Source organism: Bidens hawaiensis, unplaced genomic scaffold, assembly GCF_021521415.1.
Source record: "Bidens hawaiensis isolate Kalapana, Puna unplaced genomic scaffold, B.hawaiensis_p1.1 tig00001575_1, whole genome shotgun sequence".
NCBI lineage: Eukaryota > Viridiplantae > Streptophyta > Magnoliopsida > Asterales > Asteraceae > Bidens > Bidens hawaiensis.
In genome coordinates, this window is record NW_027491088.1 from 1307554 (window position 1) to 1379642 (window position 72089).

General features: G+C 37.0%; 3 protein-coding genes, 1 non-coding gene and 2 pseudogenes across 5 annotated transcripts; 2 read left to right on the top strand and 4 right to left on the bottom strand.

Annotated features, from left to right (window-relative positions):
• Positions 1-2535: 2535 nt before the first annotated feature.
• Positions 2536-6823, bottom strand: LOC143587454 (uncharacterized; annotated as a pseudogene). The gene is made up of 9 exons (XR_013144892.1): positions 6400-6823; positions 6125-6187; positions 5414-5555; positions 5076-5330; positions 3978-4857; positions 3578-3812; positions 3408-3481; positions 3220-3328; positions 2536-3134 (listed from the first exon to the last, which is right to left on the bottom strand). The product of XR_013144892.1 is annotated as an uncharacterized LOC143587454 (transcript).
• A 1896-nt stretch (positions 6824-8719) lies between these two features.
• Positions 8720-11174, bottom strand: LOC143586384 (AUGMIN subunit 2-like). Its single transcript, XM_077067944.1, has 6 exons — positions 11036-11174; positions 10242-10352; positions 9972-10076; positions 9223-9291; positions 8971-9084; positions 8720-8866 (listed from the first exon to the last, which is right to left on the bottom strand). The coding sequence occupies exons 1-6, from the start codon at positions 11165-11167 to the stop codon at positions 8720-8722; spliced, it is 678 nt and encodes a 225-aa protein (XP_076924059.1). The 5' UTR covers positions 11168-11174.
• Positions 11175-27636: 16462 nt separating this feature from the next.
• LOC143588405 (small nucleolar RNA SNORD96 family) lies at positions 27637-27719 on the top strand. Its single transcript, XR_013145103.1, has one exon. It is a non-coding gene; the product is annotated as a small nucleolar RNA SNORD96 family (small nucleolar RNA).
• Positions 27720-31521: 3802 nt separating this feature from the next.
• LOC143587466 (nucleobase-ascorbate transporter 1-like) lies at positions 31522-35887 on the bottom strand. The gene is made up of 14 exons (XM_077068753.1): positions 35717-35887; positions 34967-35064; positions 34690-34866; positions 34514-34614; positions 34331-34406; positions 33769-33828; positions 33464-33651; positions 33270-33366; positions 33104-33190; positions 32948-33006; positions 32783-32874; positions 32579-32656; positions 32329-32486; positions 31522-32023 (listed from the first exon to the last, which is right to left on the bottom strand). Exons 1-14 carry the CDS (start codon positions 35790-35792, stop codon positions 31811-31813), a joined length of 1560 nt encoding a protein of 519 aa, XP_076924868.1. The 5' UTR covers positions 35793-35887; the 3' UTR covers positions 31522-31810.
• Positions 35888-44231: 8344 nt separating this feature from the next.
• Positions 44232-47870, top strand: LOC143585449 (uncharacterized). The gene is made up of 18 exons (XM_077067237.1): positions 44232-44535; positions 44640-44757; positions 44831-45018; positions 45096-45203; positions 45290-45354; positions 45424-45529; positions 45619-45702; positions 45778-45924; positions 46014-46142; positions 46249-46316; positions 46420-46453; positions 46541-46625; positions 46722-46789; positions 46877-46990; positions 47066-47101; positions 47182-47268; positions 47347-47438; positions 47532-47870. Exons 1-18 carry the CDS (start codon positions 44401-44403, stop codon positions 47644-47646), a joined length of 1779 nt encoding a protein of 592 aa, XP_076923352.1. The 5' UTR covers positions 44232-44400; the 3' UTR covers positions 47647-47870.
• Positions 47871-64312: 16442 nt separating this feature from the next.
• LOC143585457 (putative pentatricopeptide repeat-containing protein At1g10330 pseudogene) lies at positions 64313-65897 on the bottom strand (annotated as a pseudogene).
• Between the last annotated feature and the right edge of the window lie 6192 nt (positions 65898-72089).

Below are 72089 nucleotides of genomic sequence, written 5' to 3' on the forward strand. Positions count from 1 at the left end.
CTCGTACGTGCTATGGTTTAGGATTGCAACATAGGGAAGGACTGAGGACCTTGTACGTGTTGTTAATATAGGATGGTATAGGGAAGGACTGCGGACCTTGCACGTACCATAATTTGTGAACATAGGTAAGGACTGCGGACCTTTTACGTGTTCACGACCTTGAGTACAGGTATAGACGGCGGACTATGAACGTACTCTCGGTAGTCTGAGGTTAGTGATGGTAAATATGTATGTATGTATGGTAGTAGGGTAATTGATTAAGTATGGATATGTATCTTCGGATATGTATGTATGTATGATATACGTATGTATTGTGTGTCGCCTGATTAACTAGAACTCACTCAGCGTAGCTGACTTTTAGTATGCACGCAGGTATACATGTTTATCGAGATGGCATAAGGATGACACATGGTATGGATTGAACGGCTGGCATCTGAAGAAAGAAGAAATGATGTTTTAAATATGATGTTTTATGTTATGGTTTTAAAATAAAGATTAAATGTTTTGTAACAGATGATTGATTAATTATATTCTGCGAAAGTTTTAATAAACTCTGATTTGTAGAACTGTGTTTATGAATAAATCCGACGCTAAAGTAGGGCTATCGGGAACGGGGCCTTACAGTTTATATATATTTGAGGAACCAAAATAACATATACTGTCACACAAACTTTTAACAACCTACACAATTATATATATTTGAAAAACAAATAAAAATATACCTACACAAAATTTTAACAATCACACAGACTAAATGTATGAACATAACCCGATTATAGATAGAATAACACTATATTTACATATAACGTAATATGTGAGTATAAATAATTATATACATGAGCGTACCCAGATAACGTAAGCATTCACGAATTATATGTATAAAGTAGTCATTTAATTCTCCAAAATTGATGTGTAATGGAGCAATTTGATTTCCAAACCCATTTAATAATCATTATGAATTAAATTTGTGTATGTGTATACTAAATTGGGGAAAAATACAAAAGTCAAAATCGAATCCAGATTTCTAAAAACCAATATATATTATTATAAAATTAATGAATTTTCCCCATTTGAGGAGTTGATCTAGACCAATCCAAATTGATGAAACAATCCATATTTTGAATTGTTAAAAGCATTTACTTGATTAATTTGATCCAAAATGATTGATGAATACATATTATTTTGTGGATGATGATTTTAATATTGGAATGTTTGATATTAAGAGATCATGGTGCCTAAAAATTTGGGATTTGATTATGATAAAGACATTTCAAACATGGTTTATTTAAATTAAAATACTAAACTACCCTTTTGTATTTAAATAAATTAAAAGTAGGAAAAATATAATTACAATATTGCCATGTTAAATGTAGGCCATAGATTAAACTTAATCAATGGTTATGATTTACTTCTCGCACTTCTTGCAATTAAATTATTTCTCTCATGAACCATCCCATATATATATATATATATATATATATATATATGTTTAAGTTCAAGAAAGAAATCAAATTATTACAAGAAATGAGAGAAATGAATATGAGCCACTAGTTTTATTTTAGATTTTAAATATTTAAAAATAAATAAAAAAAATGTAAATGCAACAATAAATGCACACTCTCTCTCCAATTAATACAACTAATATAACCATAATAAATATCTCTAATTAATATATCTAACTAATTTAACTATAATAATTAAAAAGATAAAAACACTACTTTAGTTATATTTTTTATTTACACATTCTTCATTTTAAGAAGGCTTGCGACTTTGAAAGCGGATGGTAGGTCGTTACCTAGTCGACCGTAGTTTACTCCAATTGAACCTCCATCTGCGCATATAAAAAGTACACACAATCAAGCTGATTGATTTCATTTTATTTGATAGAGATAAACAATATATAGAGATAAACAATGCGATACTAAAACACTAAATACTAAAACAATATATAGAGATAAACAATGCGATACTAAAACACTAAATACTATATTACGGCAATCAGGATTTTAACGTATATATAAAATTAACTTTTTTTTGGAGTTTTGCCAATGCACAATATATCCATGCGAACTCATAAAAAGAAAATGAATTTAAAGTAGAAAGTTGAAACAGTAAATGGTATTATTGTAAGATGTGTTGTTATAAAGATATATGCATGATGCAACTGCAAATGAAGAGCACTAGGGAAATGGAGGAATAGAGGAGTGTAACTGCCATAGCTGTCTGTTGATACTTGTTAGCGACTAGTGAGACCAAAGAGGGGTTTATATTGGTGAAAAATGATGTGTTGGTGGGTCCCATGTGACGAGTACACGTTGATTGGAGCATCTTTTCCATTGAGGTCCGATGGATTCAAGTTTAATAAAGAAAGAAAGAAAGGGTTTGTTGAAGATAAATTTTGTCATTTTTGTTACACATGACTCATGCACGGATGTCCATAATGGGTTTGGCATATAGTTATTAAGATTTTGAATTTTGATTCAGCTTGGCCAATACGTACTTAAATTAAATCAACTTGGCCAATATGTATTTGAATTTTAATACAACTTGGTCACATTGGTGAAGATTCGGTTTAGAAATTAATCATCTATTCACCATTCTCAATATCCACGTTCTTGCATTTAATTTTGTCTGATACATACTTTTGACATCAACATTTTTATGCTTCAAATCTAAACCAATGCTACTTTATTAAAAAAAAAACTACACACCCCTAAATCAAGGTATTCATAAAGTTACACAATCACCACATAGAAGCTCAAAAGCATAAACAAAAACATACAATGCACTTTATTAGACCAAGTAAAGCTTGTTGGCGACACAGCCTGGATAATCCAACTAAATCTGAAAGCCGGGCAGTTGATGCGATTGGAAGTCCAGAAGAAAGCAAGATATTGTATATAAAGATTAAAGACGGATTACGATACTCATATACATGTATATTAATCATAAAACCTTGTTATTTACAATGTTCAAAACAAGAGGCCTGACCCGTATACGTTTTTTGGACTCATCACGAGGGTATGTACTTTACGGCTTGTACGATTAGTGTGTGGTTAGCTAGGTACAAAAACTTCTCAACTGTATTTTATACTTTTAATAATCAATGGCTTCCTTCTTTCCCTTGCTTCTGCCTATAAACACGCAACATGATTAAGCATGCACCCAACATTTAAGGAAAACATGCCTTACTTAACAAACCTTAACACTACAACTTACCAACATCTTACTTCCCGGTTTCTTTCCTCTTCGAATGAAACTCAAAACATGTGATCTCCCAGTTGACTGATAAAGCCTTCCAATCAACTCTTGTACATGACTATATATGCTGCAGAACCATTGTAATTTTATTACAAAAAGTAACACAAATACCACTTGAAATTTCTTACAAAATGTAACACAGATACCTTAGCCGATGCCTGTTGCAAGCTGTGAAGAATGCAACAAAACCAAGTAAAATGCTCCTAACCGCACGAAAAATCTATAATGCGATAAAATATATATAAAAAAAACTTAACAATCATAGTGATAATATAGAAAAGGAAAGGGAAATAAGTAGATAATTTTAAAGCTTAACCTGAGAGAAAAGATCATTCCAAAGGGTGCGCCACATGGAAACCTCATGATGGCCCACAGTTGACTCAGCAGCCGAAGCTAACTTGAATAAGCCACTCAAAAACAGCCACATGTCACCAATGAAATCATGCGGTTAAACACGAATCCCACCAAATTAGATAATCCGATAATAAGGCCAATTGGAGCATAAAGTATACCACAGATGAGCCAGAATATCGGGCACAGGATCAATATCACTGCAATGGATACATAGTAAAAATCAAACTATAAAGTGTTGAATACTTGGTGTATATTGGTTTATGGCCCACGGGCCTATATATAGACGTCTCTAAGCTTGTTCTATACATGAGCCCAGTGGCCATCAACCAATTAGTAAAACCAACGAAAGATTATGAGCATACCAATCATCCATATGGTTGACGCGACGAAATACACAGGAAATAGAATGACTTTAGCGAGATTATCGACTAGATTCCAACAAGTTGTGATCAGAATCCAAATGAATGCGCAAACATATACTCCCATCTGGATATACACGTGGCAAATGGGAAGAAGTACCTCGAGAATCACCATAAATGGCTCGGATAAAGGCTGTGTGAGAATTGAAATACATGACTGCACGTTACGTGACATTTTCACGAACCACTTAAACGCCTTCTCAGAGTTATGCAAAAACAACATGGTTCCTAGGTATTTGATCCTCGACACCATCTCCCATGTTTCTATCCATCTGAAAAGGGGACCACAAAGACGGGCGGCAGTTGCCTTCAGAAGCGGGATGTTTTTGTACAGGTCATAGAAACCAATGACAACTGTAACCACAGAAACCACCACATATAAAACTCGTGCTAGTGGGCACATCCACGGACGATAGATATGGCAAAATACTGGATAAGATTGGAAGAAAATAACCCAAGACGGAAGACCGGCTTCTAATAAAGTAAGCAATCTTAGATCAAACATAATTATTTGTTGTAGCTCAAATGGAAGATCATGATCATTGAAACGAAACAAAAGCAAAACGTCTTTGTATTGAATAGCTTCATATGTATGTTCATCAATAACACCATCATCATTGTATGTACCATGGCAATCTAGAGCATCATGAAACACATCACCTTCATATCGCAAACCTAACATAGAGTTTAGCTTGCTCTCAATGAGAAAACGCTCACGCGGTGTCCCGGGAAACCATGAATTTACACCATTAGCAGCTTGAGATATACTATCAAATTCCCATCTTCTCATATGCTTAGCCTCAATAGCAAGAGAAGTATCAGTCTGCTCACAAAATAAGCTTAATAAGTTATTGGTTCATATAGCTCGTTTAACCAGGTAATTAACCTTACAACCTAGATTGCTTTGCCTATTTATTATCCGGCTTTCCTTTGTTTTATGTGTAATTCCCTATACAAACTCTTAACAGCAATCTCTGATTATCATTGTAAATTTACATAAACCATAAAGTAAATAAAGAAACAAGATGAGAGATTAAGCACCTGAAGTTCATTCAAGTAATTGATCCCACGAACATCTTCCCACGCCACCTCAAAAGCAATAAATCCATATAAAATCCTACGCGATTTGCTGTTTGCAAACAACGAATTCCTAAGTTTCTTGACAGGTAGCAAAGCCTTCATGTTTGAAAGTATTGCAGCATCAATCACCGAATACCATTTTCTTAAATTTTTAGACACACACGTCTCTTTTATACCCTTTCGTGTTCTTGTGATAGCAAATGGTGACATTCGAGACTGAAAACATAACCAAAAACAAATCAAGACAATAAAAAGAAAACAACTTTTAGGATGTCTAAAACATTTAATCATTTCGCAACCTTGGTAACCATCAACTGCCACAAGTGCGCAGGCCGTGACACTAAGTCTTCCAACCATGGTCTATTATCCACCAATACATAAAAGTTCTTGCAATCAGGTGCTAGAAAAAGACTAAGATCTGAAAGATATGATTGCAAATCTCTGCAATAAACAATAAGATGATAATATCAACATGAATTGCAAATCTCTGCAATAATCAATAAGATATATAATAATATCAACATGAAATGCAATAATTGATGTTAACATGATAGCATTGGGATCCAAATCAGCTGGTAACAACAAATTTGATCTTACATCAGCGCATTTGTTGACCAAACCGAACCAGGTTAGGGTGTCATCGGTTTCGTTTGGGTTAAAACCAGTTTCTTGAATGGTTTATGATCGCTTTTTGACCGGATCCTGACCGGTTTCGGTTCTGTTAACCAGTTTAATACCTGTTTCGGTAGAGAGAATTACAAACCAGTTCTGAGCATACGGTTTCAATCGGTTCCAAACCGATTTTTACTAATCGGTTTCAAACTGGTTCGGTTTTCGTTTGATTTTCAGGTCAATTTGGTTAACCGGTTTTTTTAAGTGACAGATATACAACAATTTTGTATCAAATTCCAAAATATAGCTACTGTTTAACAAACAATATTTCATTACAAAGTTTGACCAAGTCAAAATTGATCATAAATTGAGAATATTAGATGATATAATATTCATACCCTATCTGCAGACTGGTTAAAGTGAAAAAATGTCGAGTACTGTTGCATTCCTACATATAAAGCCTGCATAAAGCTCAAAAACACAAATAAATAAACAAATCAGCAAAAACTGAAGCTCAATTTCAAAACAATTACTGAATTACCACAAATCTTAAGGATCTAACAACAATTATACTAAAACTGATAAATAAACTATACAATACACATCCAATTTAACTAATTCACGAACAAACATGTAAATAAATTAGTTTAAAAAGAATTAACAAATTAACAACCTGATGGAGATCAATGAAGGATGAGGAGAACTTCATAACAATTAATTAACTAACCGATCACGCCACGTAAATCGAAGCAACCATCATTAAATAACGTACAGTTAACCTTGATGTTGACGTTTCATGTAGTATGTATGACTAGTTCCATACCGTTCATAAAATCAAACACTATATATATATATATATATGTGTGTGTGATCTTATTATTATTATTATTATGGATTTAAGAGGGTGGATGAGGTGGCGGTTTCCGGCGAGGACACGTAGAAGACGAGCAGTTCGGAGAGTAGTAGGAGTATTAATTGAAAGGGTATAGATTACTGTTTTGGAAGTTTAAGGACAGAACGGTAATTTCAGCATGGGGATCTGAGACGTGTTTCCGCCTGTAAGATATATCATATATGTGATATCCGTTGACGTGGAAAAGGTTGGCATGAGAAGTGGCCACCGGATAATACTGGACCCAGCCGCAAGCATGAATTCACATGTCAAGTTTATTTTTAGTCATATCAATATATCATCAATCATTTTATATAGATTTCTACTTAACCGTTCTTTTTTCGTTTTTAACGACCTACAATTCTACAAAGCCGGCCAACCGGGTCCTTTAATGGAAAGAACATTCACACTCGTGATTGCAGATAACGTTGGTTAGCTGATTCGTCATCAATTTTAAAGAAAACTCACGGCATGAAGCATGAAGGCTTATTGTAACAAAATCTCTAACTCGCGTACGACATTTTATCACAAACAAGACTCAAAACGGTGAATTCCAAATAGAAAGTAAGTGGTTCTTGACTGTAAACATTTGACCTAACAGGTTTGGTTAAAATAGTCATCGACTACATTTAATATTTCAGTAATTATTAATATTTAAAGTTTTAAATCAACAAAAAAAGAAGTTGCATTTAGACGTAAATTTTATTGTGTATGCGTTGATACTTGACACAAATTGACCATGAATTGTGCTAGAAGACTAGAAGTGACCAACCAATAGTATTGTGATATGTATGCTTACGGATATTGGCTACAAGAGTTAAAAAGATATGCTTGGATGTGTGACATAGAACAAAAACATAAAATTATAAGTAAAAATCGAGTCCCTATTTCCGAAATTTGAGCCAAACCGCCTACGGATTTTTGCCAGATCCGGTTTGTCAAACTTTTACATCGCTTATGGGTCTCGTAACATTATGCTTGTTTAAAGTTCGGATCATTTTTTAAAAAGTTTTTTCCATATAGATAGTTTAGTAACTCTTGAATTAACTCTTTGTCTGCCTCTATAGCTGGTCCAATAACTTTTATATCAACAACTCCTTGTCAATAGGGCAGGTAGTATATTAAGTGGATGTAATCTTTTGTAATGATTAAATTGGAGTTAAAACAAATTTAAAAACCAATCACTATATAAAAATATATCTAGTCGAAATGGTTATTCACGTAAGCTAGTTTCACCATTAAGTATCTCTAACATTTCTTGTATGGTTACTTTTAGTTACCCCTATAATTAACAGTATCTTAAATAAAAATTACAAAACCAAATAAAAATTCTTTTTATTCTTCGCTTATGTTTTCCTGGTAACTTTACATTTTAATCTGAATTCTATAAATAAAAAAGCACTTGTATTCAATCATTTTCTGACAAATAATTGAAAGGGGTATCAATATCATGCATGAAAACAAACAAATCCCCCATGTTCCACCCTCGTTCATGTTTTATTTCATTTATTTAATAATCACAATAACAATAATAGTTATACATAGGATCCCCTATAATCATCGATTCACCCTTCTATCAATTATGTTCGGATCTCAGCTTAAATTTGTTTCAGATGAGTTTTTTATAAAGTTCGAGTTCATATTCAAATATAAAAACCGGGTTCAAAATATAAATAAAAAAAAAACAAATCATATTTGAAGAGATATGGTCCCGTATTCGAATCAGACCCGGTTCAAGACCAAATCACCAAAGGGCCAGGATACCAGAAGGAAGATGCCAGAGGACAAACGTTCAATGTTTAAGCTTTAATTTTCATTTTTGTACAGATTTACTCATTTACATGATTAACCTTCAAATTAGAAAGATGTTTATCAACTTTTAACAAGCAAAAGATTTAAAAATGTTTCAAGTTTATATAACCATGATGGAAAATACATACACTATAAAACTAACAAATAAAATCACATTGATTTATCAGAACCATAAAAACCACAAAGGCAACTATAAACCACAACTGCTCTCATCCTCTTTTAATCATGTAAGTGCCAAATCATCATAGCTCGATATTTTTCCCCATGGAGGTGGGGTCACATAACGAGCTCAGCTGCCAGCTGGTACTCTCAGTTGGGAGTCGGTGGGTCCCACCCGTAGTTTTTGAAGTGTCGCAAAAGATTCTCTCATGGCAGTCATTGCTTCAAAGAACCCTGTGCATGATGCCAATGCCACAGGGATTGGCCTAAGCATCTCCTACATCATACCATACCAACAATTTCGTTTTCACTTGCCATTAATAACAATACAAATTATTTTTAAGGATAAAATAGTAATTTGACGCTTTGCTTAAGACATACCCCCCAGACGGATGGTGGCTCTTTAAAGTTTTGAGTCCACTGAAACTCTGCAATAGATGATGTTAGAAGACCATAATCACTCATAGCCACCATTAATAATTCCGAGAATTGTTTCTGTAAATATCAGGATAAAAATAAAAAGATTGGCATAGTGAGTATTAGATTTTGAAAATGCATGTTTACACGATATAAAACTATAAAAAACTGGGATATATTTATACAAATCATTATCACTTAACTGGAATAACTAACCTGATATTCTACTTCCACAGGAACACAGTCTAATGAATATGGTTGTTGAAGACGGGCTATAATTCGGTCCTGTAAATTAAATAAGCAATAAATAAGAAAGCTCCATACATGAATCATATTAAACATGCTCACAGGTGACACATATAGGGGTGTTGATAGGGTTTATTATTTCGGACGGGTTAGTCGGGCTTTTGTAGTTTTGTGTATGATATTGTACCCGGTAACCGACCCGTGTCACAATTTAGTTCAGGTTTGGGCATGTTTGTGATTAAAAATTGATTGGAGATATTCTAATCGACATGTTGTTTAAAAAGCTAAAATAATTCAAGACAATAACATAACCTTCATACTATTTGGAAAGTTATTGTGTATTCAGGAAACGTTGATAACAGGCCAAAAGTAGAACTGATGTAGTTCGTGTTATTCGGGTTAATCGGGTTTTTGATGTTCACAGGTTTAAACAATACCCGAACCTAATATCAATCGGTCTTCGGGTTTGTTCGGGTTGGGTTAATCGGGTACATGTAAAACCAGGTCAGTCGGGTTAATCAGGTGCAAGTACATTCGATAGGCCTAGATATATAGTATTTTTTTTAAACCATAGACATATGATGGATAACATAAAAAGTCGCACGCCAACATTGTATTTAAAAACGTCTATAAAACTATTAGAGGACTTTACAGATTCTATTAGTATTGCCCATTTACCCTAAGATAAAAATATTAAGAGAAGGCACTAACTGCATTACCTTATTCTGGATAACATCTTTTAATATTGTAGTGATCCTTGCTAAAACTTCTATTTTCTTTTCCATTTCATTCACATGTGTCAAGTGTGCAACATTCTTATCTTCCTGAAAATCACAAATAATATGTTTAACTGATTTGGTCCCAACTGTCAACAAATAGAATCTGTAGCTCAAAAAACATTAATTAAGCTTTCACTTAAAGAACACAACTACAATAATATAGATCTTGCAATAAGATGAAAATGCAACTGCAAAGATTGACAACTTCACCTTGCGACATTCAAGTTCGACCTGCAAATCTGAAATTTTTCTTTGCACAGAAGTAAGTTCCCTCAAGACTCGTATCAAGTCGTCACCTTTCTCACCACCAAAAGATAGATTCTGCAAGTCCTCCTAACCATAAAAACAGTAATACAAATATTAGCAAACACACACATTCTAATGTTCAATGATCTATGCAGTTAGTGCGGAAAAATATCGCATAACGGTCAAGGACCAAAATTTGAGATGTCGGTTATCGCAATGGGATATCGGTAATTTTAATATCATGCAGAATGTGTGTGTGTGTAGCAATTTAACACAGTATACTCTCCTACCATTAAGGCATTAACAAATTAACCTTTTGCAACTTACAAAACACTAACAACTGTAGCAAGTAGGAACTGATTAAGACTTAAAACACTAACATTAAACACTAAAAATTGGCAATTAAGACTTAAAAAACTGATCGGGAAAATCGGTGATATATCGGTCAAATATCAGTCTAATATCGGTCAGATAACCACTATAGCACCGACATCGACTGCATAGTCAATGATATTAGAAATTGTTGATGACAAAATCATCATACATTTTGTGATCATACATATTACATGAGCTTTAGTTTCTGCCTGTTTTATATCTCAACAATACCACTGCAGCCTTATAGTCTTCTAAAATCATCAAAAATTATGAATTATGATTACCATTTATATTATACACTTAACTTCATAGTATAAACCCTAACAATAGGTCTAAAAAGAAAAAAACTAACTAACTAAATAACAATAAATGTTGAAATTGACCTGAGAAGGAGGAGTAGGAGCAACCGAGAACCCGAGGTCACCGGCGACGGAAAGAGCGTCTGACATGCCACCGAGTCGCCGTGGTTTTCTTCCCACCCAACCACCACCGTCGATACCTTCAATTGACGCCATTCTCAACTGTTGTTGATCGGAGATGATGAACACTTTGAGCGTGTTTTTATTGAGTTTGAAATATTGGTTTTAAAATAAAAAATATTGTTACGATTGTTAAACACATTTTTAATTATTAGCTCCGGATGCCGTCGATTTTTTGAATAGTGTTCAGAAAGTTGTGTATAGTAACGTATCAGCTCATAAAAATCAAAACTTTGTTTTTAGTCGGATTGGATTTGCTATCCAAAAGGGGGTTGCGGCGCAGCTTGTTGCCCGCTTACCTGCCACTTCATTGTAAATCGTTTGGATGTTTATATGAAATATAAAAGGAGCCAATAAGAAAAAAAAATTATTAGTTTTTTAAAATTTTTAAAATACCAAGCCAATGATTGGTGGCTTTCTAAAATTTGAAAAGTTTGTTGAGGATCGAAAATGAAGTAATTAAGATTAACCGCAGTATCGAAGATTACAATTTTAAAACTAATAGTTTGGTCTATGTACTATTACTCACCTATATGTGGTCTTTCACTGATTTGACTTTGACTTTGCCATATTGTTCAAATTAGATGGAAGTTGGAACCAATCACCCGACTTTTTGGAACATCACTTGGTTAAATGTTTTAGGATTTTTACTAATCATCAATTCATGTATCCTTACACTAATTCCTATATAAGTTGGATGCATTTGGGTTTCTGGCGAGGCAACCAACGGAGGGCATTAGTGTTCCTTCACGAATCAATTTCGATAACTTGTTTTTATCAAATAGCACCTCACTCTAACTTTTGACCTAGAAAATCAAATTTATATGGATTTAACGATAGCGAAAAACTTTGATAATGGGTCAAAATCACATCTCTTTGGGCCCACACAATTAGGTCGATGGGGGTATCAGTCAAAAGAAGAAATGTTATAAGAAAAAACGGGTGAATAACCGAAAATGTAAGTTTTAGGTACATAACAAGTTATTCAAACCAGAAGAACATTGTAGATAAGATGTTGCTTAAAGCCTTAGACTACTTATTATTTAATAAGTGCTAAATTATATAAAATTTATATGAGCAATTATCATTAACACAAATAATATATATAACATATAGTATTTATGTAGATGTTAACTAATCGTTATTACATTTACTCATTGGCCTTTTATGTAACATTCTAAATTTTGAAAGACTTAACATCATATTTTAATTGCGGAAAACTAGGTATCAAAACTTTCTTTATCATTTTACCATTATATAATTACGAAAACATTAGTGAAGAGGTATGTACCCGCCTCAACACCGAGCAAGGCGGGTCAACCCACAAGATAAACACATTATGAAGGCACAAAGCCAAAACCTATGCGCATGGCGCATACAAAACATGCTCAGGCATCATATGCCCAGGCACACATATGCTCGCGCATCACATATGCGCGCGGCGCATATCACATGCTCGTGCATATCACATCTGCCCAGGCACACATATGCTCGCGCATCACATATGCGCGCGGCGCACCAGCGCGCGGCGCATATCACATGCTCGTGCATATCACATCTGCGCATGAAATATCTGCGCGTGAGAATAAAGAGAAGACCTCGCGCATCCTCAGGATTGGCGCATATCACACATGCACATAATCGACCTCGTCCTTATCCAAATCAGGATTAGGGCAACCTTGATTGTGCACGTCAGACAACCTTCTAGAAGGCATCTTTTTAAGGAGTAAGAATATGCTGATGTTGACAGCTGCCAAATGAAAGGTCGACAACTCAGCATGACACATGTGCTACCACGTGATTACAACCAACGAGAAAGCGCCAGGTGTCCCAGAGGACACGTGGCGCAGTGCGATTGGAGGAGGCCAACGAGGTTGAGTCCAACCAGTGGAAACCCTAGCACTATAAATACAGCATCAACTCCACTTTGATGAGGAGATTCATACTCAATCATTGACAGTTACAGGCAGTGATATCACATTCAATCATATTGAATTACATTCACTCACAGTCAGTTACATACAAACACACAGTCACACAATCATAAGTATTCAGCTATTAAGCAATACTCTTGAGATTCCCTTACTCACACATTATTATCTTCTCCACCATATACTTATTCTCACGCCGGAGGGTTACCCCAAAGAGGACCCCTCTGTCCCTTTCTGAGGGGTAAGTTAACGGCGTTGTTCATTTTGTAGGTGGAAGAACACGGATCCAGAAGAACCATCGGTGAAATAGTACAATCAAAACCCGAGGAAAGTAGATCTGCTACCAGCGAGTAGATCCACGTTTCTTCATTGGCGCCATCCACTGTTACATCGGCAATCAGATCTCATCAGATCTACATAAAAAAAATCAATCACCATGGTTTCTGGCGTTCGTAACGTTGATCAAGCTCTGGAGGATATTGAACGTGAGGGTGTTAACGACGGACAGCAGGTTCTGAGGGTTCCGCGTGATTCTACGTGTACCACCAGCAATCGTCCCTTCGTCACAACCCCTCACGGCCAGACTGAAACTTCTCCAGACGATCTCACGTTACAAAATATGGCCGGCGCGAAACTGAAAGGACCAATGGGTCCAGAAGAAGAAACAAATGATCCGAATGAATGGCTCATAAACGAGCAGCGGCGTCTGATGGAAAAGTACAATGAAATGGTCAAACAGAAGAAGCTAGCCGACCAAACACAAAGGCAAGCGTTTGATAAGCAGACTACAAAAAGGCCGCGCGCGCCGGAAGAAGGACATTCTGTTCACACTGCACACACTGAGTTCAGTGATGAAGAAGTGCATAGCATGAGGAAGGCGCGGGATACTCATGCAGGAGGCTCACAGCTCCGCGCGCCTGTGAACATGGCGCCTGGAGCCAGAGCCGATCTGGATCTGCACATGCCGTACAGCCCACCAGTCAGAGGGCAAGTGGACGTAACCACACCCTACAGACCAGCCATCTTGGTGAAACACTCAAAGTTCACTGCGCGCATCGCGCAGGCTCCCATCCAGCACAAGACCAAGATGCCAAGTGGTTTGGGTAAATATGACGGCACGACAGATCCAGACGATTTCTTGCAAGGTTTTTACAACACGGGAAACCTAGAGAGCTGGACGATGCCAACATGGTGTCATATGTTTGCTCGCTGCCTAACGGGCGCGGCGCGAGTATGGTTCGAGAGCTTGCCGACTGGGCAAATTGATGGGTTCGAGGAACTATTAGAAAAGTTCCAAGCCCACTTCGTACAGCAGCGCAGGCACACGCGCGATCCTGATGACATCATGCACTGCGTACTCAGGAATGATGAAACGATTGAAGATTACATCACTCGGTTCAATCAGGAGTCTCTGGCAATCGGAGGTATAACCGAGCAACTCCTGCGCGTGGCCTTTATACAAGGCGCGCGCAGTGATCAATTACGACGAGCTCTCGTAACCAAAGATGGCATGCCCACCACGTGGGCCAAGTTAATGGAGGCATCGCGAGTTTTCGCGAGAAATGAAAAACAGATTGCCCAAGATAGGGCAAGAGAAAGAGCGCATCAGGCTGAATCACCGCGCAGCAAAGAGAAGAGGGCCAAACAGAACTCTGTATGGTCCAGGTTGCAGCCAACAAGTTTTTCTTCCGCAGAAAAGCAAGCGCAACCAAGCTCACCCCAGCCCCAAAAAGATGTTCGTAATCGCGGGGAGGGTGACAAGAGGGAGGGCGGCAGAGATCCCAGCAGACCTCTGCCAAGAATATGGACTCCCCTCACTAAAACACCTTCACAGGTGTTAAGTACTGAGAATGTTCAATTCAAGCCCCCCAAGCAACTACACTACAAGGGACCGCAAAACAGTGGCAAATATTGTGAATTTCACAGGTCCCCGGGCCACAACACCGACGCATGCCATCATTTAAAGGATGCGATCGAGAAGGATGTAAAATCAGGCAGGCTGGCTCACTTGGTGAAAAACCAAAGAATAGAAGATGAGCAACCGGAAGGAGCCTCTGCCAGCAAGAAATACAAAAGAATCTGTGTGGCTGAGGGGGGACGACAAGGGCAGACGTCAAAAAAGAGAAGCGCGCAAATCCACGGAGATTGGCGCGAGCAGCAAGTCATCTTCCCAAGAATCAGGGGAGGCCCTTCAATAAGCAGTCCTCTCGTCATCACCACACACATTGCTCATTACGAAGTGTCAAAGGTCCTGGTGGACACTGGAAGCGAATCTGACATTATGTATGAGCAATGTTTCAGAAAGTTAGACCCGGCAGACCAAGCGCGGCTCGAAATTGTGAACGCACCAATCTGTGGTGTTTCAAATGAAATCATCCATCCCCTAGGCCAGATTCAGTTTGAACTAACTATGGGGGATGATGAGCACAAGCGAGCCGAAGTTGTCAACTTCTTGGTCTTGCCCACCACGTCATGCCACAATATGATCCTGGGTAGGGGAACGATTGCCCAATTTAATGCTGTACCGTCGCCAGCGCACGGCGCATTGGGGTTCCCTACACCAACAGGCGTAACATTTGTTTACCGTGATCATTTGTGCGCAGTGACAAGTACGCCGCGGGAAGGGAGAATGAAACTTCCAATGGCGGACAATGCGCCAGAGAAGTGGATTTTAAACCCAAAATTCCCAGAGCAAACGGTCACAATTGGCGCTACCATTTCAGACGAAACGAGATTGAGAATGAAAAGGTTGCTCACAAAATACACGTCGGTTTTCGCGTGGCAACACTCCGATATGACAGGGGTCCCGCGAGACTTGGCGCAACATTCTCTTAACACGTTCAAGTCGGTGGAGCCAATTGCTCAGAAAAAGAGAATCATGGGGGATGAAAAGGCGAAGGCCATGAATGAGCAAGTGGAGGACCTGTTGCGCGCAAACATCATCCGCCCAATCCGATACCAGACGTGGGTAGCCAATCCTGTGATGGTAAAGAAAAGCAACGGGTCATGGAGGATGTGTATTGACTTCAAGGACCTCAACAAAGCATGTCCGAAAGACTGTTACCCCCTCCCAAACATCGACGCAAAGGTGGACTCCGTGGCGCCATTCAAGCTCAAATGTTTCCTGGATGCCTACAAAGGCTATCACCAGATTCAAATGGCACCACAGGACGAAGACAAGACTGCCTTCAGAACCGACAAGGGTGTTTTTTGTTACACAAAAATGCCCTTTGGTTTAAAGAATGCGGGCGCCACCTATCAGAGACTTATGGATTCGGTTTTCAGTGAACAAATCGGAAGAAATCTAGAAGTCTACGTTGATGATTTGGTGATCAAGAGCAGGGAGGAGAGGCAAATGCTCAAAGACATCGAGGAAACTCTTCAGCGCCTAACGGAAGTTAACATGAAGCTCAACCCGAGCAAATGTACTTTCGGCGCGGAAGAAGGGAAATTTCTTGGTGTAATGGTCACTAAGGATGGTTTCAAGGTGAACCCTGAAAAGGTGGAAGCCATCCTTGACATGCCTTCACCATCCACCATGAAAGAGGTTCAGAAGCTGAATGGTAGATTGGTGTCAATCAACAGGTTCCTAGCGAACCACGCCAGCAAATCTACTCCATTCGTTAACACTTTGAGGAACTGCTTGAAGAAGAGCCAATTCAAGTGGACGCCTGAGGCTGAGCAAGCTTTCAGTGAGATAAAAGAATGTCTCATAAAGCTGCCCGCGCTAACAGCTCCACTTCCTGGCGAAACCCTTACATTGTACCTGTCAGCTGGAGACCGCGCCATCGGCGCAGTATTATTGGTGGATCGCAAGGGGATCCAAACGCCAATATACTATGTGAGTCGGGTGCTGACAGACCCTGAGACGCGCTATTCCATCATGGAAAAGTTAGTTTTGTCACTAACACACGCGTCGCGCAAGCTCCATAGATACTTCAATGGTCATCCTATTGAAGTTCTGACTGGTTACAACATCCAGCAAGTCTTGCGACGCCCCGCGCTCTCCGGAAGGCTGACAAAGTGGGCGCTGGAATTAGGTGAACACACGATCACCTATAAGCCCCGTCCAGCAATAAAGGGTCAAGTTTTAGCGGATTTCATCACGGAAATCCCAGAGGGAAAGATTGAAGAAGGTCAGCGCGAGGTAGACCCTCCGCGACCAAATGATGAAGAAGATGTTTGGAGGCTATTCACTGATGGAGCCTCCAACAGCGAAGGGTCCGGCGCAGGCCTCAAACTGGTGGACCCTGATAATCATGAATATACTTATGCTATTAGATTGGACTTCAAGAGTACCAACAATGAGGCTGAGTATGAAGCCCTGCTGGCTGGTCTGCGCATTGCGCGCAAGTTTGGAGTTAAAAGGCTAGAGACCCATGTTGATTCTTACTTGGTAGCTGCTCAGGTCAACGGCCTTTATGACGCCAAGGAGAACACAATGCCTCTATATCTAGAGCAGGCAAAAAAGCTCGTTGAGCAGTTTGACTTCTTCAGAATCATACACATCTCGCGCAGCGAAAATAAGTCTGCTGACGCGTTGAGTAAGATGGCTTCAACTAATTTTGATCACTTTGGCAAAGATGTCAGGGTGGAAGTGATGAGCAACCCGTCAGTGCAAACGCAATCTGTCCTTGTAATTCATACAACCCCTTCATCCTGGATAACTCCAATAATGGAATTCCTGAAGGAGGGGAAGTTACCGGACGATCGCGCACAGGCGAGAAAGATAAGACACAAGGCGCAGAACTATGAACTACTTGATGGTACATTATATCGACGCTCTTACCTTGGACCGCTCATGAAATGCCTGGATGCTGAAGAAGCAAGCTTTTTGATTAGGGAGATTCACGAAGGAATCTGCGGAATACACGCTGGCCCGCGCATGGTGGTTGCCAAGGCAATGAGCTCAGGCTACTATTGGCCAGGCATGTACTTGGATGCGCTAAAAGAAATCCAAAAATGCAAGGCATGTCAGAGCTACGCGCCAAACACCATGCGGCCAAAGAACAACTTGATTCCGGTGACCTCTGCATGGCCTTTCCACAAATGGGCCATTGATATTGTGGGGCCCCTGCCGCAAGCGCAAGGGCGAGTGAAATTTTTGGTAGTGGCGATAGACTATTTCACAAAATGGGTTGAGGCCAAGCCACTAGAAAAAATCACTGCTGAGGCGATGAAGCAATTTATCTGGAGCCACATCATTTGCCGTTTTGGCCTTCCTATGGAAATTGTGAGCGACAATGGCAAACAATTCACTGACAGGAAGATATCCAGCTGGCTCAAAGAATTGCACATCAACCAAATCTTCACTTCGGTCTACCACCCTCAAGGGAATGGCCAAGTGGAGCGCGCGAATCAAAGTTTGTTAAATGGGCTGAAGAAAAGGTTGGAGGGAGAATCCCATTCTTGGGTCGAAGAGTTACCTAATGTCCTGTGGGCGCACAGGACATTAAGCAAAACTAGCAATGGCGAATCCCCGTTCAGCCTAACCTATGGGACAGAGGCTATGATCCCAGCAGAAATTGGATGCCCATCCCATAGGGTACTCATGATGAGCAAGACTGATAACGAGCGCGAAAGAAGATTGGACCTCAACTTGCTTGAAGGACGCAGAGAAGCGGCTTTCATCAATGAAGCCAAATACAAGAAAAAGCTGGAAAAATATTATAATCAGCGCGTTAAAGAATGCCACTTCAAGAAAAATAATTTTGTCCTTCGAAACAATGAAGCTAGCCGCGCGATACCCCCAGGAAAAATGTCCCCCAATTGGGAGGGACCTTATCAAATTTCAGAAGATTTGGGGAAAGGCGCGTACACTTTAAAAGATTTGAATGGAAAAAAGATACCGCGCGCGTGGAACGCGGCACAGCTTAGAAAATGCCTCATGTAAAAGTTCAAATATGTAATCAAGGCTTTTAAGCCATCATGAATGATGATTCGCGCTATCTTTCAATATTTGTTCTATTACCTTTGCATACATGTTTCACACTTCCTTTATTAATTTGGAGCAATATGACAACACTATATTGACTTCAAAACAAAATAAAACGAAGTAAAACATACATGCGCGAGCCTTAGCTCAAACGCGTTAACGAGTCTTAACTCTAAAACGTCAGGGCCTTAGCCCAAACCTACGAGCCTTAGCTCAAACACGTTAATGAGTCTTAACTCTAAAAACGTCAGGGCCTTAGCCCAAAACAAAGAGCCTTAGCTCAAAACACTCACAAACATCCATCTTACATCCCGCGCAGCCTGATCATAAAAATCCTTAAACACAACTAAGGCAAAGTACATGCCATATCATAGTTGTTAAGGTCTCAGGTCGAGGTCGCGGGCGGAATCATAGTGGATATCTGAGTAACACATGCTGACATGTAATGGCTAAAACTCATACTTCCATATAAAAACCGCGAGACTAAGACACGCAAAAAAGGAATTGAGAAAAGATATCGCGCATGTCAGCATAAACAAGATACTGCGAAACCACTTACAAAATAAGACTATGGTTAAGTGAATAATTTCCTTACAACCTTGTTCTTATTTTAACGTGCAAGCATATCTTATATCTATACAAGCAAACATGAAGAGATTAATGGAAATGCGCAAGATGTGAAAAAGAGAAAACAAGTTTCATTCCATACAATTGAAATTTACAAGTATGATGAGTTACAAATTACAAGTATAAAAAAAAAATATATATAAAATTTGATGAAGGGCTTCTCAAGTCTCCACGTCGACGTCAGCCGCTTCATCACCCTCATCATCTCCCTCAGCATCTGGCGCGGCCCGCTCCTCATCTCCGAACTGACCATAGTCAAGTTCTTCCTCCTCAATGGAGTCTTCTATCACGACGGTGTCAGGAGCAGATTCTTTCGCCGCGCCAGAGCCGCTGGCAGGGGCAACATCCCCCGCGCCACCATCATCGCCACCAGCCCTCTCGCATTCATCGAGCAACTTCTTTAGCGCGCCGAGGTCGGGCTGGTCAGCAAGCGCAACTATCTGCAAATCATTAGAAAAGTATTGAGTACAAAACACTTGGAAAATTAATCAAGAAAAACTCATTAAGGTCGAGGTACCTGCATAAGGATGGGGATGGGAGTATTCATATACTCCTCCCCCACCGCGGCCATGTCCGCGCAGGCCGCGTCGCTCTTGTAAGGGTACTCGGATGGGTTCTTCTTCAACATGCCATATTCATACCCATCCGTAAACCCTTCAGCTCGACCCACCAAGCGCGCGGCAGCATTGCAGTCCATCACAAGGGCCTGAAACTCAGCGGAATATTTCATCGCCAAAGCGCAACGAGTCATGCCCTGTGACACCAGCCATTGGCGATCCTGGGCGAGGCCAGCAACAGACGTCTCGAGGGCAGGAACCTGGGAGTTTAATAACTCAACAGTTTCCTTGGTCTTTTTTAGCTCCTCTTTATCAGACGCTGCTGCCGCCAAAATTTTTTCTTTCTCCGCCTGCGCAGCATCAAGTGCTTCCTGGCTGGACGCTGCCGTCGCCAAGGCCTCATCTCTATCGGCCTGCGCGGCCGCCAACTCCTTCTTCAGGCGCGCAACCTCGCTCTCCAGTGATGATTTCTCAGTGATACTCTGGACGATAGCTTGGTCACGCGCCTCCGCCTGCTGTTCCAAGACACGCACTCTCCGCGCGTACTTGGCAACTTCGGCCTCCGCCACCTGCTGCTTCTCCCGCGCAACTTGGAGCTCATGCCCGCGCTTAATAAAGGCGGTGTTGGCACTTGCTCGGTTTTCGCTGAGCTCCGCCTGGAGTTTCTCAGCTCGTGCGCGAGCATCAGAAAGGTTCCAGGCGGCCACCTTAGCCTCTCGCTGGGCTTCCACAAGAGCATCGCGTACTTTAATATAATCACGACGAAGCTCCTGGGAGGCAGCAAAGAAAGCCGACCCAGCGAAAATATGGTCATTCAGCAAGTCCGCGCGGGTGCGCTCCTCCTGATACCTCCATTCAGTAGGAGGCACGGCATGAGCTCAGAAGTCCTCGCATACGCCCATGGATTGGAAGGAACTGTCTTCATTAATATTCCATCTCGGGCGGTAAACGTGGTCACCTCCCTGCAAAACACAAGAAATGTTCTAAGTCATAAAACATACTTATATGGAGGTACGCGCAGCGGAGCAACAAATTAAAACATACCTGCGGGGATGAAGCAGAAAAGTCAGCGCCAGCCCCACCTGAAGTCTGCGCTGCGAAGCCTTGTGGCATCGCAGGGCTGGCGCGGTCTCCCAAGGAGTCCTCAGCTTGAGCCCCCTCATCCTCCTCATCTTCTTCAATAGGCCTCTTCTCCTGCGACCTGGAGGGCTCCAAACCAGTTTCGCGGGGAGGGCTGCGTGTAGGAGTAGGCGAGGGAGGTCTCGGCGTCGCCATTTCGGCGCGCAATACGGCTTCCTGCTCCTTTGTAATCCCAATAAGGGGAGACTCAGCACTAGCAGGAGCAGGAGCAGAACCAGCGGCGCCGGCAACGGCGCCAGGAGTGTCACCAGCAACTTGTACGCCAGCTACAACTCCTATGAACAAATCAACAAGGAAAATTGGTTTACGACTGGATCCAAAAGAAAAAATTCAGAAGACAAATGTGCAAAACATACCTTGACGCAATTCTGTTCGCGCGGCGAACATCGCCATAAAGTTCATTCTACCCTTTTCAGAGGGTAGAACAGGGGACTTCGAAGCAGCCCCCGGCGCAGCCTCAGCACCTTGTGGCGCCTGCGGCTGATCTGCGACCGTCGCCGGTCCTGCAAACATTCAAAGGAGCAAAGGTTTAATAATAATTCAATCAGATGAAGATAAGCAAAGTATACCTGTCGCAGGCGCGGCACTGCTTCTCTCTTCAGCCGCGCGAACGGAGGAGGTGACGCCACCATACCTCAAGTGGACAGGAGGTCTGCCCACTTTCACAGGCAGGGAAGCTAAAGAAACCTTGGTGGTAAACACCTGGGTTTCCTTAGGTCCCTTCGTTTGAGCATGGGGATGAGCGACAGGGGTGTCATCTTTCTTCTGTTTCTTACTGCCCCCTGCGCCAGATTTCCCCTTAGCTTTGCGCTTTAGTAGGGGCGCCTCCTCTTCCTCCTCCTCCTCTTCCGCGAGCTCCAGCTCGTAGTTTTCGAGCGCATCTGCAAATACAAGCAACAGAACTGTTAATAAACTTTGGTATTCTAAAGGAATAAGCATAAGTGCGAAGGCTTACCAGGCGCGTCACTATCAAAGTCAAATTCCAGATCCACTGGGATGAACATGTTATCGAAGCGATCTGGGAAACCAACCTCCCCAGCGCCAAGCGCGACGGAGCCACCCTCCACTTGATCATCATAAGCGGCGTGGATATAATCCTTGGTGACTGCGCAAAAACAAGTCAAGTGATATCAGCAAAAGAATTATGTTCGCGCAGAAAAAGAAATAAAGCAATGAAATAAACTTACACAACCCGTCGACTTGGATAACGGGCTCAAGCGCGCTGTCGGCCCACAGCCTACTCATGCCGACCCCCACCAGCGCCTCCTCGCGAATTTTCTTGGCGGGAGATGGTTCGGCGGACAGTTTCTTAACCCAGGCGCCGGTTGGGTTCTTAATAACATCCGCATCCGCGGGCGCAGAATCGATCGCGCGCATCGTCATGCGGATGGGGATTACACCAGCCCTGATGTAGAAGAACCTCTCAGACCAGTCATGAAGGCTCTTGAATGATACGGTGCTGCATTTAACCTTCTGACTGCGAGGAATAAAGGAGATCCAAGAATCTTGGATCTTGGGCTTGTAAAAAAATTGAAAGCGCCGAGGGGTGGGCTCCTCGCGCTGTGATTTGCACATAAACTCGAAATGAGTCATGCGCACAAGTCCAAACGGATGGACTTGGGATATATGAATCCCGAAAAAACGTAACACCGCGCCTACAAACCTTGTCATCGGAAGACGAAGGTTGCAGTGGGTGAAAAAATGGGTGTACAGTGAAATATAGCCGGCAGGCGGGTCCGCCGCCGTTTGCCCGGCCCCAGGCAACATGCAGCCAAACAGGGCGGGAAAACCCTGTGACGAGATGAGGCTGTCGAGATCGGCCTGCCTCAATTTGCAGGGGATTTCATTCCACCTTTTCGGGGCCTTGGTCTTCCCTACTTCCTCCGATGTGGTCTCAACAACCCTCTTCCCCTTGCTCCTCTGCTTCAATGTCGACATCACCACAGATTTCACACGGCGTCTTCGGGAGGCAATAGAGGTGATGGAGGGGTTAGAGGAGTCTGAACTATCAGACATACAACTGCAGCAGCAGATAATCGAGGATTCGAAACGATGAATACACTCAAATCAGAATATTAAAGGCAGAAATTCGAAAATTTGCAACAATGAAGATGAAGACAGAAAATTTCTTAAGGGCCTGCTTTTATAGGCCCAGGAGAGAGAAATTTGGCAACTGATCGGATTTCACGCGCCCCCACTCGCAGCTGTAAGCCAACGTGGTCGCGGCACGTGTCCTTGACACTGTTTGAGGTGACATGAAAACGTAACGGACCTGCCACGGAGCAGAGACGCGCCCCCACTCGCAGGTGCAAACCAATGCGAGCGCGACACGTGTTCAAGACAGCTGTGCGAGGGGACATGAAAGGCAACTGTAGCACCTCGAGCACACGAAACGTCTGACACGTTTACGGCGCACGTCACCACCAACTAACCACGTGTTTGGACCCTTCGTTTCAACCAAATGGATAGAACTTCGCGCAACGATGGAAACAACCAAGAAAACGACAAAACCCCATTAAAAGACCAAATCAGTAAGTCTAATATCTATCTTACCGCGCTCGCGCGAGATAAGACACACATTAGACTGGGGGGGCTTGAAGAGGTATGTACCCGCCTCAACACCGAGCAAGGCGGGTCAACCCACAAGATAAACACATTATGAAGGCACAAAGCCAAAACCTATGCGCATGGCGCATACAAAACATGCTCATGCATCATATGCCCAGGCACACATATGCTCGCGCATCACATATGCGCGCGGCGCATATCACATGCTCGTGCATATCACATCTGCCCAGGCACACATATGCTCGCGCATCACATATGCGCGCGGCGCACCAGCGCGCGGCGCATATCACATGCTCGTGCATATCACATCTGCGCATGAAATATCTGCGCGTGAGAATAAAGAGAAGACCTCGCGCATCCTCAGGATTGGCGCATATCACACATGCACATAATCGACCTCGTCCTTATCCAAATCAGGATTAGGGCAACCTTGATTGTGCACGTCAGACAACCTTCTCGAAGGCATCTTTTTAAGGAGTAAGAATATGCTGATGTTGACAGCTGCCAAATGAAAGGTCGACAACTCAGCATGACACATGTGCTACCACGTGATTACAACCAACGAGAAAGCGCCAGGTGTCCCAGAGGACACGTGGCGCAGTGCGATTGGAGGAGGCCAACGAGGTTGAGCCCAACCAGTGGAAACCCTAGCACTATAAATACAGCATCAACTCCACTTTGATGAGGAGATTCATACTCCATCATTGACAGTTACAGGCAGTGATATCACATTCAATCATATTGAATTACATTCACTCACAGTCAGTTACATACAAACACACAGTCACACAATCATACAGTATTCAGCTATTAAGCAATACTCTTGAGATTCCCTTACTCACACATTATTATCTTCTCCACCATATACTTATTCTCACGCCGGAGGGTTACCCCAAAGAGGACCCCTCTGTCCCTTTCTGAGGGGTAAGTTAACGGCGTTGTTCATTTTGTAGGTGGAAGAACACGGATCCAGAAGAACCATCGGTGAAATAGTACAATCAAAACCCGAGGAAAGTAGATCTGCTACCAGCGAGTAGATCCACGTTTCTTCAATTAGGATCTACCTTGTCTGGTTTCAAATTAACATTAACACGTTTATAAAAGACTGTAATCTCAAAATACAACGTTATTGATGGCCCCAGAGTCTTGATTGTCATCCTTAATTCTAATATTGAGCTTTGACATGTGGATTTGCAACACAACTTAGTATTGTTTGTATATAAAAACACATAATTAAACAAGGCACACCAAAACCAAGTCAAAACGTTAAAAAAATAAAGATCACAAAGTTTTAAGAGCCCATGTAGGCTATGCTCAAATGCTATCGTGGGTGTATTTTCCAGTGTAGGACATAACCTTTTGGGCATGGTTATTATCAAAGGCAACATACCAATAATACCATATGCTGATACGCCCATGGCATAAGGGGCCCCCTCCATATAACATCAAAATCAAATTTTTATGTTTAATGTCTAGTTTGTTGCTACACATCTTGTACATACATTTATCTACCGTATTTAAAAGTATAGCAAGTTTATGACAAGTTCTAACTACCTATTCAATGGCATACCCAACCGCCCAATTCCATTACATATGGAACACATGAGGTTCGAAGACTTGGAAATGTAAAATCTGTTTGAAAGATCCTCGAGGTCTTAATATCCTTATACGTGAAGAAAATTTTGATACAAGAAATTTACTAAAATGTTGATCATATTATATTATAAAAAAAAAACAAGGGATATTGGTTTTAAATACTCTCAACTTTGACTCATTGGTAGATAACAGTCACAACTTACGAAATATTCCCAACACTCCCAACTTTTAACGTATTCTCTTCTAGCACTCCCGGAGTAACAAGACACCAACTTCGTTAGTGTTTGGGGTAAAAATATCATTTTTCAATGTTCAAGGTGTAAAATCAAAATTTCACTTATTATATATTCCACCATCCCTTTCCACCCAACCACCACCCCTCCTCCATTCTGACAACCACCCACCAACCACCGCCACTAATAGCCACCAACCACCAAGCTGCTACCACCACCGAAACTATATCGTCGGAACCTGGAAACATAACAAGCCTTAAACAAATCCACCTCGGGTATTACAACACTGCCGGCATAAGTTGTTTTCTCAGAGTTGCAGCACCTCGAGCTTTGGTAACTCACCGAGGGAATCCGGTATTGATCCGTGAAGCTTGTTACAGAACACGTTCAGTAAAGTGAGGTTCTTGAGCGTCCGAAACGAGTCTGGTATCTCTCATGTGAATAAGGTATCACAGTTTTGAAGTTTTCCGATTCTAGGCGGGACTTCACTGGTGAGGCTGCAATTAGCGGCACCGAAATTGCGGAGGTTAGATAAGTTATCGATTTTTCGGCGGAATACCGCCCGATGTAAGTGTTGTAATACCCGAGGTAGATTTGTTGAAGGCTTGTTATGTTTCCATGTTCCGGTGGTATAGTTCCAATGGTGGCGGCAGCAGCTGTGGTGGTTGGTGGCTGTCATTGGCGGTGGTGGTTGGTGGTTATCGGCAGGGTAGAGGGTGGTGGTTGGGTGGAGAGGGATGGTGGAATATATAATAAAATAAATTTTAATTTTATCCCTTTAACTTTGAAAAATGACATTTTTTACCCCAAACATTAACAAAGTTTGTGTCTCGTTACTCCAGGAGTGCTAGAAGAAAATACGTTAATAGTTGGGAGTGTTGGGGAACATTTCGTAAGTTGGGAGGGCTATCTACCAATGAGTCAAAGCTGTTAGTATTTAAAACCAATATCCCAAAAAACAAATATAAAGTTTTTATCACTTGTGTGGCCTAGTGTAAGAAGGCTTGGGTTCTTCATTGGAGACCCAAGTTCGATTCCCGCTTGTGTCACTTTGTGTTGATATTTGCAATGAAGGATTTGTGCAAAGACTTGCGAGATTGTCAATTCGGATCCTGATCCCACCGGGTTTTCGTCCTATCGAGTGTTACACCAGGGAGTTCTACTTTTGTGGTGGCACAAAAACTGTCAAGTGGCAGCCAACGGTAAAGTTTTCCAAGGGAGCGCCCAAGTCAAACTCTGAAGCCAGCTTGGGCACGATTAAAACAACATATATTCTTACCAAAATGGGGCAACGAGATCTCCAAATTTAAAAAAATGCAATAGTCGAAATACAAGAAAATCACTATTATAAAGTTGTTATCAATAATAAAATGTTGTTTGGATGATATAATATAACTTTCTAATTAATTACATATTTACATGCCTCTCCTCATAATAAATAAATATAGATGGAGTAATGGGCTGATTAAATCTACCTGGACTTGTTAATGGGCCGATTCATCCAACTTGTTTCTTGCAAACTAGGGTTGATGATTCAGATCTTCAATATATAAACTCATCACCTCTTCCTTTGCTCAACACCCAAAGTTAGGGTTTATGTTTCTCCAGTTTTCACACCTCTCTTTTTTTCGCAATTAACCTGTTAAATTTCGTTTTGATTGCTTTATCATCGACGGTTTTCATACATTTGGGGCGAAACTTACAATTTTCGTAAAATCCAACTCAAAATCGTCGTAAATCAAGCCATATCCGGTGTCACAGCGGTTGAGCCACTCGTCATCGGGAGGTTCCCGTTACCGGATTCGGCGTTGTCACATCCTATCGCCTTGGGGAGCATATTATGCTGTGATCTTTTGGGTTTGGCCGTGAGAAAAACATTTTTAATATCTTTGTTATATGTAGTTTGTTATATTTACTTTGGCTGATGATGAGATTTGCTTTAAAAGAACACCATCTTTCGGGACTGAATACCCTTGATGTTAATTTGCGATTCTGAGGCTTTTTAAGTTTGTGTTTTTTTGTTACTTGAAATTTAATTTGAGTCTTGTGCTTATGGACGGTCAAGTGCTGTTAAGATTTAAACACCGGCAGTACTTAACATTATTCTTAAGCTAGATATAATTGTAACCGCCTGTCTTTCTTGATTATACCTTTTTTAACTATAGGTTTAGGCAATCCATGGTGTGGCTAATATTTTTAATAAGTTTCTTAATTTGAAAAATTTGTAGCTGCTGCTGTTTTTTGTTGTGCTGTTATTATTTGTGCTAGATGAGCGGAAGTTATTCAAGCTGTTTATGATGGGCTACTTGTAGAAACATGTTAGGAGGATCTTTACCGATAATGAAAGCCGGAGATAAGAAAGTAATAAAGGTCGTATTGTTGTCGAGTAACTTACTTGGCTGAAGATTACAATTCTACTTAATGTTTTGATGAAGTTAGTTAATGTTAGGGAATCAGTTAAATGTCGATATATGTTTAAAGACTAGATGAACGCAACCAAATATTGTTAACGCCACCAATGTGACGAGATATCTATGTAAGATGTGTACTGGTATTATTTGTTGTAAACAATTGTGTTGTTGTAAACAATTGTTTGATGAGATATCTATGTAAGAAGTGTACTGGTATTATTTGTTGTAAACAATTGTGTTGTTGTAAACAATTGTTTGAAGTTTGATTATGATTTTTTTTCTTTTTTTTTTGGAATTTACATTTGCAAATCCACAAACAAAATGAATGATTTTCGCCTGTTAAAACTCTTGATTTAAATTTCTGGCAACTAAATTATGAATCCAATTTGATCGACTCGTGCTAAATGGTTTTTTTCATTGTTGTTTTCGACTCATGCAATGATTACATGGTGTTTTAAGATAAATGATATCTTTTAAGTAACTCAATACTCAATTAAAAGCTTTGCTTGATTAAAAGCTTGAAACTCTTAGGTTAGAAAAAAAAAATTAGTATTTAAAAGCGCTACAAACTTCCAGTAGTGTTTAGATAGATCTTCAAACTTTTTGTATATAATTTATTATTTTTGTTTTCTGTTATGCTTATCTTAGTAGTTTTATATTATTTAGGGGTGTCAATCGTGTCGGGTTGGTGGGTTAACTGGTTAATAGGTTTTGAGTTGGCGGGTTTGCGTGTTAAGATTCTTCAAACCTAACCCAACTCATATTTTTATTCATTTCGGGTCTTGTTGTCCCATTTAAATTTCTGTCGTGTTCGGGTTGTGTTTTGGATCAACACATTTTACATTTACGTTTTACATTCGCTAGTATTAAACAGTTTATTACTCTTAGGATGTGTTTGGGATTCCTTATTTTCCTCTCCATATGACTTATGAAGGATGAATAAGTCATTTTTATACTTAGTGTTTGGGAACCAATAAGTCCTTTTAACTTTCTCCTTATCTATAAGGCTAAAAAATGGGTTTGGAATAAGTTGGGATATGGTAACTTATCTCCTTATAGGTTTAGAATACCCATTCCACCTTTCCATTCCCACCCAAACACTTTTTAAAAACAACTTATTATCTTATACTATTTAAAAAACAACTTATTGACTTATGTTAATTCAAAATTTTTTTTGAAAACTCCTTATTAGAAATTCATAAGTTATTTTCTACTTATCACAAAAGGTCTTTTCAACTTAAATAAGGAATTCCAAACACACCTTTATTCATATAAAACTTGTTAATAATTTGTCAAAAATTTAATTGTTTTTGTGTATTTATTAGTCTTAGTTAACAAAATTATGTTAACATATTTAGCTCAAATTAAGAACAAACGAATGAAATAATCAGAGAATATACGGTTAGAACTATTAAATGAAATCATTAGAAGTAAAAAGTAGATAAAAACAGTGAAAAAAAATATAGTTTTACTTTTAAAAGTTATATATATATGAAAAATTAAAAAAACTAAGTATTTAACTTTAAAATTTAAAACATCCTATCTATAAAATAAATATATTAGCCCTCTAATATTGTTAAAAGGGTTAACAGGTCAACCTACTTTTTAACGGGTCGGGTTCGTGTTGGGTTTCGGGTTGTGTCAGGAATTGACGCCCCTAATTTTATTACAAACTCCAGCTACTTTGTCAAACATTTAAATATATCTAAAAAAAAACTACAAACATATCCAAGGTATTAATTGTCTGAATCGATGTATTTAGTAAATTTGTATCAAAAGACCGATCCCACATGATTGTTCACGATTTGGGTAAATCTGGTTGGTGTTTATAGTTTGGGTGTAAATATTAAGTTCCATGAATGATCCTTGTTTTTAATGTCAGTATGTTACCCAACCTGAAGTTGGGATTTCAACTCAAAGGTCGAACCAAACACCTGTTATTGGGTTCGAGTAATCGAGTTAGAAGGATGGGTTAGGTTGTATGGTAATGGGTTAATTGGGTCACTTAGAGTCAGCTTTGTTATTGTCTAAAAGCATGCTCTTATTGCCTCTCTTGGAAGTGTCACTAAAATCGTGAGAACTAAGGCTATCATAACACGTTGGACATGACTCGATAACACACGATGACCTGTTGTGCTAAACATGAACACGACCCAATTACTTATCGTATTATTTTTTCCAAACACAAACACGGACCTATTTAGTAACAGGTTAACCTGTTAAGGGACATGTTTAATGAAACAATGTATAATACATGTGTAACGAAACCAAAATTTTCAAAACGAGCATAAAAGTCTTAATTTACAAATAATCCATAACATATCCGAAACAAAAACCACAAATCCATAACATACTAGAAAAAAAAAGACAACAAATACATAGCATACTTGAAACAAAAAAAACCATATAAGCAAATCATATCATACATAAAAAATATAATATGACGGCATTTCAGTATGACTTTAGTTTTAAAACTTTTAAGAGTGTATATATATATATTTTTTAAAATTAAAAATCTACAAAGGTTACTAACAGGTTAACATGTCTTTAACTTGTTAGGACACAGACTTAAACATGACAGGTCGTTCTGTTTAAGACACGAAACATGTTAAGCTCAAACCAAACATGTTAAAACCCATGACATGTCGTGTTAACATGTCTGTGTCATAAATTAACAGCCCTAGCGAGAACTATCTCTTTTTCTTTGTGGTGAAGGCTATTTATCACTCGCGTTGGAATCTTAATATCATTCTTTTTTAAATGCCAGATTCACGAAGATGAGACAAAATGGAAACATGATTGTGTGGAGAACCAAACAATGTTATGGCTTAACAATAACGACCCATAATTTCCCAAAAATTAGGATCAAACTGTAACATGACTTTATAACATGGATCATCCATGTAATTAATTTTATATCTTAAAACAATCGAGCGATTAACAAACGAGCTAAAGATGCCCTAACGACAAGTAACCATTATAATCCACCATTATTTTTGAGTTACGAAAACTAAAAATCACACAACCTTAGACAGGTACATTATTAAGCAGAATTCGACCAACACGTCTACAAAAATGGCCATCTTTGGTCAACTTACAACATCTCAATTCTCAACCATTTCAACTTTACCTTACACTGTAAGATCTTATTAGACATGTAGATGCCACTATTTACCAAATCTAATGCAAGAAAGGACAACTAGCTTATACTATATCCCCTCGTGTGCGCGCACACATGTGATGATGCATGTCTTTTATTCATAACTATATACAAATGCATGTGTACTTTGACATACATACATTCATGTACACACACATGTATGCACAAGCATCTTCATTCTATACAAGTGCGAAATAATGTCTTGGCCCCATAAAAACAACTCAAGAACATAATCTCACTACTGTTCATTTTATTAGTGAAGAAACCTCCAAAAGAACCAATGATCAAAAGCTCTATAGACATTTCAAATATTTGTACCCTGCTCTGCTCCTACACATAATATCTAATGGATCAACACAATAATCTTAACTCTTAATTTATGACCCCAAAAAGAAGCCTAACCAGTCCCAAATTCAAGGAACACTTTTGTCCATAAAATCACTACAAAATGGGAGTTAGTAATCAACTTGTCTTCTCTCTTTTTGATCAATGGCTTGCTGCTTTCTCACACCTCCTCTTTGTTATGTCGGCGGGAAAAATCTGTTCAAGTTAAAGGGCAAAGTATAGAACTCTTCATTCCTGTTATCCCCTCTAAATGTTCTGAACTTCACCCACCATGGCATCCCTCTATCTTTCTTTGAATTCACCACGTCTAACGTGTTGTCAAGAAACACCGCCACCATCAATCCTACTGTCGGTGGTGACGAGAATATGGCATTCAAGAATGCATTAAACTGCAAAATAAAAAAAATAAAAAAATTACCATAAATGAAAAAAGGCGTATAAAAAACAAACGAAAGTATCCAATAAAATCCCATTCATAACAAGCTATCAGTAAGGTCTGGGGATGGAAGAATGGGGACAAACCTTTCCTCTATCCCAAAGGATAGAGAGGCTGGTCAGCGGTCCCATTGGGATCCACAACTAAAAAACATTTTCTTGACGTGTAAAGTGTAGTAAAAAGATAACCATATAAAAATAAAATGTGACACACGGAATCAAAACAGAAAGAAAAGAAAAGGGACTAAAGAGGTGATACCCAACCGGCATTGGTGCGAACAAGCCCATGTTTTATAGTCGCGTACTCATCAAAATATTGAGGAATGGAGATTCCAAGAAAAAGGGAAAGCCCGATTATGATGAGGTTTCGCATAGAGTTCATGTTAGTGAACTGAAGAAATGATAATCCAACCGCGCCTACATAAACATATTTAGAAATCTTAAAATGAAAATTTTAAAAAAGAAGACTACTTGTGCTACAAATAATTTGGGAAGTTGTAATCACATACCTACAAGACCAAATAGAACACAATATACCGCGGCGTATATGGGAAACGGTATAGATGCAAATACAGCTCCAAATTTTCCTTCAAAAACGCAAAATAAATCTTATATTAGATCTATCATATGCGAATCTTATTAAGACATGAATTACTTTATATCGTTAAATGTAATATAATGACAAATACAATGTTATTAAATATTAAACAAACCTAATATGGCGAAGAAAATCATGAAACCAGCAGAAATCTGAACAACTCTTCGGCTCCCAACTCGTGTTAGTCCAAGAAGACCCACATTTTCACTGAGATAAAACTGAGGTTAGTCTAAACAAAACAAAAAAAAAAGTTAAAACTTGCTCATAATTAGGCTCTTACACCGAAACAGTGGATCCAGTTCCGGTTCCATAAAGACCATCCAAAAGTACACCTATTCCCTATTTGAACAATTTACAAACATACATTGTGAGCTTCAAGGTTAAATTAACCATTTGTCCATTTCTAACATAAGCATACAAGTAGATACAAACTCACCTGCCAGCCAATGCCTCTGCTAAGCACATAAGCAGGTGGTGGGGTCGCAATTGCCAACCGAGATGCCGCCATGTATGCACCAGTTGACTGACATAACATAAATAATACCTATTAATACACAACCAGAAACAAATCAGTTATTAAGGTTTCCAAATACAAGCAATACCTCAACCATCGACACAAGAACTGATGACATCATTGCGAATGAATGACCGGCTGAAAATGTAGGTGGGCCCCACTGTAAAGGGTATGGAAACTTGAACCTAAAAGTTCATTCATGCATATGGGATTTTAGTTTTTGAGACCAAATATGTAAGGACATTACATGAATTTATAATTTTATTAATATAGTTAACTGACCATGGAGCGGTGGATATGAGATTTGCTCTGTCTGTACGGCAGCTTACTTGAGTCGCATGCTGTTTATTCCGGTAGGCCCCACTGGCCGTTAGTATGATCGCATAAATCCATATGATTGATGTGCATATCAACAAAGGAAACCGCTCAAAAATGGGCACGTCTTTTAGTAGTTTTGTGTGCTTTAAGTACTACAATATGAACAAAAGTTGTTACATTAGTGAATGCATCAACACATCACAGGTGTAAAAGATAGCATTTGGTTTAATAACGTTTTCAAATATATAATAATTATAATAATAACTTACCTGTGAAACTCCAATAACCAAAAGTAGCATAAGTAACCCGATTTCCACACAATTTCCTAGCTAAGAAAAGAAACATCAAACAACAAATGTAAACCAGACGATAAGATAAACAAGAAACGGTAATAATCATGCACATTGACTTTTCTAGTCAAATGGGGTAATTTCCAACTTCGTAATATGTACGATAACTAATCTTTTGGACAAAAACAGCTGACCAATACATCACACTATTCTTTGGATATCGCACGAAGATTACAAATTTGCGTTATCTTTTATGACAAATTGTAAAGCTTAAGTTACGTATTGTCACGTCACCGTACTTCCAATTTTAAAGATTTTGTTTTTAGATTTGGTAAATGAGATTCCTCTATTTTATCATTACATGTAGAGTATACAAACTTCATGCAACCGAGTGTGTAATAAGTACTACACGCAAGTTCTTTAAAAAGAAGGTGTACACCTTTTAATAAAAAGACTTCCTTTCTACAAATGGTATGCTCATATCTCTTAAAAAATTTCAACTTTTTTACTTGAAAAAGAAATTCAAGATATAACCGACTACCATTGGAAACCCGCGTTGAAATAGACCCAAACCAATCAATCCAACAACCGGTGCCATACCAAGAGGGCTAAAGAATCTACAAAAAGAAGCCAAAACAATACAATATTCAAATTAGAAAACATAACAATATTAAAGAAAGTTACACATAAGTTAGAACACATAACATTATAAACATCAATATACCGCGAAAAGAGACCCCAAAGCTGGCTGTAACCAATTACAATTTGAATGCTAGAAGCAACAATTAAAGCCCCTTGAATAGCTCTCATTGTTTGTATAAATCTCTGCAACAAAGTATTTCTTTCAATACCCAAATCTTAAACTCTAAATCCAATCTTTTGAAATTTAAAAAAACATACATCATGATTATCAGGGATTCGTTGCAAAGACGAATCGTTTATAATATAAAGAATGGGCATAAGATATGCAAACGAGCCTCCAACAACCGCAGGCAATCGGGTTCCAAATAGTGTTTGCAGAAGTGTCTTGATTCCAGCTACAAATAGTAATGTCTGTATAACACGAGCCTTGTCACCCTACTCGATGTCATTAAAGAAAACAATTAATACTTAAATCATCAAGTAAAAAGTTCATTTTTTTATTAAAAAAAAAGAACACTAAAATCAAAATGCTTACATCTGATCCACCCATCAAGGGGACTAGCATAGTAGATATCATCACACTTGTTCCAATCATAAGAATGTAGTTTTGAAATGCTAACAAAATCGTTTCGGCTACAAAACAACAAATTTAAGTAAAACATTAAATCTCAATTTCACAACAAATTTAGATTAAACCCTAAGCATAATACATAAAGATGATAATTCAAATCTTGATGATTTCACAATGATTCAACCCAGAAAACAAAAGATGGATTTGATATATTGATCTTCTTTTCCACCAAACCAAAAATAGAAATTGTTGAGGAAAATGACAAATTGGGTGACCCACTTGGTCAATAAATAATCAACAACCTTCATACCCTTGACTTTTGCTCTACACATATCAATACAAAATTCCATAAAATCTTATTTATTAAAATAAAATAAAAAAAAATTAAAAGAAAAGAAAAGAAGCCGCATTGGTGTTCCACTTTCCCTGTTCCCAATTCCACCCCAAAAACATTTTTCTACCTGACAAACATGCTCCATTCAAGACATACCATAATTACAAAACATTAAATAAAAAATAATAATATTAATAAATAATAATAATTATTATCAAAAACATTATAAAATAAAAAAACCCCATAAATCTTATGATAATTCAAAAATCAGTCAAGACTTAAGAATACTGCATGAAACTGAATAAAATAAATTAAAAAAAGGCTTTAAAACATAATTGTTTTGTTTTGTGTGGAATAAAAGAAGGAAATGAAAAGCATACGCCATGGTGGGTTGGAATCTATGCAGTACTCCAAATCTTGAAGTTGTTCCATGGGTGGATGACTGATGTCCGCCATTGATGAAGCTTGAGAGAATCTTGATGAAGAAGAAGGAAGAAGATTAATGAGAAAGTAAAGCACAGCACAGCACAGCAGAGCAAGCAGAGTGGTGGAAAAGTTGAAAAAAAAAATTGAAAGTTGGAGAGAGAATAATAATAATAATAATAATGAGAGTGAAATGTGGGCTGTGTGAAACAGAACAGAAACAGAACATTAGTTACTTCATAGTTAGCTATCTATACTCTACTACTTACTTCAAATGAAAGCCCCCACGATCCCTTTTTTATCTTGCTTTTTTTTAATTAATATTTTTTTTAAATGTTGAATATTTATAAATTCAAACAAGTTGCATTCATATTTAATTTTTAGACAAAAGAGTTAGGGACTGTTTGGCATTCCTTATTTTTGCTCCTTATAGCTTATAACTTATGGATTATAAGTTATAAGGTGTTTGAAAAAGTTGTGTTTTGTGAGTGTCTAACGTATAAGTTTTAACATTGTAACTTATATCTTATTCCTTAAATAAGGCATAAGGAGGTAAAATAAGAAATCCCAAACACCCCCTTAATATAATTTTTGTTTTAAGTCTCTTAACATATACAATGCATCAACTTATAAAAAACACTTGTTGATTAATACTTAATAGTAATGTGGTTTACATCAGTCAAAACTAAAAAAAAAAATTATTATATAAAATTTGATGTATATATATATATATATGTATATTTGAAATATTATATAGATTTTAATTAATTTACCGACCAATTAATGGATAGCGAGTTCTACAACGCTGCTTTTAAGGGGTAACACCTTAACGTGTTATTATTATGAATACTTTTACACGAGTATATGCATTTTAGAAAAGCGTATAAATTTTAATGCAGGAAAATTATGTTGAATTTTTTTTCGTAAAAACTTAGAAAAATATTAAAGTTATGTTGAGTTTTTTTTTAACTGAGAAAACTTATTGGTTTTTTTTGTGACACTACTCCTTGTCACAATTTATTAATTTTGTCGTTATAATAATAATAATAATAATAATAATAATAATAATAATAATTGGGTGGTAAAATATGTTTGGTTTGAAACCGTTAAGTTTGCATTAATTAAAATATCATCTAAAGTTTTCTCAATCAGATTTTGTATTGATGATTTCAAGCTTTTATAAAAATACCATTTAAAATTTACATTTAATTGTGAATCCAAAACAAATCTTCGATTATTTGAGAAAAGGGTTATGACGTCTCATTTTAAATTTTAAACAACTAAAATTCAAGTTAAGTAGAACAAAAATAAATAGACATTGTTTGTGCCTATATAGAAAAAATGTGATTTAGTACTTTCTTTTTTAATTTCTTTATCAATGAGAAACACGGTTAAATAAAAGTCAAAACTAAATGCAGTATTAATCTTATTTCTCGGTATTAAAGATTTGAGCTATAGGTTGCAAGGTCTAAAGTTCAAATACGATTCCAACAAGGTTTTATCGCAGTGGGTTTTTGAATGACGGATTTTCCCCTGAACAAGAGATGTTGGGCTCAGACTACCCAACGTTGTCTACGATTACCTACATACAGAGTTACCTTTTACCATTGGGTTATCCCAGATAAGGAGATTTATTCAATTTTATTAAAAAGAAATCTTATTTCTTGGTTATAAATGCAATACTTATACATGGAAAAAAACTTAATTAAAAGTTATGTATATGCAATGCTTAGTTGTAATTAAGTAATCAATTAATTTTTGGTAAATACATTAAATTTTTTTCCTCAATCATTTTAGTTCCTCATCTATTTTCGGATCTTTAGATAACACATTTAACGAGTCCATTCCCATCGATTACACATGAATATATAAAACTTAACTCGTAACATGATAGAAAAATATTGTATTATATCAAATTACATGTATGAATGTAAAAACTTATTTTTTTATCATGACAAGTCATGATGTTTAATACATGTGATAGAAAACAAGTCTTTTTTACCACATTACATATCAAAATAATGCATATCATAATTATAAGCCTTGCCGCCAACACCTCCATTTTGTTAATGAACTTAATTAGTAGACTATCACAATTTGTTAACATAAGATATATCATATACGTTGTCCATAACGAGTTAAACACTTTGGTTTCGTTACCTGAATAGAGGCTTTTAAAATGTTAACCATCATTAAAATCTCTCACCCAAGCACACTCCAACGTAAAGTTTCCTCTCATCAAAAAAACGTATTGATGATATTTAAAGTAATGCATTTCTTATAACTCAATATCTCTCGTATAGATGGAAAATGCAAAGTTTGTTTAAAGTGCCACAGCCCCCACCCCGCTCGAGTACTTCCGTTATCCTTAATGAGATTTGTGACACTATATAGAATTCTTAATTCATTACACAACAGAGAGAACCGAGCAATAATAATTTAAGAGATTTATTGAAGAAACACTAAGTGACCCCGGCAGATTAAGGATAATCTGTGGGTTAAGTAGATGTTTCCCACGAGGGTTAGGTCCGGCAATGATGATTATTCTTCTTGACCTGCAAAACAGACACCGTGAGCTCGTCACTGAGAGGGGGGGGGGGGGTTCCTCCTTGTGACCACCCTCCGGCGTGAGAATCAGACTAGATTGCTCTGAATATAAATGTATATAGAGAGAAATAGCTAGAGAGAAGATAAGATCCTGATACCGTTCCAAGGTGTTGGAGTATTTATAGCCGAAGGTAGGTTTCCAAGCAGGTACGGCCAGCTGTATAATATTCCTTTTCCACCAACTACGGGCTATGTACGTGCCACGATGTAAACAAAAGGTGATTTGGTTGGATTTGAACAGTTTGATCAGTTTTACCCTCCAAAATCCAAACTATCATGCTTGAGTTTTCTTCAAACTAATACTGTACCAAATATGATTTATATTTAAAGCTTAACCTTAAAATTTCAAAATTACATTGTCTTTTTTGCTTATATGTCTAAGGAACTCTTAGGTCAACTTATATTGTTTAACTTCATGACAATCATTAGAAGTTTAATATCATAACATATCTTATATACAATGAATTTTGTAGTTTATGTCAACTTTTTTTTGGTGTCTTTTTTATCCTATCACTATTTTCAGGGATTTAATACCCCCTGATAAAATAATATTTTCATTTTTACCTTTTCCATGCAAACATGTAAGAAAATCACCATAACTGAATAAGACTATTTTATTACTCTTAGTTAAGCAAATGATTGCCTTTAAAAGTTACCAAAAATACATTAGAGAACCTTTGGACAATGCTACTATCTAATTGTTAATTTATCCCCTAGAAAGCTTTAATGCTTTAATCTTTATGCAGTTGGTTATATAGTGAGAAAGATAATGCAGAGACCGTAATAACTTTAACAAGCAGTTGCCACTGAAAGAGAAACTAAGCCGATTAAACAACTATATAATCGTTGCATATATCTCATATTCGGATTTAAAGTAACACGAGTAAAGTATTTTGAAATTGAAAAGGTTCGAAATTAATAAAGTTATTTCCAGAAATAAAGCATGTAAAAATATTTGAAAGTCATACGCTGCCCCCAACATGTTGGGTTTGCAACTTTGCATGAGCATCTACTACACTTTATAGGACACACCTAAATTACTTCCAAAATGCGCATCTAATTGTACCTTTCTTTCTTTAACTAGTAGTGATGCCCGCGCTAAGACGGCTTGGAAACATGTGTATGATAGATAAGCATATCGTGTGCTCCTATAACCAAAAGATAAAGTGTTGACTAGAAAATGTAGGTTGAAATAGAGACATCACAATCGTATATTCAATATTTTAAAGTATAACGTAGAAGCGGTCAAATAAACAAAACACCACTGGTGTATTCAAATTTTTTAAAAATATAACGTTGAAGCGGTGAAATAAATAAAACACCACTGGTATATTCAAATTTTAAAAAAAAATATAACGTTGAAGCGGTCAAATAAACAAAACACCGCTAGATTAGTATGTTATAGAATAGGCGTTTAAAATGTTCATAAACCTTAAGCTAAGAGTATTGACTAAATTCATTCAACTTTTTTGTGTTCTTGTTATAGTTTTGGTTAGAGTCTCCAGTCTCCACTTTATAGAGTATGTAGTCCGCCAATCATCAATATAGGACAAAGAAACAATGGAATTGATTAATTCTTTGGAAAAGCCAATGGGTCCTTTTATGATCATGATTCATTTCTTTCATCCAAATCTCTTTCCTCATCCTATGTGAGATGGATATAGTCGTATAGATTTGTAACCAAAGAAGACAAAATTGTAATTGGCTAGTTGTTGATGCATCTACACTTGTATCAAATGTAAGAATAATGCTCTTGATTGTCTTCAAATTGAAGTTACTATTATATATCTTGCCCTAAAGAGATGTATTAAAACATGGTATAAAATTGAAATTAAATTACTATGACTGATTCTTGGTTAAACTTGTGCTTGCTTCATCCCCAATTCTTCATTTTTTTACTAATAAAGTATTTGTTTAATATAATAAGTTAATTAACTTCTTATAAATAATTTGATTTAATAAAAACAATTTGATTATGAAATAAATAAATAAATAAATAAGTGATGAAGTATATTACAATGATCTTAATACATGTCAAAGTTGGACTTTTGTTCTTCAACATACATAGTCATCTATAACCGAATCAACCCATTTCCATAAATCAAAAGTTGCATAGTCTATAGTCTATACTATAATCCTAAAAGCTCAAAATTAAAATACAAAGTGGCAAATCTTAGCAGGATAATTAGCATATTTATCCATGCGTATATGGTTTGTTCAAGTAGAATGCCACAACATTACAAATTTGAATATAGAACAAAAATGGATGCACATCTAAGCATCTAAACTTGTGTAACACATAAAAAAGCCAAGAACTGTTGGCCCAAACGAATCAAACAATCGAATCAAACGAACTTATCAAACAAATGACCATGAGATATTGGGGTGACAACCCACGACTCTTTTCATATATCAAACGAACTTAACAAACGAACTTCACGAACTTATCAAACGTACATGGAGATGAGACTCCTTGACTCTCTCTTATCTCTCTTTCAACTCTCTTAAAACTAATAATCTAGACCATATTTATAGACCCACTAAACTTACTCTCTAAGACATACCTTTTCTAAACCTACTACAATTCAAATAATTACATTTTAACTTAACAAAATAAACCTTTAACTTTATTAATATTCAAGATTAATCCTTCAAGAACATCTTACACCACTTCCTTTTATGTCGAATATACGGACAACAAACTGAAACAAATCAAATCGATACCTTCACCAAATGACAACATTACCTGCAATAATGCACCAAAATAACAAACATTTTATGATCACTTGTGTAACTTATCAAATAAAGACGTCTCTTGTTGCGGTTTGGAAGATTTTTTATAAATGTTATAAGAATCGATGCAAATTCTGCATATGAATATTGTGTTACATATTCGATTCACTACAATTAATATGTATGATGTATGTGAGATTATGGATTGTCAACACTATTTCCAGGAAGCTCTCCTTGCAATAATGGTAGATGCTCGCACTTTTTGGCTTTTTGCATACCAGAAAACCCTTATCTATCAAGAATAAGTTCTTGATGTTCTATGGATTTTGTGAAAAAGCATATTATATTATTCTCTCTAACGCCTTCCAAATGATTTTGACATTCTCATTAACTTGACAATACAAAAAGTTTAAAAACTAAAAATAAAAGAAAAGAAAAACCTTTAGGGACCGTCACCCACCACTTCTCTGAGGGGGTGTTTGTTTTTTCTTCAAACATCTTCAAGGAGCTAATGTCTGCAGGCGCGCAGACATTACCCTTGAAGACTGTTTGTTTTTTTTCTTAAAACAGATCTGAAGTTATCTTCTTTCATCTTAAAAGAAAAGCAAGGAAATCTTGCTTAAAACATCTTCACAAAAAAACCCTACTCTTCTCCCTTTGCAGCCACCCTCTCATCCACTGCTCCTACCACCGTCCGCCAACACCACCACCCACCGTACGCCGCCACCACCACCCCCGTACCCCGCCGCCACCGTCCACCACCATCCACCGCCACCACCACCACCACCGTCCACCACCCACCATCCATCACCACCACCGTCCACCACCCACCATCCATCACCACCACCGTCCGCCACCACCACCACCATCCATCACCGCCACCACCACCATCCATCACCCACCACCACCACCATCCATCACCGCCACCACCACCACCATCCATCACCGCCACCACCACCGTCCACCACCCACCATCCATCACCACCACCGTCCACCACCCACCATCCATCACCACCACCGTCCGCCACCACCACCACCATCCATCACCACCACCGTCCACCACCCACCATCCATCACCACCACCATCCATCACCACCACCACCATCCATCACCGCCACCACCACCATCCATCACCCACCACCACCACCATCCATCACCACCACCGTCCACCACCAACCAAAACCATCCATCACCACCACCCATTGTCCACCACCACCATCCACCGCCACTACCCACCGTCCGCCGCCACTACCACCATCCACCACCACCACCTTCCACCACCCACCAAAACCAAATCGGCATGGCAAGCAAAGACTAAAAACTAGATGTAACTTGAATAAATGACTTCTATCTTGTGAGATAAGTTTGACAGTTATGCAGACAGTATCAGCTTATAAAAACAAACAGTCTTATATTTTCAGCTTGCAGATCTTCAGACCACATCTTCAGTTGCAGACATGAAAACAGATGAAATCAGCTTGCAGACAGTTTATGTCTGCAAAAACAAACAGCACCTGACTCTCCTAAAAGATTCTTGCTATAAAAATCCTGAAAGAAAATATTAATTAACATTAAAAATAACATTTGAGCTCCAGAACTAAGACAACAATGCTAACCATGCAATAAACATAAATAAGAGGCAACGAGACATAAATGTGTCATATACTAATATGTGTGCTTCTCTTCACAAATATATACGTAGGGATAAAAACCTTGCCAAAAGCTCTTAATGGGCCTAAACGGTGAACAGAATCCACTATGGGTCGCAAGACCAAAAAATAAAATAAACCACTCCAATTGAAGACTTATTAGTCTTATTTAAGTTTTTTTTTGAAAGGATGATATCATTAAAGAAGAAGAAAAGAGGGTAACTTGCAAGTCGCATGAAGCCTAAAAAAATACAAGTTTGCAAACAAAAATCCGAAACAACAAACTCAGTGGAAAAAATTTCAAAGTTAAACATACATCAATAATCTCAATCCAAGCTTGATCTTCGACTCCTATGCTTCACCCAAAGAAATGATGTATCTTTGATGCCATTTACCACTTTGCTTATCGATATCAACGCATTCTTGAAAATCTTCTCATTTCTCATTCTCCAAAGTCCAAATTAACCAACAGGTAACATACGAAATCGCTTGTATAATCTCACACTCTACCTTTTTTGTTTTTATGTTTACTCGGAAGATCCATTAGCTCCTTAACCAAAACAAAATCCGATAACACCGGTAGTTTGACCCAATTATCGATAACCACCCTACATAGAACCAAGGGCGGATCTAAATGGTGAATGGGTGGTTCCTCGAAAACCACTCGAGTTTCGAAATAATAGTGTATTTATATACATAAAATATTAGAGAAACCATCTTATAAATTAGAAATGAACCACTTTATTTACATTACCAAAGGTAGTCTAGCTGGTAAGAAGTTGATTTTGCAAACTTATGGTCACAGGTGTTGTTGGGCGAATCTTTGGAAGTTTTTGTTTTTTTTTGCTAATTCAGTTTTATGCCCTTTTGTGAAACTCTATATTTGAACACCATTGAGCGCACATTTGATAATACAACTGCATTGTAGTAGCAAGAGTTTATAAGGCAAGAATTATATTATAACTTGAACCCATATATTTGTTTGTAAATATAGGATTAATTCACAAATTCAAATTCTAACATATTCCTACACAATGCAAAATTATCGTTATAAAACGGATCTGTGTAATAGGATAGGTGATGAATACATGAACAATTCTTGCATTTGTTACAATTCCTTCACCAAGTTTCGGTTGAAGAAGTAATGGGCAACGATTTCAAAAGATGAAGACTCGTAGGGAACAACTACAAGTATTTTTTTCAATTATTAAAGACTATTGTATTTATATTATGTGTTTTTTTTAATTTCTAATGACGGTGTTTCTTTTATTATTTTATCGTATTCTTATTATGTAATGAAATTTACTCGAACAATTGAACCGACCAGGTATTTTTTGTACCCGAATCTATAAAATTGAAGCATATAAAAGTAATGCACCACCTGAAAAAAGTCTCCGGATCCGCCATTGATAGAACCACGAGGTGTAGACGTAAATAAGTATTTAGCAAATTAAGATGTAGCTTAAAACTTGAAGTACTAAAAATGTAAATCAACATATTTCATAACTGGCTGGCGATTGCTTGATCTTTCCCGCAGGTTTATCCGATCATAATAACAAAATGTTTGCTTTTAACGTGTATTATACTCGTACACATATCCAATTTAACCGTTAACTTATTGTGTAACTGAAACCATTTCCAAATCCTGAACAATGGATGTAATTCAACTTCATCTTCAACCACACCCATCAAAATTCAATGGCTATTCCAAACACCCTTTTGTTCACAACTTCCAATCACCAAAGAAGCTTCCTTTGCAGCCCAGAGCACAGTCTTCACGAACCCAAGTAATCAGTTTTCCAAGAATCTTGTTTATGCACACCAAGTGTTTGATTAAAGTTCTAGCAGAACTTTTTTTTTTTTTTTTTTTTTTAATTTTGGGCATGTGTAGAGGATAATGGAGAGCATTTCTGTGGGTGGGGAAGTCGGTGGTGCGGGTGGGGCGTATTCGTATGAAGCATTGAAGAGATTGGATAATTTGTGGTCTAGCATTTGCTCTGATCAAACAGGTCAATTTCAAAATTTTAATTTCTAAAGTTATCAATCTTTTGCTACAATGCCAAATGTAATTATATATTGCAGTAGCTCAAGAACCTAGACAAGTTGTCACAAATACCCCTAGTTTGTTTAGCCAATCCGATATGACGAACAAAGAAGTGAACAAGTTCGATGTGTTGGTTTGCGGGGGTACTTTAGGGATCTTCATTGCCACAGCCTTAAGTTTGAAAGGTCTGCAAGTAGGAGTTGTTGAAAGGAACTTACTAAAAGGGGTATATACGTAAATTCGTTGTTTGTGACAGTAGCTATTGAATCATTATCTTGACATTTTGATTCACTTATTATTTAGAGAGAACAAGAGTGGAATATATCAAGGAAAGAGCTTCTTGAACTTGTTGAAGTTGGAATATTAACAGAAGATGACATTGATCGGGCTACAACTTCAGTATTCAATCCGGTAATAATAGCATCCATCATCTAGTTATAATTAGTTAATATTACTTTAAGTTTAAACTCAAAATGTTATTAATTTCTAATTTGCAGAACCGATGTGGGTTTGAAAGTAAAGGAGAGATATGGGTTTCAAATATTCTTAACCTTGGTGTATCGTAAGATCTCCTATCAGTTTTCCAAGACTTTTATATATTCTTATTTTTAATATAGTTTTTTACTTGTAGGCCTGCTAAACTTATAGATATTATGAGGGAAAGATTCACTTCACTTGGTGGAGTAATCTATGAAGGTTGCAGTGTGTCTAGCATAAATGTTTATCAAGATATAGCAGTAAGATCTCTAATGCAATATCGTTTTGTTAATTGATTTGAATGGAACAAAATGTGTTATGTGTGCATATAATAAGTTTGGTTTTGAAGGTATTGCAATTAGTGGAAGGGAAGATTTTGTCAGCTAGTCTCATAATTGATGCAATGGGAAACTTTTCACCGGTGCTTAAACAGGTAATATTTAATAAAGTAATTTGATTATAAATCATTATCAATCGATAAGCTAATTTTAGCATGATCTAACAACAGATTAGAGGAAACAGAAAGCCTGACGGTGTATGCCTTGTTGTTGGTTCTTGTTGTCGTGGTTTCAAGGAAAATTATAGAAGTGATGTGATATTTAGTAGTGCTGAGGTGAAGCCGGTTGGAAACTCACAAGCACAATACTTTTGGGAGGTAATTAATTATCTGATTATCTTGTTTGAAAATGTTATTAATGAAGTGTTTTTTTAATCTGCAAGTCCATCTTTTGGTTAAATCAACAGGCGTTCCCTGCTGGTTCTGGACCGTTGGATCGTACTACTTATATGTTTACTTATGTTGAACCACAACCTAGTAGCCCAAAGTTGGTAGAGTTGCTAGAAGATTACTGGGATTTGATGCCTAAGTATCAGGTAATCCATGACTTTATTCATAGTCTGATAGGATGATTTGGATAACATTGGTTAGACATGTTTTCATGTTAATATATACTGATGAAATGTTTTGTATTTCATCCAGGAAGTCTCTTTGGATGATTTAGAGATTTTGAGAGTTATTTATGGCATTTTCCCTACCTTTCGTGACAGGTACAAAATGCTACTTAATGGAAGCTAAAGTTATTGCTAGTTATAAGATTTTCATATATATATATGACTGACTCGCATTTTTTATTGGAGAATGGATCTGCAGTCCGTTGCCAGCAGCTTTCAATCGTATTCTACAGGTGTGATACTCAAAACTTTTGAAGATACTCTAATTCACATTTGTAAATTCCCATTAATATATTATTATCAATTATTATCGAATGCAGTTTGGTGATGCTAGTGGCATACAGTCTCCGGTTTCCTTTGGTGGTTTCGGGAGTTTGACCAGGCATCTTGGAAGACTATCAGATGGTGATTAAAATACGAAACCAGTTAGAGTCAACTAAAACGTCAAAGTTGTAATCTTTTTCATGCTCAGGGGCTCATCTTATTAGTAATAAATTTCAGGAATACATGAAGCAATCAGTGGAAATCTTCTGGACTCTGAAAATCTGTCATTATTGAATCCATACATGGTCAGCAATACAACATCTACTCCTGTGATGTGTATATTATATGTATGCTTATATTAATATTTTGTTTTAGTGAAATTTATATTGCAGCCAAATTTAAGTGCTTCATGGTTATTCCAAAGAGCCATGTCAGCACGAAAACGAGCTGGGGTCCCACCCGATTTCATCAACGACCTTCTCTATGCCAATTTCCAGAGCATGCAGGCATAATATCATTAATTTTTAACTTTTATGTATTTTTCATTAACTAATAATTAATTGTTCACATTATTTCCATAGAGGCTAGGTGACCCAGTGCTAAGACCATTTCTTCAGGTAACTTGTTAGGTCTTGCTCTCAATTGAAAACCAACTTTGACTTTTGCTTATGACTTTGACTTTATTTGACGGTTACAGGATGTCATACAATTTGGTCCTCTCGTGAAGACACTAGGCTTGGTTATGTTAACAAAACCTCAAATCCTTCCTTCTATATTTAAGCAGGTAAATAACAGACAAGTAACTACATGATTTACATTTAACAAAAAAGTTAAAAGATTTAGTCAAAGTTTTGGTCAACAGGTTGGGTTACCAGTGTTGATTGACTGGCTAGGACATTTTACACTTTTGGGTTCTTATACATTTCTTTCCATTTATGTTGACCCATTAATAAGGTATTATCTTTTATGACTATTAATATGTGATATTATAAGTCTTTTTTTTGGATCATAAAGCGATCTCGTTTATGTTTTTTAACGTTCTGTTAGGCCTTTGATTGATACTTATTCAACCGAGGAGAAGTACAAATGGAAAAGGAAACTTGAGGCATGGAAATATGGAGCGGGTTTAGACTACAAGTTTGATCATGAAGAGAAGAGATAAGTGTAAAAATATGCATATATATATACAAGATTGACTAAATTATTTATTCATTTGACCTTCTTACAGCAACAATCTTAGATTTCTATACCATTATATTAACATCATGGTATGGATTTCTAATACAGCTGTTTGGTCTGTAATTTGCAGCAATATTCAAAATCTGATGTTTGGAATGTTGAGTTTGATAATTATTGGTTATTACATAAAAGAGAAGCAATTTCTTTAAGATCTTCATCCTCCGTAACATAGAACATATGGTGAATCAGTTTCCAAGATGCTAAGATATAATGTACGTAAGCCCTTTATCAACGTGGTAATAATGTAATATGTGTTGATAAGCTAAGTTATCAAAAGAACGAAGAGTTTTTTACCAAGAGGTTTTTCTCATGATGTTATAACAGAAGGCAGATTGTTCACGGCCATCTAAACCGTGCGACTAATCCTAACTATAGGTTTTACTAAAATTTGTATAGGTTTGGATATCTTTAGTGAATTGTGTACATATCACTTCTAGATTGAAATGTTTCATTAGTACATAGGAAAGTTCAATCAGATAATTTACAGAATATCGAGAATGAACATGCAAATTTACAGAATAAGACCGTCCTTTTATAAGGACAAACCTTTATAATGTTTCAGTTTACGATTATAAATGTCAACAGTTAAGACAATTATAACAATCGAAAACTCTCAGCGAAAACATTATCAATGGCAATTTGGTTACGACTGATAGTCCAGTTGCCACCGGCAATTATAGCGAAGAGGGTGCCTGAACCTTGGATTTATAAGTTCATAAAATAAAAATAGTCATGTTTAAATGTATACTCCACACATGTCATATCTCACATCAATTTGTATTCTTATTTCCTTTTTCTTTTAAGTTAATCCTGATTAACCAAAATGACTTGATACTAAAATCACCAACGAAAACCAATTGATGTGGACCATATCTAATCAAATCTTCGCATTTGCCCAATCAAAACCTAAATTGTTGCATCCGACCCTTTCAAACGGCTGCCCTTCAAAATATAGCCGTCGCCATTTCCAAACTGTGGTGACCCTTGACCAGTGGCGGACCCAGGATTTTCATCCAACGGGGTCCCTTTTTTTCGGTGTACTTTTCACTACCCAACGTTAGAATTTTTGAGGCAGTCGCCATTCCGGTCGGTTGAGGCGAGTATTGTTTAAAGAATATAAAGACTCAAACTTTCTTTCTAACTTATCTAAGTTTTCCTTAGATTGTTAATTGTTTGTTGATTTCTTTAACATTATCTTTGAAGAATTGTTTTTAAACCAATTAAAACTTTAAGTTTAAATTAAATTTAATAAAAAACACATAAAAGAGTTGCTTTTAAACCAAATAATACCCTAAGTTTTAATTAGAATTTAAAAGTACTCAATAAAAATATAGAAAAACGCAAACAAGCTTTGCTTTTAAACCAAATAAAAAAGTATGTTTTAATTAAAAATTAGAAAACCAAAATAAAAATGTTAAAACCACCCTTAAAAACACAATGTTTTAGTTAAAAATTAGAAAAACAAAATATACATGTTGAGACCATCCTTTGTGAGGTTTAAACTTGTGACCTTTGAGTTGGAAGATAAAGGATATGCCACCACACCAGAGAAAATTTTGATACAATGGGTTCCACCTAAGTATTTTTATGGAGTCCTTAAAAAAATTAACCTATCATCTCTACTAAATTTTAAAAAAGATTGGTGTCTCGGGGCCCCGATCCCACTAAGGTGGGTCCGCCCCTGCCCTTGTGCTTAATGTTATGTATCTACCAAGATCCATATTCCATAGTACCAACCAAAGTGATGTTAGTTGAACAAGTGATATCCCCAAACCAAATTGTCGCCTCTCAAGTCCAAACCGGTACAATGCCCTTAGAACCGATTGACACCTTGTAAATGTTAAATTATATTAAAAATAGTTTCAATTACAATAAAGAGGCAGGTAAGCGGGCAACAAGCTGCGCCGCCACTCCCTTTTGAATGGAAAAACCGATCCTACTGAAAACAAAGTTATCGTTCTTTGGCGTCGATGAGTTACTGTGCACGACCCGCTGAACTCTTTTTAGAAACGCAACAGCATCGGGGGCAAGAGACCCAAATGTGTCAAAAGCAAAAGGAATGAAGGCGTGTTGATTCTCCACACACGCCTTCTCGTGCTTAGCAATTTTTCCTGCTTGTGACAATCGTCAATTTCAGGTTAACTCCGTTAACTCAACTTCGTCAATTCAAACTTAAGATCATTGAATCTATAACGCACACTTCATTACATTTAAACTAGGGTTTAAATGACGCTTAACACTTACTACATGTGTAGTCTTTCGGGAATTGCACCGAAACGCAAACGAGTTGACGCAAACGATTGATGAATAAACGAAAAACATCAAAACAGTAATTATGTAATAATTATGTGTTAGACTTATGTGTTGTGTGATAACATGGTTATAAACGTTAACTCAAGATGTAAACAAGTTAGTTTAAGCTAGGAAAAGTAATACTTAAAAGTGGAGGGGCTAAAGTGTAACATAGTATTCTATAAATACTATGTTATAATAAACCCTAACTCTTATTTTTCTTTCTCCCAAAACCGATCAGCCACCCCCTCCATCCCTCTTGGCTGCCGTCACCTTCACACACACATACAACCACCAAATCAAGCCCTTGATTGAAGAACTAGGTGCTAGGAAGGTATAATTGATTATCCTATACATTCTTATTACTTGATTTTGATGTTTGTTGGGTTAATTGTAAACCCTAAGCTGCCGATTTCATATATACATGTAATCAATATGATTGTTGTTGATTGAGTAATGATTTGATAAGTAGAATTGATATTGTAACATGTTGATTGTTGTGTTTTTGATTTGAGTTCAAACAAAAACCCAAATCTTGTATGTAATGTGAAATTGATGTGCATGGATGGTGTTTATGGAGTCTAGAGGGTTATATGAATGCATGATAGTTCATAGATTGTTATTATGTTGAGTTTGGATGCAAACAGTTTCTGGACAGAATGTGTATTTGATGTTTAAGTGACTGTAACGAAGTGTAAACATGAAAATTGGTTGAGATTATTAATACTACAGTAAACTAGGTTGATTCTAGTTTCTAAAGAATATAATCTTGTAATTTTTGGACAAGTAGAAGTTAACTTTTATGATTTTACAAAAACGTTGTGCAAAGCTGAGCTGTTAGACCTGCTGTTAGGTTGTTTTGTAAATGTTATATCTCATGAACTACGAGACCAATTGGGTTGGTTCCACTTCTGGAAGTTGACTCATTGAGTTAGGAACCTAACCCAAGTGGTCTTGCATTTATTGGATTTTTCGTTTAACGGGAATTGCAAACAACATTCTGTTGCGCATGAATTTGACTGTTATGAGTTTGCTGTAATGATTTGATGATTGTGAGAAAACTATGTGGAATAAAAATATAATAAAATATGTTCTGGAAACCTAAGACATATATGCTTATGTGATGATTTTTGGTAAATTAATTGAGATGCTATGATCGGTGGAATAGTACAATCTTTTAGGTAGAAGTTCTGTCTCGGTGAAACTAGCTGCTGAGTTGTGTGAAAATGCATGAAACATGATACTTGCTATATAATTGTTATGTTTTGACCAAAATACCCTTGCGGGGAATACTTGCTAATTGATTGTCATAATTTGACCAAATTGCTCTTATGGGGAATAGTTGCTAGTTAATTGTTATGTGTTGACCAAATTGCCCTTACGGGAAGTAATTGCTAGTGATGTACTTTATGGATACGTGACACGTAAATGTTGCTTACACATGTAACGTATCACAAATACATTGTTAAAGTCACACACGATTCACAAACGAAACACGAAACATGTTATGTGCATAGGTATTATGTGCCGGGTCTAGAGACTCGATAATATTCCTACACTTAGAAAAATCTCCTTGTTGTTTTAGAACGCTAGAGAGAGTTTTTCGGTGACGCGCATCTTGGTGATTTAATTTGGGAAATTCTTTGAAAACAGTGAGTTTCACTTTCCCCTCTTTAAACTGTTTTCAAACGCTTTTCACTTGGGGGAGATAACATACTCCACAACGCATTTAAAATTTTGTTATAAATTATATATCACTTGTAAAGGCTAAGTGGCAAACGAAACATTTGAAGTCCTACACATCGAACCGGTTAATATTTAGAATAGCGAGTCACTGTTGAGTAGTACTACTGGGTTTGACAAACCCCACCCAGCGCTAAACTCGACTGGAGGTCGAGCGGGTGTAATTTTGGCTAACACGTACCATGGTCTGGAGGACCTGGTGACAAGGCACTTAATAAACGAGTCAGCTTCGGTGTCGAACACTTAGTAATACTTGCTTTATAGGCTAGCTACCTATAGATATATAATTGACATAACACTATCTGGTAACGCTGAAACGCAAAACGTTGTAACGCAAAACGCTGTAACGCAAAACGCTGTAACGCAAAACGCTGAACGCAAACACTAAACATTTATTTTTACATAACTTGTGAACTCACCAACCTTGTGTTGACACTTTTAGTATGTTATTCTCAGGTAGCCGAGGCGGACGCGCGGTTTAGGACATGCATTGCTTGAAAACGCTTTTATTATGCAAACTTATTTTTAACGGTTATCATTGGTTTTAAGTCGTCCTGCGTGACGCAACTTTAGATTAAAGGTTTTTACGCTTCCGCATTTAATTACTCGTAAACGTTTTCATGGTTTTGAAACTTTGTTTTATGGTTTGATTATAACTAATGATTCCGATCCTGTTAGTTCACACCCTCTGACGGTAAAACTCCGTTAGTGGATTTTGAGGGTGTGACACTGCTTCTGCCTTTAGCACGGCATGCCTAGCAACAAACCCGGTGTCCCTAAGCCCGACAAGAGGGGACACCCCAGTAAGGTCTACACAAGCATGTTCCCCCCGCCCATCCAAACACAAGAATGTCGTCTGGTCGGAGAGTAGACCTTCCTTCACGTGGATCCGACATGAAATTCACAGGAGTCTCTTTTCTTGCCGAGATTCCCGCCCGTTTTAACACATCACAAAGGACATCTCTGACCAAATCATGTCTATATTTGAACCTAGGGAGTTCTTTGCAATGAATCACGTGTTCACCAAAATTATCTAAACAAACCTTACGACAGACCGGGCATGACTCATCAACTGGGAACAGTGGGATCATTAAACGATATTTAAGAATGGCTCGGTACTCCACTGCTGACATGTGCTGGCCTAACCCTTCGATTGGGGTGACAGTCAAAAAGTCTTGAGCATGAGGAGCCTGGAGACATTCTAATACCACTCTTTGACGAGAGGACATGCCAAACTTTTCTCCCAAATCTTGTAAATTCAAACAAGAATGACCCTTTGAATTGTACCAAACAATGAACCATAATACCGTATATAACGTTTGCAATAATAATATAAAGATGACTCTCAAACGACTCACGTTGATACAAAATATAAGCTATTAAAAACGTTACTTTACAGTCGTGAAACATGTGCTAACAATCTCTCACAGTCGCAACACATTGCTTCATCAAATGATGTCGTGATTCGTTCGCTTGTTTGTGCTGTTTAATTCCTTGGTTGGGTTATAGACATAATCTTATAACTTCTTAAGCCTTGTTTTTTCCATTTCAGGCGTGCCAGCTTTAAATTAAGTTCTGTCGGGTCTGAGGTGGCTGTGTTGTGTCTTCTGTTAGGTCAATTGATATTGTGTTTGGTGTTTAACGTCCTACTTCTAATTCAATTCAATTTAGTTTAATTTAATTATCGTTTAAAATACATTATTTTTTAAAATAAATAGTATATAATATTAAAGGCTGAAATGCTCGCATGCATAATCATTTATAAACAGCACGCACACGTTTATGGTAAAGTTAAAGTGGAGCTAGCTATGTGTTACTATGTATGGTCACTGACTCACTGCACTATAACTCCAGTTATATGTTTTAGAGGAGTATTTTAATAAGAAATGCTAAATTTTGATATTTAAATGACCATATATATATAAGTTATTATATAGATAACAATTGCAAACTTTCTTTTACAATAGGTGTTGTACCAAGCATAATTTGTACCAAGTTCTGATTGGACCTTCAAAGCACTACACTACCTTGTTGCCATCATCGTCTGTCATTGTTGGTACCTTAGGTGTCGGTGGTAGCACTGCCTGTTGTGGGGAGGTGTTGCTTCTGAAACCTAGGGTTTATAGTTATGGAAGACGCATCACCGTTTTAGACTTTGTCTCCGATTCGCTTCAATTGTTTCATCGCCATTCATTTGTCTGCCTATCATTGACAGCGGTTTTATGTTCATCTACGCCACCAGCGACGACTTCGACTCTTTGGAGGCCAAGATGTTGCTCGATTGTAATCCGCATAGAAAGATTGAAATCGTTCGATGACGGCGACTAGGACAAAGCATCGTTACCTCTCACCGGTATGTACTGATTCGAGCTTACTATGTCTGCTGTAATTTTGATCGGAAAAACTAATTAGATTATAAAGGTGTTCTGTTATATCTTGATTGTGATATACTCATGTGATTTATGAGTTGTTTTTTGTCTGTTAACTAGATGGATTTTGAAGCTAGCAACATGGTTTATTGAGATGACAAAGTTATAAAATTTGTAGATACCTCATCCGGAATTAGGTTTGTGTAAAAGGAATCTCAAATGCATTTGTAAAGTTAGTTTATGGTGTATTGGTGTGAAGGTCAAAGACCCAAAGTAGTAATAATAAAGCTGTATATGAATTGCTAAGAGTTACAAAACACACAGGCAAATGAGTCTACATTAACAACTGAATGTACTATCTTGAATTTTGTGGTCAAAGGGGATGGCTTTCTGTTCATTCATAACATCTGAAAGATATCAAAGTAAATTTGAAGTTTATAAGTAGTACCATTGACACTAGAGGTGGTCAAAAAAACCGGTTACGGAACCGGTTTGGCCGGTTTAACCGAAAACCGGTTTTTTTAAAAACCGGTTTTTTTAAAAACCGGTTTGACCGGTTTACGTAACCGGTTTACGTATCGGTTATAAGTTTTGGACCCAAAACCGGTTTTATAACCGGTTATAAAAAAAACCGGTTTTTTTTAATAACCGGTTATTAAAAAACCGGTTAACCGGTTTTTAAAATAACCGGTTATTACCGTTATAAAAAAAACCGGTTAACCGGTTTTTTAATAACCGGTTAACCGGTTTAACCGGTTTTCGAACGTTACCAAACGGCCTTATAGCCGTTTTTTTTGTGTTTTTGACCGTTTTTTAGCCGTTTTTTTTTGGTTTTTTTACCATTTTACCCCCACAAACATCTATATATAGTTTAGGTTGGGTATTGGTTAGATCACACTTGATTATACAACTCCAAAAGCTCTAAACGTTTATTTCATACGCGATTATACAACTCCAAACGCTCTTCTTTCGTAGTCGTTTATTTCATACTCGAGTATACCACTCTTAATTCGTAGTCGATTATCATGGCCTCCCAAAGTGCTGCTTCATCGGTCAACATGGGTGCCTCGAACACGGGAGAAACCGTCGTTCGGGTCATCCCCACGAAACGAAACCAAGATATTTGGCAACATTTCGACCTATGCGAAATGTCTAACGGAACCCAAAAAGCTAGATGCAAACATTGTTTGAAGTTTTATAACAAAGAAGCAAACTCCAGTTTAAGAGCTCATGTAGAAAAGCCCTCTTGCAAGGTCTTGAAGGACGAATCCGGAAGTAGTTCGCAGCCGGAGATGACGAATCAAGGAACGGTGTTTACGTACGACCTTGAAGCGGTACGTCAACAGTTTGGCAACTTTGTGATTCAACAATCACTTCCTTTCAACCACTTCGACAACCCTCAATTCACGCAGATGATGCAAACGTATGTTCAACCACGCTACCAACACGTAAGTCGTTCGACCCTTAGAAGAGATATGCTTAAAGCATGGAAAAACGCTAAATCCGAACTAATTTCATACTTTTCAAACTTACAAACTGGTGTGAACTTAACCACGGATGTGTGGTCGGTACCTAATGGTTCGCCCGACTCATACATTTGTGTGACGGCTCATTGGGTTGACCCCCGGTCGTGGCAAATGATGAAACGAACCGTTGCGTTTCAATTGTTTGATTACCCGCACACGGGTAGAAATATTTTTAAACTCTTGGATAAAGTCATTCGACAATACAAGATTGAAGATAAAATCTTTTCAATATCGTTTGATAACGCGTCCAACAATACGGCCGCGGTTGGCCATTTAAAATTAAAGTATAAACCTATCTGTGATGGAGCGTTTTTTCATAGCCGATGCATTGCACATATTATCAACTTGGCCGTGCAAGATGGGTTAAACGTGATCGAAACGCAAAGAAACAATTTTAAAAGAATGTTACGAGATGTTTTTAGCAACAATTCAACATTTTCAAGATACAAAAAATTTTGTGAAGAAGCTAACTGTCAATGGTTGGGGCCTAACTGGGATTGTCCAACAAGATGGAACTCGACTTGTGAAATGTTTGAGAAAGCCATCCAACAAAAACAATCGTTAATTGCGTTTCATCAAATTTTGTCAAATAGGGGTAAATGTGCACCGTACGATCCTAGAAACTGGTTATTGATTGAGATCGTTACGGAGGTTCTTCAAATTTTTAAATCTTGCACAAGTAGTTTATCCGGGGTTTACTATCCAACAAGCCCCATTGCTTTACCAAAAATTGCTGTCATGTGCACAAAGTTGAGTGACCTTCATTGTAGGGGTGCACCTTATTTTGATATGGGTGTAAAAATGAAAGAAAAATTTAAAAAATATTTTCAAGAACTACCCGCTGTTTTGACCTGTGCTGCTGCGTTAAACCCTTGCATCAATGTTGGTGGTGTTGAAGCTTTAATAGAAAAAATTTGTGATGAGCTAGGGTTAAACGACGATCAAAACCCCTATTATAGCCAAACTTTAAAGAATGATTTCAACACCACCTTGGCAAACATGTATGATGTTTACCTTACAAGATACGGGTCGTCTTCCCAAATTCATGACTCGTTAAGAGCTGTTGCCCAATCCCAATCCCAAACCGACCTTGAAATGGGGATGTACTACATGATTTGGGAAGACGCCGGTAAACGTCAAAGGGTAAACACCCCAAGCAGTGAACTTGGAAGGTATGGTGGTACCAACTTTGTGAAACACATGACTCCGGATGAATTTAGAAGTCTTGATTTGCTGGCTTGGTGGAGAGGTAAGGAGGATGAGTTTCCGATCCTCGCCGCCATGGCCAAAGATTTACTAACGGTCCAAGCTTCCACGGTAGCTTCGGAGTCTGCTTTTTCTGTTTCTGGCAGGGTTATATCGATTAGGAGGACTCGACTCACTCCACCAGCTGTAGAGATGTCGATTTGCTACAAGGATTACTTGGACTCTTTAGACAGGGCACAACATCAACGCTCACTCGAGGGGGAAATGGACTATGAGGCGGCCTTGTATGAAGACGAGGTCAATCAAGGACACACTCAACCAATGACCGATGAAGAAGCCGCGTACGACGATTACCTAAGGAATAGCTCGGGATCGGGTAGCGAAGAAAATGAGTAACAAACATCAACTTGTTAATGTAATCGTGTCTAAACATTCTTTAATGTTTGTATTTTTGAGTTACGAATATGCGATAACGATTTAATGTTTGTATTTTTAATGTAAAAGCTATAAATGAAAGTTATGTGTTTTTAATCTTCCAAGCAAAGAATGCTAACAACGAAACCCTAAACCCTAAAGCAAAAAAAAAAAAAAAAAAAAAAAAAAAAAAAAACCGGTTAACCGGTTAGACCGGTTTTTAAAAACCGGTTATAAAAAAACCGGTTTAATAACCGGTTCTAACCGGTTTCTAAACCGGTCCAAACCGGTTTGGCCGGTTTGAGTTTTCAGCAATAATAACCGGTTAATAACCGGTCCGGTTATTAACCGAACCGGTTTTTTTCTGGATAAAAAAAACCGGTCCGGTTAAAAACCGAACCGGTTTTTTCAAAAAAACCGATTTGTGCACCTCTAATTGACACTATAAGTCAAATTGTGCATTTTTACACAAGATATTTTTTTATCACTTTGTAAAGACTTAAAGGGCATTAATCATATATTTTACAAGCTTAGTTGAATCTTTTGAAATTTGATTTAAAAGTATACACGAACGGAGTAGGCTATGCAAGTTTGGACGCATATTTGATTGGTTGCTAGACTTTAAATGTTTAATAATCTATGAAGATTTTTTTGTGATATATAACATTGTATTATTAATGTGTTTATTATTTATGTTTTCTAGGCTATAAAGACTTTGGCTATCTATGCATTACATACATTTATCCTATTCTAAATAGGTATGACTTGGTGCATTATGGAAAAATACCCATGTGTTTCTAATGGAAACCCATTGTCATTTTTGTGATCAAACATCATGGTATGTTTCTTTGCAGAGATCAGAGTGATTTCAAGAACTAGATGTTCAGTTCATCAGTTGGATTAACAATTGGCAAATATGTGGGTATTAATGAGTCGAAATAGCTTGGAGGGTGGCTATGAATTGGACGGCTTAGATTTGCTAATGGTGAAACATGATGAAAGTGAGATGTTGCAGAACATGTATAATGAGTGCTCGCTCTTGCTTACTCTTCATCCAAGATAGAGATGAACTGCAACAGTGAAGTTTTTTGTTTTTGTTTCTTAATGTAAGAGGTGAATTACGTACCAAACTACATATAATCAAAGTTTGGTCTAATGTGTGATATTTGTATTTTCATATAACAAACCCGCCATCTGAGTCTCGAGTAGTTAATCGCAATAACGTTTGAAGTTAAGTTTTTTGCACAATTTAACCGTTGCGGGGGTTTTTAATACTAGTTATATATAAATTGATATATTTAGAATAACTCAAGATGAGAAATTAGTATGTGAAAATTTGGCAAGAACGTCTAGCAATCTTTCGTAAATGAGTTGGAGCATTTGGAATGCGAGAAACACAATAGTGCACGATAAGATTAACATTCCTGCTAGTAGGATCGTGGAAGAAGTAAAATCGATAAGTTTATATGGTTGGTCTCAAGATCAAGAAAACTTTATTTAGATTGGGAACGTTGGTGTACGTTTAATGTATGGTTTTTGTTATCTACCAGGGTGCTAGCTTCTTGGTCTCTTTTGTAAATAAAAGTCGTTATTCAGAAAAATAATATATAATGTCAAATTTTAATGTGGGACTGAATATTCACAAATTACACGTTTAAGATTTCAGTTGATGCCTTGATGATATTGGTACCATTTGCAAGGTACATGTGTAGATGAGTAATTAAACAAACATTGCACAAAGTACAAGCAAGCAGAAGCATGATTTTTGGTAAAAGAAAAAAGGGTAGTTAATGAAAACTTGAAATATACATGTGTGTAGTTAAAAGTACAGATGAGACAGGGAAACACATGCATGCACTTTATTTGTGTAAGGCTGTAATACAAAGTCTTATTAAGTGCATGGTAGTTGGTTGTATGTTATACTTGATGGAAGTTAACACTATACCATTCAATTTCTTGTCCCTGGCCTTTTATTTTTCCTCCAATTTCAAGTATCAACTATCTCTTTATCCATACGCATGTGTGTGTGGTTAAACAATAAAACACTATATAGTGATGAGAAACTAAAAAAACCACATTTTTTATATTTGATAATTAGATAGACTTAAAAAAGGTGGTGACTCATGAATAATACATAAAACATAGAGAGCCCATAAATATTAATTGCAATATGATCCAATTCATTAAAGGTACTTCTCTTGAAATCTAACTTTTTATGGTTGTCTTTTATCAAAAGGTTAGTTTTGATGATTTCAATTTATATATACAATTGTTATTTTAAGATTCTAACTATATTTTCTAGGCTATATTTTAAGTGTAAAATTAGAAAGAAAAAGATGGGCTATTATTACTTATTACCTAGCTAGATGTATGTCTTTACATTATAATACTGTCAATAACTAGTGTCACCGTAGTATTCATGACATGATATAATTAGTATATATCAATATAAGTTTGTACATGGCTGAAAAGCAAAAGCAACCCACCAAAATAAGTTACTCTAAGCATCAACCAGAATTTAAATTGAACGAACATAAAATTTAAATAACTATAATCAAGAATCAACCAAAATAACTATAATCAAGAATCAGCCAAAATTTAAATAAAACCCAAGCATCAACCATGCCTGGAGAGCAAACGAATCATACTTTCCACAAATTGTTTCTCTAGACATTTTATTATCGAAAAACAAATATACTCTTTAGTTAAATTGAACGAATATAAATAGATATATAACACATACTGTTCACTTCTCTTCACAAATATTCACTAATGACTAATTTGCTAATATAAATGTGAACACTCACTAACTTCTTCGTTAAGCTTCAGCTACGTTTGTTTTGTTCATATATAAAATATAAAAATAAGTATTTATAATACAAAATATTTAAATGAACAAACATGAAAATGATCGAATTACCGACATTAACACTTTGGTGGGGTGGTCATGAGGTTTCCTTCTAAGTTGTCACATGTTCGAATCTCGGCTCATGTGGGCGTTCTGAAATACGGGCAAACCGAACTTACTATTACGATATTTGAAAGAGATACCATTGTCACTGCGACACACGTTTTGGATATAGTAAAATGAATTTCCCATAAAAAAAATTCAAAGCATGAGAATACTCCTTTGACTTATTCCGGTGACTTAAACAGATCTCAAAGAACTAAAACCACATCCATTAATCCAACATCTCAAAACGATGAATGTCAACCACTCGTGTATAAGTATAAAATTTATGATCACAATTATAATAAAAACAAAAAATATCTAAACTGAAAATAATTCGTAAGAACTAATTACCTATATATAAATCTACAAATATAAATATATCTATACACTATCCGATACAATCAAGCATGTAACTTGCGTTGTATATATAAATAGCTAGCTAGCTAGAGCTTTCGTTTATTGTGCAGTGGATTTGAACCTGTGGGAACTCTTCTCTTCTCGGATTGAAAATCTGTAGCAGCCGGAGACATAGTTGTTGTTGAAGGTACTAAAAAGAGCTGTTGAACCGGTGAACCGGGAAAAGGTGCAGGCGGTAAGGCGTTGAACCGGGAAGTTGAAGTGGTAGTGGTGGCAAAGATTAAGATTAGAGAGAGAATGATGTGAAAACGGATCATGGTTTTGTAGAATTTAGATGAAGACCAGAAGTAGGTGTATTGAAAGCTCTTCTTTTATACATGCAATTTGTAAAACGACGTAGGATTGGTTGGAAGTGGGTGGAGAGAGGGCGGTGGTAAGATTTAAGAGAGATGTTATTATTATTATTATTCTAGTGAAGTGGAGGATAAAATGGTCATTTGAGTATTCATCGTTGACTGTCATTTTTAGCATGATAGTGCCATTGACATTTAACACACCGTGTTTCCTTTTCTTGAATAAAAGGTGTTTTATAACTTTTATATTGAATATTTGATTAGAAAATATTATTAAGACCTTAAATAATAATTGCGTTCTTTGGTAAATCATTACATGTTTTTTATTAAAAAAAAAAGTTAGCGAATGTCCTTCTATGTTATGTGACATTGCAGTAGTGATAACCCTTTCAATATACATGATCTAATAGTATATAATATTAAATTAAGTCAGTTATTCTTGTTCGATTCCAGACAAACATTCAGATTGAACGATAGAATGGTAAATTGTACGGGTTCTTCAACTAATGTTGTTATTAGGAAACTGAAGATTTCCATAAGCAAATTAGAGAATCAAATAAGTGTAAAATGCAAAGACGATCAAAGTCACTAAGTTATGTGAAAGATGATAAATTGAAGATGGAGAAGGAGAAGAGTTACATGAAAGATGAACTAAGTTATCAAGATTTCAAACAAACAATGAAGGCTTTTTATCTCGGTTTAGCATAAGTTAAAAGATATTGAGAGATGAAAAATTGTCTATATATATATATATATATATAAATATAAGTTTATAGAAATAATAGACTATGATAATTATATTCTTCCATTTTATTTTTTGTTAAATATTATTTTTGAAAAAGATAAAAAAAAGTAGAAATAAAAACAGAGAATTTGGGTAATACCTTTTCAAGTGTCGAAGGAATTCTCAAATTTAATGTTACTCTATGGCCCCCTTGACAAGATAACGTATTATGTTGTTTAATTAAGAAAAACGTACATTATAATAAATATTTTTAAATAACATATTATTAATTAATTTAACCATTTCTTCCTATTCCATCGATCTCAAAACCTCCAAGCGACTCCCATGGACCATCCGTGGCCAAGGCTGCTGGCTTCTAAAGTCTCCTTAACGTAAGCCGCATTTCCTCTTATGGTATCTTTCATATTAGCGTCTGTGTGGATCAACGAGCTCGTTACATATGGTTTTTAGTAGATAATCTTCAAGTAATAATAATATATATGTGCTTTTACGATTATTATAATTTATAAAAAGTTAAAACCAACCCTACAATCTGACTGGACCATGTTGGTCCAACGTTATGGATTTTAATCAAACGGTTGGTGTGTTGGCGATTTTGGTGCTAGAATATATGTGGTTCCCGTGTATAAAAGGTGTTGTAAAATATTATTATTATTATTATTATTATTATTATTATTATTATTATTATTATTTTCCACTTTGAATACTTGTCATAGAAAGTGACAGTGGGAACCCCACTAAGGGTAATACGGTCATTACAGTCAAACGCCGACGTACTCGATTAGATGGTTAAAACTTGTTCATAGAGTTGAAGCAACATCCTTGGCGCTCCTCGCATTCGCATCACATTGTTGTCTGAATAGGATTTGTTTGACTTTTGTCTAGAAGTGGTTCGATGTTGACTTTTCATATAACTTGTACATTTTCAATGATTTCCATTACGTATTGCACATGAAACGTGTTATTATACGAATGGGCTGGAGGTGAATTTTATTACATTTTTATTTTGTTTTAAACATTATTATCTAATTATTTTGTTTACTTTTTTCATGATCAAATAAATATGAAAAATGCACATTACCCTATTTTAGCATGCCCAACAATAAATATTTACTTTTAAAACAAGTTATCTGTGTTTAACATTTTAACATGCATGTATTTTATCTATACGAAAGTAAAAGGAAATAAAATCTTTATATTGGAGTATCATTTTATGCAACATGTGATCGAACAATAACAACAAATACGGTATTTACTAATTATCTAGTTACTTATTGTCTTAGAATGTCATTAGGCTTCTTAGTCGATTATGTGTCTTTAAGGTACGTTTCAGTTTCTTTAGTGTCCCATTAGGTTTCTTAGTAAAATATGTGTCTTTAAGGTACGTTTCAAATTCATTAAAATTGGTGTTTAATCTCCAAATATAAGAAGTGCATTCTGCTTTAGCAGGTGCAAAGCTCCTACTATTCTAGAAAGCAAAATCGTTGACAACTTCACATTAAAGCTACTTCAAGTAATGTTATGATGTTTATCTTCCTATGTTGTGTGTTTATGGTGTTTGATTTTCGTTTTTTCTTACCATTGTGTATGCGTCAAAATTAAGGTCGATGCTTTTGTTATGTGAAAGTTCTTGCTTATATAGCTAATGTCTAGCCCCAACAAATGTGCATGAGAAACTTTGTGACTTAAGGAGTTTACGAATCCAAGCTGCTTCAACAACAAAATTGGCGACACCACATAATTCCACATCAATGCTGGAATAGGAGATAACATGCCGTACTTTGGAATGCCAGGACACTAGATTGTCGCAGAGGAAGACACAGAACCATGAAGGACGCAACTGAAGACCATGATGAGGAGTACCCTAAATTAGCGTAGCGAAGATTGTGCTTCTAAGTTCTAAGGCATGCAAGTGTGGTTCACATGGGTCATGCATGGAGAGACAAACCTTCTTTATAAAGTGCATCTTGCCTTGTATCAAAACACAATGAAAACCATGCAAATGTCAAGCTCACCTTTTGTCTTAAAAACCGAACCCTAAACCCCATACTCTTTGCGATGTTAGAATGAACTGTTGGTGCTATACTTTAATTCGATAACTTTGATATTTAGACCAGCTGTAGTGGCCTCCGTTGTGAGGCATGTTTTGGGGCAAAACGAGGAACACACCACCCCCTCTCGTTGTGAGCCTTGATTTTGTAGGTGTTTGTTGTATATACAATGAGACGTTGTGAGAGTGAAGGAAGGAATGGTAACGATTGCAAGCGGGTTTTGTGGTTTTTTACCACTAAGCCACTTTTTGCGAAACTAGTTATTACTAACGGGGACACCACGTGTCGCACCCCCCAACCCATGTGCTTAGTAACCACCACACGTGTTCTTAGTTTAGATTTGTTGAAAGGTTTATTAACTCAATTCAATCAATATCATTAAATAAAGACTCGATATTTTATTAGTAAACAGGTTGGGCTTGTAGCTGTAGTGGGCTGGGCTGTGATATGAACTAGCTGGACTAGACCCCGTGAAGGAAGGAAGCTGTTGTCTAAAATCTAAATGGACCAACAGCACAATGTTAAGACAATAAGCAAGTGACAATTGCTACAAACTAATTCTTCATTTCCTTTATTATTATTATAACACATTGACCGTACTATAAGCTGGAGGCTTTTGATAACCACCATCAACCATAACATTTCTCAAAGATGTAGCATGCTCCCATTTATCCACGTCAGCATACATACTCGACAAAAGAATATACTGCCCACATTGCTGTGGCTCCAATCTATACAACCGTTTTGCCACCTCACTACCTATATCAACAGCCCCATGAAGTTTACAAGCACCCAAAAGAGCCCCCAAAACCGAAGCATCCGGCTCAAACGGCATCCTTCTCATGAACTCTTTCGCTTCTTCTAAAAACCCCGCTCGACCCAACAAATCAACCACACACCCGTAATGCTCCATTTGTGGAACCACACCGAACCGAGGCAACATTGAGTTGAATATTTGTAAACCTGATTTCACAAGCCCTGCACGAGCACAAGCCGTGAGAATTGCAACAAAAGTAACCTCGTTTGGGACCCGACCTTCAACCTTCATATTATCAAACATGTTTAAAGCCTCTTTCTCTTTACCATTTGAAGCGAGAGAACCGATTATCGCATTCCATGTACACACTTCCTTGTTCACCAAGTTTTCAAACACTTTCGTTCCATATTCCAAACCATCTGCTTTCCCGTATAAGTTAATCAAAGCCGTCCCCACGAAAGCACTGATTCGGTCCTCGTTTCTTGTAATGTAACAATGTATCTGATTTCCATATGACAACCCTACAACTCCAGTAATATTCGCACATGCAGAAAGAACGCTGACAAATGTCGCTTCATTCGGTCTCACAACACAATCACCAAAACGCGGCTGAATAATCATCTGTCGAAAAACGTTAATCGCGACATGATAACTCGCTTCCTTGACATACCCGTTAATAACACCAGTCCACGAATACACGTCTTTCATCGACATCGAATTAAAAAACACAAAACCCGAATCCATATCACCATTTTTACAAAACCCATCAAGCATAGCGTTACACGACACAATACACGGTTCACGCATTTCATCGAACACCTTACGTGCATAACAAACATTTCCACTTTCCGCATACAAATGAATAAACGAAGTTTGTACAAACGGGTCAGCTAATACACCACGTTTCAGAGCTTGACCGTAAAGGGGTTTATCGGTTAAGCAAGATTTAATGTTATAACTAGAAGCAGCAGCTTTGGCAATTGAAGTTAAAGTGTGTGAATTTGGTGGGATATTGTGAGAAAGCATGTGGGTGAAAAGTATTAAGGTTTTGTGAGGAAGATGGATATTAAGGTAAGCCCTAATAAGGGTGTTGTAGAATAAGGTGGTTGTCCATTGGACAGAAGATGGGTTGGGTGTAGAGAGGTTGCCGTGTGTGATTAAGATTGAATGGATTTGTTTGATTTGTGTGGGGTTTTTGATACAATTTTGAAGGAGTCGCAGGAGAGGTTCCGGCGAGAAAAGCATCCCGGAGCTCAGTCATACGGCGGTGGTTAAAAACTTAAAATAATGTGTCGTTCACGTTGACTAATTAAATGAAGTCAAAGAAACGATTAAAAAGAAGTCCAAATACAAAGAAAAGTAGTCCTCCATTCACGCTAGTCAACAAAAATAAATTATTTTTTTATAAATTGGGCCGTAGTTTTTTCTTTTACAATGGGCCGCATCTTCCAGAAGTAAAATATGGTTCAAAACTTCAATGTAATTGAATATTTGAAATAGAACCGAGCTTATTACGTGATAAATAATAATAATAATAATAATAATAATAATAATCTATATCACCCTTTCACATCCTCAATATTCTCTCACATGAGACACGCCGGAATATTAAGACCATGTGTAGTAATAAAGTTTCATATTCAGGGGTTATGCGTCACGTGGTGTCCAGTCAGAGTTATGGTTTTATACAAAAACAGGTTGTAGTCATAACTCTTCACATCCAGGGTTATGCGTCACGTGGCGCCCAGTCACTTTTATAGTTTTTGTTTTTTTTTAAATTTTTAATAAGAATAATCAAATAACAATAATATTTTATTAAATAAATATTACAAGAAAATAAAAAAAAACTATTCGTCTTTGTTGTCGTCGTCGTCGTCTTCGCCCTCTTCGTCGTCGTCCTCGTCGTCGTTTTCATCGTCTTCATCATCGTCGTCGTTGTCTTCATCATCGTCTTCATTGTTACCCTCGTTTTGATGCGCATAAATAAATTTTTAGACATCCGAAACGCCGCCTAAAGGTCTTCGGGTTCTTGTATCTCGGCGTGTCGCAGAAGTAATCCGCCATCAACCGGTTGTTGGCTTCGGCACGATCTCGTTCGATATATGCTCTTGTTGAAACGGGGGGTGGAGAGCTAATCGCACCCGTAACGGAACTCATATACTGTGTCGCGAGCATAATCGCACTCGTAACCGCCTGTTCCTCCTCCACGTCCTCGGCTTGTTGGTCGGGCCCGAAAAACTGTTTATATATAGATGGAGGATCCATATATAGTGAATTTGGTGTAAAGGAATTTTTATAGATTTGAAAGAGAATTTTTATAAATTTAATAAAGTTTGATTGAGAATGAAATGGTTTAATATATAAGAAATAATTTTTTTTTTAATTATCCAACAGTACAAAAAAAAGGTCAAATTTTGATTAATGTGTCATTCTCAGCGTTTTGTATACAACGCACGCGAAATGGAAATCAAAATAACGCAGTATGGCGGGTGTACCCCGCGTTTTGCTTCACAACGCTACGGGCAAAGCCACCACTACCGGTGGTCTAATGGTTCTCTCACCCGCCGGCACCTTCATCCATTCAATCAGTCGGTTACAGATTAACCTCCGACGAACTTTAATTGCTTCTTCCATTGTTTTAATTGTTCCTTCAATTGTATCTTAATATCCTTTTATTATTTGATCGGTTTCAATTGAAATCATTCATCCCCTGACAACTCAAACGCTGTTCTCTCTTTCTCTCTCACTCACTGGATTCTTAAGTCGATGGTTCATATTTGATTATAATCAAAACTACTTGCCGGCCGACATCCTCAACCTCAGGCGATCGTATCATCCTCCAATCAGTCCAGGTTTGTGATCCTATGCAATGTCCTTATACCAATGTTCAGTTTTATTTTGGTAATTAATTAACTTTACTAGGCTGTGTTTTTTATTCCAGATTGATATGAAGAGGGCCACTATCAACAAAATCATACTTACAAAGGTTAACATGCCACTTCGGATATGTGATAAGTGTGGGTATTATTATCTAATTGGCTTCTTTTATCTCTGAATTTGGATAACTTAGTTTCTCTGAATTTGGATTTCATAATTGATCCAACAATGTTGAAGGTTTTGTTGTCTAACTTTACTTGATTAGTTCATTGTTGATTTTTGCCCTAATTTTTGTGTAATATAAGAAAATGGGTGAGTTTGCAACTAATCTATGTTCTCAACCTTCTGCAGCGGTGTATCAAAACAGCTTAGCGATTAGGTCTTATTAGATGATTACCAAAAAAGTAATCTTTAAGCTTGTAAACGTGTCAAACTGCTCGTGAGCTACTTGAGTTTGGCTTGCTTAAACGAGACCAAGCCTAAAAGTGAGCCAGTTTAATAATGAGCCCGACATTCACTTATTAAGCTCGAGTGGTATATATTTACGCAGTAATAATTATTTTATATAAATTATGATACAAATACCTCAATGATAAACGAGCTGAATGTGATCTTTTGTAAGTTAAACAAGCTTTGGTCACCTCGGTTGATGTTTTTGCAGTTAATGAGCTTGTTAGCATTTATGTATCAATGTGTTTGCATTTTTATTAGCATTTTGCTGATGTTTATATATGCCTTTTTTTTTCGTTTTTGATATTTTTTGGCTGTATTTTAAGAACTTAAAAGAAAATATAATACTCATATATATATATATATATAGACAAGCCTAAACAAACTTTCCATGAAAGGGTTCAGGCTCGAAAGCTAAACGAGCTATTTGAGGCTAGCCTAGGCTCGACTTGAAAACTAAACAAGCTTTGTTTGAGGCTCGGCTCAGGCTCGACAAGGGTCGGCGTGGGCTTGAATAGCTTCTAAGCAGCACTCCTCGGTTTATTTGCCCTCATAAACGTCTATCACCATTAATTATTCAGACAATTGAACAGATGTCCGATAACGATTTAAACTGATAAAGATCATATGATTGAAACAGGAAAATACAGCGATTTTATTATGTAAAGAAGACCAAGCAATTCCCAGCAAATTGCGTGACATCTCAATACATGGAGCGAACAAACACGCAATATCACAGTCGGTTTCTTCTTACTGGAGTTAAGCTGTTAGAATCATCTTCGTGTTACGAACTTACGATAGTTCATCGGATCAATCTCATTGTTCTTCAAATTCTAAAGGATCTATCAATAGCAGAAAAGCCTCTACGTGTCCAAAGAGCAAAACCTTAGAACAACTACACATTCGACCTTTGTGAACGATCATTTAAGGTTTGTTATTATTAACTTTTTGATTATTAAACTATTAGTTATGATTTTAATAAATATAGATATACAATACAATAATTCTGAAGGGAAAGAGTGATGGGGTGACAGGGTCCATTTATGGCACATGAATCTACCAGCAATGGAGATTTGGGCTCTTCCTGGTAAGATGAAACAGTTCATTTATGTTTATTTTGTTAACAATATAAATGAACGGTTCGCAAAGGTAACTAAGCTAAAACCCGGTAAAGTTAATGCAAGGAAGAATGTGATGGGCCTAAAAAGTTACTAAAACTTAAAACTGTACTAATTTGTAACAGGCCATAAAGTTATAAATGAATACATTAGTGAAGGTAAACAAACGAACTTAAACAAATGTAAACTAACAAACATAAATGAATGAAGAGGCATTCAAAAGCCATTTGGTTGTTTTATTTTGTGTTTCTTGAGTCTGACTAAGTAGTGCAGTGGTCATTGTATTTTGTAGTTAGTGTGTTTGACTTTAAAAGTCAATGTAGGACAATGGTTGTTTTATTTTATTGTTAGTGTGCTTGACTTTAAACGTCAAAGTAGTACGTTGGAGTATTCTTTACAGTCATTATAACAATTAATGTATTAGTTTTTTGTTATTATGACTAGATTTGGAAATCCGAGTATTGTGCCGACCTGCTCTTAATCGTTTGTTCAATTAAAGTTAAACGAGGAAGCACGAACATGCCGCCTCCGTAGGTAATAAATTTTAGTTATGTTATTTACAAGCATATTTAGAGATGAAGGATATAAATATTGTATTTAAAGTTACATTTATGTTTTATATTTAGAATCATTCTTGCGTTAGTCCCGTTGATTTAAATGCCAAGAAAACTTTGACATTAAGCATGCGAATCAGCCAATGCCAGGTGAAATGTTAAAAATGAGACAACAATTGGAGTGTTTGCAGGTAGAACTTTGTGCTTGCTGTGGTGGTTTCTCGATAAATTACATGTCTTTCTATTAACATGTGTTGCTTTATAAATATAGTTATAAATCATTTTAATGGACTGTTTTTAAATTTTATTTCAGGTATTAATGGAAATAATATCTTGCCTTAAAGCTACTAAGTCAGGCAAAATAGACCATTTTCAAAATGTATCAACTTTACTTGGGGTCAAAACATGTTCTCGCCAATATAGTTAGTTGAAATGTGTTGGTTTACGAAAAAGTAACAAAACAGATCGTTATAATATATATATTTTTGAAACAGCCTCCGATGGTTGACTTTTTTTTAACCAAGCTGGACTTTTTCGGTACAATGGAAACCATTTGGGTAATCAAGATGGTACAAAGTTTTGGAATAATATGATATGCGAATGCTTGTTTCTTTCATTATAATTAGTTTTTAATATTTATAGTATCAGTGGTAAAAACTTATTTAATTGTGCTATGCAAGGATTGTGACATATATAGACCACACTAATGTTATAAACTTTTTATTAAAAATAAAACAAAGATAGTAAACAAATAAGAATACTAACAGGAATACTATACAATATATCGTGAGATGGTTGAAAAGTTAACATAAACAAGTACCGGCTTTTAAATTTTCTTGGGTTCACCTTAAAGATAACCTCTTTGTCTCATTACCATTGTTTTTACTCAACCTTCACTAAGATCTCTTGCGCTAACCAATAAAAAATTTTCCGTCGTTTTTCTGCTACAAACCCAACTCATACCGAATGAATTCTCATTGTGTCCCCGCCGCAACGCGCGGACACATTTACTAGTAGTAATAAAATGTGTATAGGGATGTGTTAACGTACAAAGTGAAAGAACCGTACAAAGCGTAAGAAATTATGAGAAAAAAACACGGTGGCAATTTTGGTAATTATGATAAAACATATTGAACTAGCGTAACAGAAATCACACTGTAGTTTTACATTTGTTCAAAGATTATTGTAGCGTAATTACCAATATTACAATAAATGACATTGCGTGTTGTTTTACATTTGCATCGTACGCTTCACAGTATAAGAACCATATATATATATATATATATTTATTTGATCAAAACCCAAATATACATCATATAAACTAATTAATAAGTATTGAATACGCCGAACTCATGGCTTAGAAATAAAGGTCGATATGAGTTGAGTTTGAGCTATAATAAATTGACTCGTTTGATGCACATTGTTTCCTAAGGAGTAACACCAAATATAGGCGGGATTCTAATATGTGCTGAGGGACATCAAACAGTATGACCACGGGGGCTTGGGGCTTGGAAATGCTCGAAACTAGAGTTAAGGCTAAAATGGAGGGCTCATGGTCCTAGTTAGGGAAGTGCAAATGGTATCGAGTACCTATATTTTTTTTATTTTTTTTAAATGAAAGGTTTAGTTTATTATTTGTCATATGTCGGGACAATTACAGACTAACGGCAGATAGACGGGCAACAAGCTGCGCCGCTACCCCCTTCTGAATAGCAAATCATACCCTACTAAACACAACGTTCCCTTTAGCACGGACGGAGTTACTGCTGACCACCTGCTGAACCCGCTTAAGGAACTGAACCGCGTCAGGGCCGAGAGCGCCAAAGGTGTCATTCACTGAGTACCTACTTTTTAAGGTTTCTAGATTTGATGGCTTTCGAGTGATGAGTGATGACCGTCTATGGCTAGAAATTTTGATAGATGGGTTCTCATTATGCTGATAGCTTTAATATTTTAACTGTATTTAATAATTTTAATTTTTTAAGAGAACTGAAAAATGATTAAAAGTTACAAGTAAGAAAATTCGTTTGACGAGCAAGTGAAACCTATCAAATACATTGTTTTATTCTTCAAACTTCTTCTGGTTGTTCAAACTCTAATAGCTCGCTATCGTATATGCGTATTCTAATATATTATTTTCTTAAATCATAATAAAATCCACACACGTATCACACAACATGACAAAGTCCATGCATTATATATTCACATTCATATATATAGACAAGGTAAGAAACGTACTACCATTCTCTCTTAGTTCTCCTAGAAATTTATGTTGGCAAAAGTTTCAAACACGAGAAAGACCGCTATGTATTATTATTAACATAACAAATTACCTAATAAAAAAATAAATTATACCCTATACTTGGGATGAGCTCGGTACTATACAGGTACCGGTTTTGAATTTCCCGATCCCGAATTTCCCAAAAAGTTGGTACCGGTACTGTTTCTGAATTACCCGATCTTGATTTTTTTAAAAACTTGATACCAGTACCATTCACTTATCCGTGCTTAATACGTTATGTATAGAAGAAACATTTGAGAATTTGATTTGATTGAACCTAAATTAAGAAATTTATTAAGTCGAATTTTTCCAAAAGTCAA

Excerpts from the sequence above, each read along its gene's own strand:
- LOC143586384 (XM_077067944.1), bottom strand. The coding sequence starts at position 11,167 with ATGGCGTCAATTGAAGGTATCGACGGTGGTGGTTGGGTGGGAAGAAAA. Across the intron at positions 10,077-10,241 it reads TCGAACTTGAATGTCGCAAG|GAAGATAAGAATGTTGCACA; the intron begins GTGAAGTTGTCA and ends TGTGATTTTCAG. Across the intron at positions 9,085-9,222 it reads CTGTGGAAGTAGAATATCAG|AAACAATTCTCGGAATTATT; the intron begins GTTAGTTATTCC and ends TGATATTTACAG.
- LOC143587466 (XM_077068753.1), bottom strand. The coding sequence starts at position 35,792 with ATGGCGGACATCAGTCATCCACCCATGGAACAACTTCAAGATTTGGAG. Across the intron at positions 34,615-34,689 it reads GAATCCCTGATAATCATGAT|AGATTTATACAAACAATGAG; the intron begins GTATGTTTTTTT and ends ACTTTGTTGCAG. Across the intron at positions 34,407-34,513 it reads CTTTGGGGTCTCTTTTCGCG|ATTCTTTAGCCCTCTTGGTA; the intron begins GTATATTGATGT and ends TTCTTTTTGTAG.
- LOC143585449 (XM_077067237.1), top strand. The coding sequence starts at position 44,401 with ATGGATGTAATTCAACTTCATCTTCAACCACACCCATCAAAATTCAAT. Across the intron at positions 45,530-45,618 it reads ATGTTTATCAAGATATAGCA|GTATTGCAATTAGTGGAAGG; the intron begins GTAAGATCTCTA and ends TTGGTTTTGAAG. Across the intron at positions 47,102-47,181 it reads TGCTAAGACCATTTCTTCAG|GATGTCATACAATTTGGTCC; the intron begins GTAACTTGTTAG and ends TGACGGTTACAG.